Here is a 72,089-nt window from a genome sequence, read left to right on the forward strand (position 1 = left end):
GGAATCTAAGTCAATAAACATACACATTCTAATTATGATGAGAAGCCCTGCAAATATAAATATAGATCAAATGAGCTCCATGTGGTCTTTCCTCTCCAGAAGTTTGCAGCTCCCATTAACTACAAAGGCACACCCATTTTGATACTGTAATAAGAGTTTCACTAGAGGTATGGATAAAATACTACAGGCACACAGATGGCACTGTGCAGTATAATATGTATATGTATATATAGTAATTTATTCTCAAATTGGGAGGCTGCTGGAAAAAAAAGTGACATTTGAGCTGGGTCTTGAAATATGAAGCAGTATTTCAAGGGAACTTATAATGATGAAAATGAAACTGACCACATTAGGACTCTATGAGCAACAGCTGCAGCCCGACAGCAGAGTGAGGTTCAGGGCGGCTAGTGCCCCTCTGGCAGGCAGAGCTAACTGCTGACAGCAGTCTCCATCACAGAGTCCAGGATACACTTCAGGTGTCCTGTCAGAACCCTGGGGAGAACAAGGTTTATGACAATTGCAACTCTCCCCCAAGGCTGACTAATGATCCACGAAGCTCAGCCTGGAGAATGTCTCAGGACACACATCATTTTTAAGGCTCTCTCAGGGATTTCTGGGCTATTCTGAACAGGCCTTGGGGATCTACGTCAGATGAGGACAAGTCTGGTTCCTCAGGGAGTACCTGGAACCATCTGAGGCTTTAGAGCACGGCTAGATAGTTGTGGTCATTCCAGGAAGGGATCTCCCTGTAGCACTTCCTCAGCACTGGAGACCACCAGAAAATAGAGCTTCCCTGGAGCCCCAGGCTGGTCTGTACATATGGATGTAGACATAAACTAGGGGATAGCCTCTTCCCTACAGCACTTATACAATAAACGGGCTATAGGCTGGGACCCAGATACCGATTCCCGTAAGGGAGAAAAAAGTCTACGACCAGTAAGAATGTGATGGGGATATATTAAAGCCAGAAGGTTCTCTCTCTGGACTAGAAAATACTAACTCCACAGAACAAGAAGTGAGTTATACATAATTAAAAGGAAGGGAGACCCCAAGCAGCACTGAATGCAGATAACCTGGAGACCCTAGGAAAGCACCTCAAGCTATGTATCAGGATACTTGGGTATCTCCCCAAACTTCCACAGGGCTCCAGCGACAGCATTGCTACTTACTGTCTGCCTATGGACAAATCACGTTTTTGTTAATTAAAGAAGAATTATCTACTTAAAAGAATAAAATCTTTTAAAAAAGGAAAAGTTGGGGGGGGTGCCTGGCTGACTCAGTTGGAGCATGCAACTCTTGATTTCGGGGTTGTGAGTTCAAGCCCCATGTTGAGTATAGAAATTACTTAAAAAAATAAAATCTTTAAAATAAATAAACAAATATTATCAATAGTGTTATCATAATAAAGGAAAGAATCCATTTGCCAGGGAAAAACAAAGCTCATTTAAATTATCTCTACTACAAACTGGAATTAAGGAGTAACAACAGCCTCTTTAATTGTACCTAAGTTTCAGTTTTCAAGATACTTTCCCATTCATGGTTGTATATAATGCTCATTATCCCTGGTAAGGTGGGCAAATAAGACACTAATGGAGAAGAGGCTACCTGGACCTCCCACTGTTTCACAGCAAATCAGGAGTCAAGCCCAAGAATTCCCAGTTCCGTGGTTTCTCAATCCTGGCTGTGTGGTCACCAGGAAAAGCACTGTCATCCACTCGTTTTACTTAGCTATTTCCAGATATCATCTGTGAGCTGCTTTCCCTCTGACCTTTCTCTGGTGACAAATTCCTATGCTCAGCATTCAAAATACCTAATTTCTTAATACCTTCTACATACTTTATAAAATGTTTTGTGGTAGCGTCTGAAACAATACCTTTATTCTGTGTGTTCCCTTTTGTGTGTGGTAAGAGGAATGTAAAACAAGTGATCTTTAAATCAGCCTTGTCTGAAATCACAATTTGGGTAAGTGTAAAGGGTAGATAAGGCATGCTTGTTTAGGGAGTTCTGAGGAACAATTCATCACAATTCAGACTTTTAAAAAATTCCATATATTGCCTTATTTTAAAATCTGAATTCAGGAATCAGGAAGGATGCTAGCGAAGTCTTTAACTGTTTGCCATTCTATGGAAAGTGCCCAGTGCCCAATCCTGAACAAGCAGGCACTTCCTCAGCGCATGCCCACTGGTCTCCAATGTTTTGGGGGTTGGTCCCGTCCACGATACACCTCACTTCTGGTCACCAGCATGCTCACCATCATCTGAAGACAGGATATGGGCCCCCTTCCCCACCTGGGGTTCCACTTGCAGCTTTGCCTTGCCTAAGTTCCAGCTCAGGTCTGAGTGATCAATTAGCACGAGCTTGAAAAGAAGCATTGGTCCACATGGTGAGTGGGTAATAATCTTACACCAAAATAACAGAGGGATAAATGGGAAACCCAGCAAAAGAGCAAATGAACCTTGGCAGCAAGCATCAAATAAAAATGTCCTACTCCTCTTTTTAAATCTATTTCTCATGGACCTTGCTGCTGGTATTATTTGGAGTGCAGCCATAGCAGCGCCAAGGAAGAGCAGAGGAAAGGAATAGGTAAGGAAAGAAGACGTTAGCTGGCCTGGAGGCTCTAGTCTCACTCTGTTAATTTTGCCCAAAATGATTTAAGTCTCGTCTGTCACTCACTTTAATACATTAGTCTTTTAAGAATATATGTAACAGTTGAACCCAAAGAAAACCCAAAGCTTTGATATGTTAATGGACAGAATTTAACAGACTGTGACCTCTAAATAAAGAGATTTAGGGGGCGCTTGGATGGCTCAGTCCTTTGGTGTTTGCTTTCAGCTCAGGTCATGATCCCAGGGTCCTGGGATCGAACCCCACATCAGGCTCCCTGCTTGGCAGGAAGCCTGCTTCTCCCTCTTCCTCTCCTCCTTGGCCTGTGTTCCCCCCACCCCTGTCAAATAAATAAATAAATTAAATGTTTAAAAAAAAAAGAGAGAGAGAGAGAGAGAGACTTAGAAGTAGGAAGTTTCTTGTAAGACCTCTTATACTGTGACACTCTTAGATTTAAAAACAAAGCTTGGGCACCTGGGTGGCTCAGTCAGTTAAGCACCTGCCTTCGGCTCAGGTCATGATCCCAGAGTTCTAGGATCAAGCCCTCGCATCAGGCTCCATGCTTGGTGGGGAGCCTGCTTCTCCCTCTGCCCTTCACCCTCCTTCTTGTGCTCTCTCTCTCTCTTTCAAATAAATAAATAAAATCTTAAAAATAAAATAAAAACAAAGCTCAAACTTGATTATGTTTTCAATAAAAGTTCTCACAACACTCATCCTATTTATGTATTTATTACTTTTGTTTTTAAGTAAACTCTATTCCCAGTGGGGCTTGAACTCATGACCCAAGTTCAAGAGTCATATGCTCTACCAGCAGAGCAGCCAGGTGCCCCTTGCAAACCTCATCCTAAAAGAAAACCACAAGACTCTATCTGTCATGTTCTGATTACATCACAGTCCATTCCTCTTTAGTAATCTGTAAGCTTTTCTCTGGGACAGCGCAGATTCCCATGTCAGTTCTGCCATTTACTAGCTGAATGACTTAGGCCAAGTACTGAAAACTTTTTCACCCCTTACCAGCTAGCTGTACAACCTCAAATTAAGTGACTTAACCCTCTTTCACCTCAGTTTCCTCATCTGAATGGAGATAATACCACTACCCACCTCATAAAGTTTTTGTAAGGCTTACAAGAATTAATTCATGTGAGGTACCTAGAATGACATCTGACATGCAGTTGAAGCTGTTTGCTTTATTTCCTCTTAAGAATAGACATCCTATGGGCCTGTGATCTCAACTAGTGTTGGTTATGCAAATACTAACCAGAAGCCCCAGGAAGTACAGAAGAAAGTGAGAAAACAAATACAAAGGAATGCTGAATCACAAGTTCCACATTCCATCTGCTAGCTTTCTCCAGGGAGCTGGAGTTTCACTTTCTCTCCTTTCCTCTGATCACCCTTTTGATCTAGAGATACAAGAAAGGTGATGAACTTGAAAGGAAAACAGCCAAGAAGTAGGAATCAGGAAATAAGCTGGTGGGCTTCAGACCGGACAGTCCCCCTGCTTAGTGTGGAATGCCTCACCTGCCCCAGTGTGGCTCTGAGGCAATTCCATCTCTTCCCTGCCTCCTTCTTGGCGACCGAAGCATGGAGGAGCAGAGAGAAGCTAGGACTGGCACATTTTCAGAGCCAGAAGATGCAGAAAAAAAGGGCATGACTCACGGACTCTGGTCTCTCGTCTGTGGCTCTGTCACCCACCTTTGAGTGTCCTCAGGTGAGTCATCACCTGAATTCTCATCTATTTCAGCTACAGAATGAGAAGACCTATTTATATACCTCATAAAATGTGAAAATAAGATGCAATAAGGCATGTGAAAGCATTTTGGAAAATATAAAGTACTATAAAATTTATATTAATGATAGGGTTTGCATTAGTATAGCTTTCCCTAACATTAACTGATGTTATGCACAAAAAAGGTTCTATTATCAAATTAATTTAGCAAAATGCTGGTTAAGAAAATCCTCCACAGGTTTCTCTACTTAGGATAGTGATCCCTAACCCTATTAGATCCAATGTGCCTTTGTTGCAAACAAATTATCTTCATAAGCCCTCCCATATTACTCTGAAACAATATTCACAGACATATCCTACATAAACAATTTTGAAAAGGAACACCACCAATATAATATATTTTAGTACATAAATGGGAATAACTAAACCAAAAGACATAAACAGTGAGACACTTGTATAGGGAATCATGAATATGACAGCTCCAACAAGGCTACAAAATTGTGCTGTATCAGTGACTCGATACAACCATTGGTGTTTGCTCATGATGTGCTTTTCTGACAGTAAATTAATTCTTGGCAAAGCTCCAAATGAAATACAATCCTCCCTTGATTTACATGGTCTTTATACTCCTAAGACATTAAGTATCTATTATAAAATCACAATTACTTTGTATTTATACGTAAAACAGCGTTAGATCCTAAGCGTAATTATAGCAGATTTTTCAGCTATATGACCATAAGGGCAAGAGTAAGTCCAGGAAGGCCAAAGGCAACTCTTTTGTGGGACTGTCGTGAACTGCAGGCTAGCTAGTCTCCATAATCTCTAGGCCAATCAGTATGACAATAAAACACTCCCACAAATTTATAATTTATAAAACATTCCCTAGGGAACAGTACCACTCCACTGAAAATCACTGGTATAAGGCTTCAGGAGTCTAACACGACAATGTGACTCATGAAGAGGAAAATATTAGAACACGTTACAACAGAACATTTTTCTTTCCCAAACAGCTTCTAAGAAGACTATGGTTTCACTAATCACACTTCCAGAAATATTGGTATTGATTGTTTTTTAAAAAAGAAGATTTAATAGAGAAAGCATACTAAGTAACTTGCCACAGGTGAACAGCAATAAGAAGGTTCTGGAGTTATGTTTTCCAGGAAAGTCTGATGTTTGGCTGGACCTCTCAGTGTGTTACCATCTTGGATCCTTGGGCTCTCCAAGCAATCAACATTGACTGAGACCAAGCAGGAATTTCAGGCAAGACTTTTATTGGGGTGTAGGCTCAAGCACAAGGGAGATAGCACAAAGGAAAGGGTCCTTCAGGCTGACTCCCCAAAGGCCAGGGAAAGTTTTTAGAGACTAAGACAGAAAAGGAGTGCCAGCTAAGCACAAAGGGGTGGGGAGAGATACAAAGTTGGGTGCTCTGGCGCAGTGGACAGCACATGCTTCCTCATGCATCTCAGGTCTCATTAGCATGTTAAATCTCTATTCCTGGGCGTGATTTTTAGTACTAATGAAGGAAAAAGTTGGTGAAAGATCAGCACTAGGGTGGTCCACCTTGGGACAAACAGGTTTGGTCTTCACCAGTCTTCCTACTCAAGTCTCCCCTTTTTGTAAGTATACTGCTTCCACATACCTAGAAGACACGCTACTCAAAGGGGCATAGTGTTTCTGCTATTGCGGAAGCTGGGTTTTGCAGTAAGGATTGAGGCAACCAGACTCCAGTCCCTGCTCTGTCTCAAATGCACCAGTAACAAAGAAAGTATCATTTCTCCAAACACAAGAAAGAAGGAGCTCATAGAAACTTTTTTTAGGACATCACAGACACAGAGCCTGAGTTCCCATTAGTGCCATTCAAGATAAATGGTATGAAAGTTTGATCTGGAGTCCAGACTACTGCTTACAAGTCAATTTCATGGCCCTCAGACATATTAATCCATAAATTTATTTTTCAAGGTCTATAGATTTCTCTTATGTTCATTTCCCAAAAGTAAATGGGATTTCTAGATCAGTCCTGTGAATGAGGCAGATAATGTTAACTATTTTTTTAGTATCCAATTTAAAATATAAAAATAAAACAATAAATATTTATTTCATTTCTCCAAACCTACAGATTTTATAAGCATTGAAAGATACATTTAAGTCATAAAACCTACACTTTAGATTTTACTTCTCCCAAACCTGGCTTTAACTCATAACCTAAAAACTACTAGAAAAAATGACAGACTATTAAGGCCCTAGTGAGGCTAAAAATATCCCAATCTCTACTTAAGTGGAAGAAATAGGAGTGCCTGTGTGGCTTACTCAGTTAAGCATCTGCCTTCGACCCAGGTCATGAACTCAGGGTCCTAGGATGGAGGCCTACTTTGTGGCCTACTTTGTGGGGCTCCCTGCTCAGCGGGGAGTCTGCTTACCCCTTTACCTCTGCCCCTTCCTCCTGCTCATGCTCTTTCTCTTGCTCAAATAAATAAATAAAATATTTAAAAATAAATAAATAAAGTGGAAGAAACAGACTCCAGTAAATAATTACAGTGCAATCAAGTGAATGCTATTAGCTACAGAGCCCTAGAGGAAAACACCTCACCCAACCTGGAGACTCAGAAAAAGTTTCTTGAAGACTAATTAGTAGGGAGGCAAAATTATCTCCTTAATTACATGGTCAATACATTTTTTTAAGATTTTAAGAGAAGCATGAGAACAGTACATCGGATTTTATAAATACTTAGTGTGCACTGGTGCCATCTGGTGGACATTTTTTATAAAGCAAGCAGAAAAACATTTTTCATTATTTTGCAATATAGTTTATCTTATAGTTTCTGTAACTTGGGGACCAATGTATCAATTCACTTCTAGGTTTACCTTAAACCTATCAACTTACTACATGGCCACACCTCATCTTCGATTTGTAAATGGGTCTACTACATTATATCTAAAGTAAGTACTTAACAGTGGTATTGTAAAGAAAATCCCAATGAAATGGGCAACAAAAGAACAGGTTTGTTTTTTTTTTTCTCATAGGTTTAAACGCACTTCAATTCATCCAAGAGTTTTTAGAAGAAAGACTTACTTAAAAAATCTAAAATTATGGATATCAATGGTCCTACTTAAACAACCAGAGAAGCACAAACTTTAAGGAGAAATAAATTACGATCATAACTACATCAGAAACATAAATATTTCTGTTAAATGAAGGACATTATTTGCAAATTTAACAAGTAATAAAATGAGTGAAGAAATTTGTGATGTCTGAAACCAACAAGGGCCATTTACACAAGACATTTCTTTGAATCAATACAAGACAGAAAAACCAAAGAAAGAAGAGGAAAGAATATGAATAAGCACTGGCTTAAAAAGTAAAATGAAAGGATACTGAGTATACATCCAATGAGTGAAGTTAAAATGAGATATCACTTTACACCTATCAGGTTGGCAAAATATAAAGGATATTAGCAAGTGCTAATGAACATGGGAGGAAATGAGCTCTCAAGTATTTCTGTAGGAAAAGAAATCTGGCAATACTTAGTTAAGTATGCATATATCTTATAATACTACAATTCTGCTCCTGGATGTATTAGTTACTTATCACTGTGTAACAAATTACCCCAACCAAGATTTAGAGGCTTAAAATCACAAACATTTATTATCTCAAAGTTTCTGTGGGGGAGAAATCCAGATGTGGTTTGGTTAGGCTCCCCTAAGTTCAGGTTTCTCAAAAGGCTGCAGTCAAGGGTCACCTGAGCTATGATTATCTCAAGGGTAAGTGGGGAAGTATCTGCTTCCAAGTTTACTCACATAGCTGTTAGAGATTTAAGTTCCCTACCACACAGATCTCTCTATAGGGCAGTTCACAACATGGCAGCTTGTTTCCCCAAAGAAGAATGAGAAATGGCAAGCAAAACAAAGTCATAGATCTTTGGTAAACTATTCAGAAGTCACATCTCATCACATCTGCCCTACTTTACTCATTAGAAAATAATCACTTGGGCCAGCCCATATTAAATGGGAGGAATTTAAGCAAAGACATGAGTATGGGGAGGTAAGAACCACTGGGAACCATTTTAAAGGCTGCCTACCACACTGGGTATATATCCCAGAAATTTCCAACAGATCAATAAAACAGGGACAAAGCTATTCATTATTGCAGTATTGTGTGAAAGATAGTTGTGGGCAACTTAGATACCCATCAACAGGAAAACAGATGAGAAGAGAAAATGTGATATATAAGCATATGGAAAAATACTATGCAATGAGAAAATAGTGAACCAAATTTATATGCAGCAACATGGATCCACTTTAAAAACATAGACTGAGTGTAATAAAGTAATGTATGACAGGCTTTATTTAAATTTAACCCATGGTAGACACATGTGACAAAGGGAGAAAAAAAATAGGCATAATGATTTCCATGGACCAAAATCAACAGGCCACAAAATGAGTATAGTCAATTCAATTCTGTGGTTCTAAAGGCATCAAAAACAAAGTCCAAAAGACAGGAGTAAAACTAACGCATCCCTCCATGGCGGTACTCAAGCCTCTGAGTTCTTCCTAGAGATAGCCAGTTATTGATTATAAATTCACTTTACCTACCCCTCTGTATGCTATTCTGAACATCTTGGGGCTGGGAGATGTCAAACTGTATTTCTAAGCTCCCTTGCCAGGTGGCTTCCTGTTAGACAGTGAAGGGAACTGAGGAAGCTGAAGAAAAAGAAAGGCTCGGGCTCCCAACGTGTGACAGTTGCTGGCAGGCACGCGTGCTGCTACGACAATGGCGTGATTCCAGTCAAGCAGCTGGGGCAGAGGCAACCCCATTTGGTTAAGTGACACTTCTTCAGTAGATCCAGGCCTGCCTTAAGTACAGCAACAGGTCAACACAAAGGGCTTAAGCATCTGCAGCTTCTTGCTTCTCATCTTCCTTTTTGTTACTCCAGGCCCACTTGTCTTCCTTTCTGCACCTCTGGCCCCTTCCTGTCAGTACACACTACAAACTTCTGAAAAAATACTGCTTTTCTACCGATCTTATAATTGGACTCCACATTTTTAAACAGCTGAATTCCCATTTTACAAGTAAGACTGCATCAGAGAATGTACCTACTTGTCTGAAAGTCACAGCTGGGATATGAATCTAGGATTTCTAGCTCCTGAGCCTATATACTTAATACATTCTATACTTCCTTTCACATACGTCTAAGTAGAGTGAAACTGGACTTCCACATGATGCCACATGAAAGAAAGAAAGGAGACTGGTAAAGATAGCTCAATGATGCCTGTGGGCCTTTTAAGTAAACATTTATTTTGTATCCTCATGCCTTAGGGAGAAAAAAGTATAATAAAAAGTCACACAATAAAGGACATAACTGACCTCCCTTCCTTCTTGATAGATTCATTATATGCTTGGAGAAAAACTGAATATGGTTCCGTATGTCATACTACAGATTGAATGCTCAACCTGTCATGGTTGATTCGGTGGCAAGTGCCAGATCAGGCAAAGACAGTAATGAACCTGCAACCCATGTTAGATTGTTTTGCATCAGACTGTTTGCATTTTTCTTTTTAAATAATTAAAAGAGCCTGGGTGGCTCAGTCAGTTAAGCATCTGACTTTTGGTTTGGGCTCAGGTCATGATCTCAGGGTTGAGAGATGAAGCCCTGTATTGGGCTCTACACTCAGTGGTGAGTCTGCTTGGGAATCTCCCTCGGCACACAGCCCCCACCCCACTGAGCACACACTCTTTAATAAATAAATAAATCTTTAAAAAAACAATTAAAAGAAGGACTGAGACAAGTTGTATCACAATCTTAAAAAAAAAATTTATTTAAAGATTTTATTTGACAGGGAGACAGTGAGAGAGGGAACACAAGAGGGAGAGTGGGAAAGGGAGAAGCAGGCTTCCCACTGAGTAGGGAGCCAACGTGGGGCCTGATCCCAGGACTCCAGGATCATGACCTGAAGGCAGACGATCAATGACTGACCCACCCAGACACCTCCAATATCTTAAAAAACAAACAAACAAAAAACCCATTTCTAGTATTCTTGCCTGCACTGGAAATTCTAAAACCACAGACAATGGGGGACGTACAGGATGTATAGGATGATGTTACCATCACTTAAGGTTAGAGTCCAAAGCCAGGGGCTAGGAGATGATTTTATTCCTCAAACCAGTTAAGACTCCACCCAACTACATCGAGCTTCAGTTTATTTCCAAATACCTGACAGCAAAAGAAAATGTTACTGTGAATGTGAGCACATTCATAGTTCTGCACTACATTCACAGATCTGCACTACAAGCAATTAGAAAGTGCTTGTAATTTCCTGACACAGAAGTTCCTTTGGATTACCAAAACTGAAATTTATTAGTTCTCTGTTAGTTGCCTTCTCCCTAATAATAGCCTCCCATAAATTGAGGACCCTCTCTTCTCTTTTCCCTATTTCATATCCTCTTCTTTCCTTTTGCTCATATCAGCAATAACAACATTAAAAGAATAAATGGGCTCTTTTGTGAGACTCTTCTAAATGAATTTCATTAGATGGAACTGAACACACACACACACACTCTTTAGTCACTTTCACTTTTCTCCAAGGAACATCTCAGATTATCAAAGATGCAAAATTTGTGTAATAAACTATGTCAATATTCACTCATTGCTTTCAAATAAATCATTTGGTAACAGCAAAGAACTCTTTCTCCTCTAATGTTAGCTCTGATCAAAGGCACTGCTTTTGATCCTTAATTTTTAATTCTGAAATAATTATATACTCACATGAAGTAGCAAAAACAAAACAAAACAAAACAAAAAAAGTACAGGGAGATCCTGTGCATTTTTCATCCAGCCTCCTACCACAGTAATCTTACATAATTACAGTAAAGGATCAAAACCAAGAAATGGATACGGACACAATCCACAGAACTTCTTATTCAGATTTTGTAAGTTTTATAAGCATTTGTGTATGTGTGTGTGTGCGTGTGCACACACATGCCTTCACATGTCTGTGACTCTCCATTTCAGCTCAGGTCATGCTCAGGTCATGCTTTCAGCATCATGAGATTGAGCCCCAAGTCAGGCTCTGCGCTCAGTGTGGTGTTTGCTTGAGATCCCCTCTCCCTCTCCCTTTACCCCTCCCCTGGGTTATGCTTTCTCTCTCTCAAATAAATAAAATCTTCTTTTAAAAATTTAAAAAAAAAAATGTTAAGAAAGAAAGAAAGAAACGTTTCATCACCAAGAAGCTCCCTTAGGCTACCCTGTTATAGTCACACCCAATCTCCATGTATACCCTATCCCTAAACCCTGGACATCACTAAGCTGTTCTTAATCTCTTCAAGTTTGTTGTTTCCAAAATGTTATTTAAACAGAATCATATAGTATGTAACCTTTTAAGACTAGTTTTTTTCACTCAGCATAATTCCCTTGAGATCCATCCAGGTTGTTCCATCAATAGTTCATTCTTTTATACTGATGAATAATATCCCATGGTACAAATGTACAAGTATGTTTATAGCAACAGTATTTAATTTTCTAAAAAATACTTCTAACAAAATCTTACAAGAAAACCAAATATCTAAATAAAAACAAAACTGATCAGCCTGACATAAAAGTCAGGAAAAATTGGAGGTAGTTCATCTTAAACCGCCCCACCTGCCCAGGGTACCTTCTAAAGCACTAGTTAAACCATTAGAACCTATAATACAGAAAGGAGAATATATCGGAATGAAACCAAAATAATCTGTATGCCTACTCAGAGTAACAGCGAAAACAGAAATAAAAGTCAGGCTGCTGTAAGGAATACATCTACTGTCACCTGCACTTTAACTTAAGCAAGTAGGAAAAAAGGATGCTATTTCTATAAGAAGAAAAAGTTTATCCATTAACTGCTTAATGAAACAAATTTTAAAGATGCAAAAACTATCAGTTATTGACAATAATGCCACATAAGAAACCACCCCAATCACTTATTCTCACATCCATGGGTTCATCAGCTGTTTAGATGACACTACTTTAAATGTTGCATTCTGAACCAAGTTGGGGAAGGCAGTGACTACTACCCAAGGATATTCTTCTCACGGTGATGACAGAATGACGAGAAAACAAGTGCAAATAAGCAAAAGCATTTTAATCCTTCCCTCTTACACATCTGCTAACACCCCATTGCCAAACCAAGTCACACAGCCAAATCCAAAGTTAAGGGGCAAAGAAATACATTCTACCACCATGAAGATAGGGCAAATATAAAGCTATAATATGTTACTACACAGTAGTTAAGAATAGTAACCAACAATTATAAATATAATTATATAGTAAATATAAAGTTATATGTTACTACAGAGTAGTTAAGAATCGTGACCAACACACACACAGAAGACTTGCTATTGCCCCAAATATTTCCTCCATCTGAATATACCTTTGCTTAAGCCTTTGGTCCCTGACAAAAATGAAAATACTGTCGGGGTAACACTTGACTCGATAGCTTTATTTATCCCTTAGTATCAAAGTATTTCCTATGAAAAGAAAGAAAGGGCAAGCATGACTACGGAAGGCAGAGTAAGAGACTGGAGGAACCACCCAAAACAAACTTTTTGCTATCTTATAAATTTATTTAGGATCAGAGATTATCTATTCTCACAATATAAGAGACAAAATACCACAACAGAACTCTGTAATCAAAATACAATTTTTTAAAGATCCTCTTTGAAGACAGAATTCCACATTCCAGACCATTCAGAGTTATTACCATCCCAGAAATCTGCTTGGTAACATTCCATGGGGACTTCTATAGCAATTGTTTACACTGTCACTCTTGAATCCAGATGAATACTGATTTACCTCAGCCTTTCTCAAGTAGTCAGCCCCTCAACATTATTCTGATCCAAATGCAGAGAGGTACAGGAAAACACAGAAAATATGTATTTTATACTTGTGGAATACCACCCAATAAATTCCTTTCTGATTAGATATTACCTTCTCTATATAGGTCCTCTGTCCATGTGATTATTTACAAATGCCAATTTTGCCATTATATACAATAAAGTACCTTGGAGAAAGAAAATAATTTACTCTGTTAAACAGAACAGTCTGTGTTAACACTGTAACATCAAACTTCTGTGGTTAACTATTAGCACCACTCACATAAAATTTCCTAAAGTTTACAGTTAGATATAAATTCTATTTCTATAAATAAAATGAGATTTTGAACATCACAAACAACTCTTCCTACAAATCCCACTTACCATCTCTCTAATGTCATTGAGATCTGCTTGGTTTCTTATTTTATGGATAGACTAGTAAGGAATTAGTTAAAGCTAAACTATACTCAACAAAAATACCTACGCATTTTTCTAACTATTCACATAAATCAGATAGTACCATTAACTACATATTTGAGGACCTATGCATTGTACTATACCTGCACTATCCTAAAGAAATGTATTGTCCAGTTAGAAGACAAAAACATATAAAAATAGTAATAATAACTCAGGAGGCATATAAAGACTAACGAAGTAGGACAGATAGTAACCGCTACAGAAGTTCAACAAACAGATCAGTGTGGACTGGGCCTCACCTGAGTTAAACTAGAAAACATTAAGTGAAGAGAAAATATGTCAAACATCAAGAATAGTAAATAAAATAAAAAGAGATACTGCCATAAACTGTGCCACATGGTAGTTATCTATTAGGAAAGGTTTTGATAATGACCTGAGATTCTTAATACTCTTTGACACAGTTATTTCCTTCCTAAGAAAATAATGAACAAAATAGACAGATTTCTTACAGGCAGGGGGAGGGATGGAAATTAACCTGGAAATGCTCAACTTCAGAGACTAGCTGATAAGATGTTGGTATATCAGTCTATCAATGGTCTAAAGCCACAACAATGCTGTACAATGACCACAAACCCACAATGGTATTCAAGTTTATTGCTCATATGCCTGCAGTCAGCTGGGGGATTGGCTTGAAGGCTCTGCTGATCTTGGGCTTACTCACACGTCTGAGGGTTAGCTGGCCTCATCTAGAGCAACTGGGGCCACTTGGTCTGTGTGATCTGTATCTCTTCTTCCAACACTCAATCTGGCAAGTTCTCACAGCTATATAGAGGCCCAAGCTGTCTGGAGACCTAAACTTAGAATTTTTTCCTCCTTCTAATCACCAAAGCCCAGAGTAAGAGTAAAAGGGCACTACAAAGTTACATCAGGGGACAGCAAACTACAGACCTCAGGCATAACCTGGCCTACTGCCTATTATTTTTTTTTTTTTACTTTTATTAAAATTTAACCTTCCGCTTTCATTTACATATGGGCTGTTCTCATTCATGCTACAAAAGCAAAGCAATTATGACAGAGACCATATGACCTGCTAAGTCTTAAATGTTTATTGTTTGGTCCTAGGCTGTAGGGTACAGGGAATGAAACATAAGGAAAAGTACAGAATTAGGGCTACTTCTGCAATCTACCACTGGAGTGTTGGTTCATCATTATAAGACTTTTTAATGGCTTAGAAAAGACTTATAAAATAATGCTAAAAAGTAAAAGAAGGTAAAAAAAGAAAAATTATACAGGTAGTACAATGCCACCTCCACATGTATTACATATAAGTAATTCATATACATATATTATTTTCATATATATTTTTAAAGGCAAGCCACAGACCAGAAAATATTTGCAAGATACATAGCGGATAAAAAGGATTTGTATCCGGGGTTCCTGGGTGGCTCAGTGGGTTAAAGCTGCTGCCTTCGGCTCAGATCGTGATCCCAGGGTCCTGGGATTGAGCCCCACGTCGGACTACTTGTGATCTCTGTCAAATAAATAAATAAAATCTTAAAAAAAAAAAAAAAGGACTTGTATCCAATATAAAAAGAACTCTTAAAACTCAGCAATAAGAAAACAAACCCAGTTTAAAAAAATGGGCCAAAGATCTGAATAGATACCTCATCAAGTAAGATATACAAATAGCAAATAAACATATAATAAGATGCTCACCCCATCTGTCATCAGGGAACTATAAATAAAAATAACAATGAGATACCACTACCCAGCTATTAGAATAGTTGAAATCCTCAAAACTGACAATACCAAATACTGATAAGGATGCAGAGAAACGAACTCTTAAACACTGTTGGTGGGAATGAAGAATGGTACAGCCATTATGAAAGACAGCCGGCAGTCTCTTCCAAAACCAAACATACTGTTACGACAAGATCCAGCAATCATGCTCCTAGGTATTATCCAAATGATTTTACAACCTATGCTCACACAAAAACCTGCACATGAAGTGCACTGCAGCTTTATTCATAATCACCAAAGGCTGGAACTAACCAAGATGAATGAATAATAGGTGGATAAACAATGAATTGGTGGATAAACAAAGCATAGGATATTCTTCAGCAGTAAAAAGATACAATCTAGTAAGCCACAAAAAGAAGAACATTAAAGGCATATTGCTAAGTGAAGTGAAAGAAGCCAGTATGAAAGGCTACACATATTGTAGAATTCCAGTTACATGACACTCTGAAAAAGGCAAAATTAAAGAGATGGTAAAAAGATCAATGGTTGCCAAGGGTTTGGGTTCAGGATGAATTGGTGAAGTATAGAGGATTTGGACAGTAAAACTATTCGGTATGATACCGTAACGGTGGATGCAAAACATGAATTTGTCAAAGCCCACAAAACTTCATAGTACAAATAATGAACCTTCATGTGTGCAAATTTAAAAAAACATTAAGGTCAGAGGATTGAATGCAGACTGTGACAAGATTCTAGCTGCGTTAGGAACATACGAAACAAGGTCGCTGAAGGCGATCTGATCACCCTGAAGGTGCTGATCTAGTAATTAGAAATGAGTGCAGTCTACAAGACTAAAGCAAAAGGAACCACTCACAAGCATAAGTTGTTTTTCACAGGATATAGGTTAACAATTCTGTATACTAGAATTCAACAATTAAATAAATAGATGACAGATGATGAGAACAATGGCCAAAGTTAGAACAATCCAAAAATAAAGTAGCATTAGATAATCACCCAAAATATAAAGTAAGTATTCATGAATCCATATTGTTATAAATATATGACTGAGCAAATTAGTACATGGAGAAAAGAAACAAATCTTTCATAAAGAAAAATACTGAATAATTTATATAGATATCCCACCCTCAAGGAGGGACAGTATGAATCACTACCTCTTAGGTATAGTCTGTGCATAATGACTTCCTTCTAAAGTGTACATTAGGGAAAGGGGGTAAAAGAGTAACTTTACAGCGGAGAAACCTAACAAATATTACCTCAGGTGACGAAGGCCAACATCAACAGTGATAAATCACGTTGATATTATGTGCTTTGATACCATGTCATGAAATAGCACTTTGCCTGTGGTCTTCCTCCCAGTAACACATAACCCCAGTCCTAGGAGAAAAACATTAAAATTACAACAGTGGGATATCCTACAAAATATTCGACAAGCACTCAAAACTGTGAAGGTCATCAAGAACAACGGAAGTCAGAAAAACTGCCACTACCAAGAGGAGACTAAGGAAACATGACAACTAAATGTAACAGTATCCTGAATGGGATCTTAGGGGGAAAAGAAAACCTATATTAAATATAAACTAAAGAAATCTAAATAAACTAGACTTCAGTTAATAATAATGTAACAATATTGGCTCATTAAGTAATAAAAGGAGAAGCTGGGTGTGTCATATATGGAAACACTTTGCACCTTCTCAATTTTTCTGAAGATCTAAAACTATAAAAAATGAAGTCTATTTAACTATGGAGTATTATGCCTCCATCAGAAAGGATAAACACCCAACTTTTGTAGCAACATGGACGGGACTGGAAGAGATTATGCTGTGTGAAATAAGCAGAGAGAGTCAATTATCATATGGTTTCACTTATTTGTGGAGCATAACAAATAGCATGGAGGACATGGGGAGTTAGAGAGGAGAAGGGAGTTGGGGGAAATTGGAAGGGGAGGTGAACCATGAGAGACTACGGACTCTGAAAAACAATTTGAGGGGTTTGAATTGGCGGGGGGTTGGAGGTCGGGGTACCAGGTGGTGGGTATTATAGAGGGCACGGATTGCATGGAGCACTGGGTGTGGTGCAAAAATAATGAATACTGTTATGCCGAAAATAAATAAAAAATAATTTTTTTAAAAAATGAAGTCTATTTAAAAAAAAAACAAAAAATTTCAACAGTGATAATCTCCTTACATGGAAATATGGATAATTTATGCTTTTGTCCTTAATAGTTCTCTGGGCCACACACATTTTCTAGGATAAGCTCTATGCTAGTCTAAAAAGTATAAACTTATAAACTAGTGTTCAACTTGTTTAAATAGTGAACACTAGAATTGTGATTATAAATTTTAAAAGCAGACACTAGTATTTATTGAATTAAAATTTGCTATGAATCATATGCTAAGAATTTTAACAATACTCTATGTAGTGAGCAGTATTACTCCTTTTTAAAATGTGGGAAAATGTAACATTAGAAAGTTTAAGTCCTACAGCTAATAGGTGCAGGTAAAATGACCCCAAAATATCCTTTTATTTCTATATAATACAGCTCCCCCAGAATTACTGGTACAGCACCTCATAAACTAATGCTAGTATATATACTATCTTAAATTACTTCACAACTGAGATATAAATTATAAAAAGCCAGATTAATGTGAAACTGTGTCACACACAAAAAAAATGTGTTAACAGGAACCATTGCAGTGCTAACTCCACCAAAAAAGAAAACAAAATCTCCATCAGATAACAATACAAGCTGCACGGCTCTAGAAGAAACAGAGTGACTGCCAATCTTATACCTAATAACTTCTAAGTATTACAGAGAACTTGTTTTACCAGAAGGTATCATGAATCATACCTCTTCCCTAAGTAATAAAGCAGTTCTTTCAAAATGTGCCAAGTCAAAGAACTAAAATTGAACATTCTCCTCATACTACCTCGAACTTCATTCAAATAGATATTGAGACTGACTTCTTGCCTTCATCAAGGCTTACCATCCTACTGCTCAAGTTATTTCCACATGTGACAGAACTGATAAACAGAAAGAATAGCCTACATCTGTGCTTTTTGATTCCATTTCATGATTCCTTAACTCACAAGGTGACTTGACTGAGGCTCCTCTATTTTTAGGTAAATTGGTCCACATCATGCAAAAAAAAAGTCAAATGCAGAGTTAGGCGTGAACAAGGGAAACCCAAAACTTGCCCAGAGTTACATTAAAACATCAGTATCCACGAACAGGATCAAATACATGGGAAAAATAATGCGGAGAATTAAGGCAAAAGAAATAAGGCAAAAGAAAATAATTAAACTCCCTTACAACTTACAGCATTGACAAGTCCTTGAGGCAGGCAGAGAGACCTTCCTCTAGGAACTCAAATGCCTCAGTGTTTACACTTTGCTAAGGGCAAAAGGCAATTTTGGCCTGACATTTACCTGACCTCCAGGATCTTTTAAGTGCCCCTTAACATATAATTAGAAACTCTTTTATCTCTACCCACACCAAACAATCTCCAAGCACATGGCCCACTGATACAAATCTTAAGGGTCTCATGACTAAGGTTTTACTATACAGTAGTAAACTATACTTTTTCTAACAGCAGCTAGCTAGCCCCTCAAGGTCCTGGAAACCTCGCTTCCAAAATTCCTTAGAGATGTAGGCTATCCCTAATCACCTTCCAACTTAAGTGTACATATAATCAGTCACTCTGCACAACCTCAGCACAGCCCTTTCTGCCCACCAATCCTGTCCTCATGCTTTAGTAAAAGACACCTCACTGAAGACACCTCAAGAATTATTTCTTGACTGTTCATTCCTGAACCCCAACATTTCCACATCAGGTAAGAGCCTATCAAAAGGACACAGAAGCCAGATTGATGGGGTACAACATGAGCATCTGGAACAACATGAGCATCAAAACTAGAAATTCAGGGGTTTCTGGGTGGCTCAGTCAATTGGGCATCTGACTTCAGCTTGGGTCCTGGGATCCAGCCCCACGTCAGGCTCTCTGCAGAGCAAGGAGTCTGCTTCTCCTTCTTAATCTGCTGCTCCCCGGCTTGTACACTCACTCTCGCTCTCTGTCAAGTAATACTTTTAAAAAAAATTAAAAATTCAACCAATAAGAAAATTACCCAATCTCCAAGTAGAGACAAAAGATTTGAACGCCATTCTACACCAGTGAAGATATATGAGTAACAAGAAGTACAGGAAAAGATGCTCAACATAATTAACCATTAGGGAGACGCAAATTAAAACTACAGTAGACACCACCATCCACCTATTATTATGACTTTAAAAAACCTGGCAATATCACACAGTGGTGAGGATGCAGAGTAACTAAAATGTCCATATACTGCTGGTGGAAAAGTAAAATGGCACAAACCACTTCAGAAAACCAGTTTGGCAAATTTTTATAAAGTTAAATATATATTTACTATAGGATCCAACAACCCCATCCCTACTTTTTTACCTAAGTAAAATGAAAACTTGTAGAGAAATATTCACAGCAGTTTTACTCCCAATCATCAAAACCCAGACATTGAAATGTGCAACTAGGGAATGGATAGCTCTGGAACATCCCATTACTCAAAACGAAAAGAATCAAACTTGATATATACAACACCTTGGATGAATCTCAAGTGCACCACACAGTGAGAACACACTCAAAAACCATATACTATATGATTTAATTTACATATTTTGGAAAAAACAAACCACAAGATCAGAGAGCATCTCAGAAGTTATGGGGTGGGTGGTTACAGATGAAGAAAAGGCTTGAAAACAAAGGGGTAGCAAAGGGAATATTAGGGGAAATGATAAAATTGTTCTGTATTTTGGTTGTGGTGGTAACTGCGTAAATCTACGTCTTTTGAAATTCACGGAACTGTAAATCACAAGGCTGAATTTCAGGAAAAATCAAACAAAAAGATTGTAAAAGAATAAATCCTCTAATTCCTTAAAACCAAAACCAACTAATAACCCAAGGAAGCTTAGGGACATCAGGATTAATTAACAGCATGAGCCTCCCACTATAAATGCACTGAGAATTTGGTATTACTTCTGGGAATTTAGTATTATTACTAGTCCTGCTAAAAGGGTTTACCTAAATCTAATCATGAGAAAATACCAAACAAACCCGAACTGAGGAATAACTGGCTTGGACCCTACAAAATTTTGTATAAAATGTAAAAACTTAAGAACTGGTCCAGATGAAAGAAGTTTAAAGAGATATGAGAACCAAGTGCAATGCATAATCCTAGATTTTTTTTTCTATAAAAGGCTTTATAGTTGGGACAAACTGATAAATTTCAACACAGACCACTGATTAAATGTCAGTATTGTGTCATTATTAATTTTATGATTTTGATCATCGCACTATGGTTATGTAAGAAAATTCCTTGTTCTTGGCATGGGGTGGGGGAGGACGATACTGAAATATTTGGAGGGATTACTTTAAATGGTTCAGGAAAAATTAATAAAAAAGAAAGCAAATGAAGTAAGTGTTTGCATTTGGCAAATCTGAGTGAAGGGTATCCAGGAATTCTTTGTACTATTATAACTTAGTTTGAAATTATATAAAAATTCAATTATTTTTAAAAAAGCAACATCCCTTGGGCTAAAAATAACAGATAAGTAATCTAAAGGATAGAATCAATATGAACACATTTACTAAAATAGTCTACGGAAAACTCTGGCACTTAGTATTGACTACAGAGGAGTGTCTAGTCCTGGCACTCAGCCTGGAGTTCTAGATTCTACTGTGGCAAGGATTAGCTTGATGCTGTTAAATATCTGAATTATACAAGTAACTCTCTCCCTAAACTGTTTGCTTGCTCATAAAATGACCTTCCTCTATAAAACACCTTCAAGTGAAGAACTGATTACAAAAAAAAACTAACTGATCATACCGGCTTAGAAACTACTCCTATTTATAAATTGGATTATAAATCAACTTCTTGAGAATTTGAATACCAGCCTTCCCAAACTGTATCAACTCTGGGACATCAACAAGGGTTATTTGGGCACCTGTAGCCTGGGAACTATACTCTAAAATGGCAGGTTTATCAAGGCTGTGTAACTCTGAGAACTCTTGGCTTATTAGTTTTTCTACTACTTACATTCCTTCACCTTGACACAGCCTTCTTTCAACCAACAGGATTCATTACTCATAAAGACAACATCAAAGAGTAAGACTAGATAGGGGGCACCTGGGTGGCTCAGTGGGTTAAAGCCTCTGCCCTCAGCTCAGGTCATGATCCCAGGGTCCTGGGATCAAGCCCTGCACTGGGCTCTCTGCTTGGCAGGGAGCCTGCCTCCCCCTCTCTCTCTGCCTGCCTCTCTGCCTACTTGTGATTTCTGTCAAATAAATAAATAAAATCTTTAAAAAAAAAAAGTAAGACTAGATAAATTTAGTGGGAAATTATATTGCTCAGTGAGAAAATCATATGACAAGTACTTAAATAATTCCACCTAGGAATACTGCAGAAGATACTGTCTTTTAATATGACAATACAATCACTTCAAAGACACACAAAAAAGGGGAGAATGTTTTTATTTTCACACTTTTTAAAGTCTTGACATAGAAGAGGTAAAAACAAACCACAAGTGAAAATTTTAACTAAACAGGCAGACAGAACAGGAGCCACTATATAAAGTTCAGGACTTTATCCATACCTTCAGAATTGGGAAGTCTAATCTTAAAAAAAAAAAAAAATGCTCCATTTGGCACTTACTCAATTTCCTTATGTAGTGGTATATCTAAAGTTTATGAATTAGCTTTTAGTTCTGGTACACTTATTAAGTCTGATCTTGCTTATAGAAATAGGATCTTAAAACCTCATTCTCAAGACACTTTAAAACTCAAGTAAATGCTTTTCATTCAAGGATGTGGAAGGCATTCCTTTTTCAAGCCTGATTCATGGTTTTATAAAGCATAAAGATCATTTTTATCATTTCATCATCTATATGCTGGGTCCTAATATTCTTTTTGATGGTGATATATTCAATGACAGAAACTTATATAAAGAAAATTCCTTCTTAATTTGTAAACCAAAATTTCAAAAGTAAAAATGCTTTAAGGGATAGGAAGACATTCTTATGACACAAGCAAGCTACTGCTCTAAGCCACTGGCATGAGCAAAAATCACAAAAGAACAAATTGTTTTTTAACCTTTAAATAGTCCATGTTTATTACAAATCCACAAATACTTTAAATATATTTTCTTCTGCAATAAAAATTAAAATAACCCCAAATTAAAAGCTTCTGAAGATGTTAATATTATGAATAGATTAACTTTCCCCCAATGTCTGGTAATAAACTGAACCCTACATAAAAATGACCTAAAGTGGATCAAAGTGCATAACAAGTTCATATTAATGATTCTTCATATGCTCTTTTACTAAAGCAATCAAAGCAAAATGAATGTAAAAACTTGTTTTATACTTGAAGATTAAGGTAACCTCCAAGACATCTTAACTTTTGAGATTTTAAATCCAGCGCTACAGTATGCAAAAATACTAGTCTCCTAAAAAAGGCAAACTTGAAAAATTCCACACATAAAATGGCCTGAATATCATTAATAATTACATTCTCCATAATCTTTTATCCAAAAACTTTGAAGCTATCTCTTTCAGTGTTTTGAATGAGCAATCAAAATAGTCCTGTTGTATTCAAATTTTAAATCTAAATTTCTCCTTTCTTAATACGGAAGCATAGACTGAATAGACAATAAGAGTTATTTCGTCCAACATCCTGAGCGTAGAGATATGAAAATCATCTACAGCACAATCTCATTGTGTCATCATCGATTCACCTTCTTCACCAGTAGCATCTTGGGAAATGTGGAGGTCTTCAAGCATCTCAGCCAGACTAATTCGAGGGGCTCCTTCATCATCTGTGTCACTTTCCACAGGAATGGTTGAATCTTAAAAAAAAAAAAAAAAAAAAAAAAGCAAGGATTTCAAATCAATACAAATATGGAAATATGCAAAATGCCTGCCCCCATCATTATTACTACTATTTAACCACATTATATCTGCAGTTCTTGTATCATATCTAGAGCAGGTATTAATAGTCACTAAATGAACTACATAAATATATGAATAAATATCCATTAGTATAGGAATCAGGAACCTGAGGTATCACGGTAGGATACAAATGATATCAAATGTGGCAAAACGTTATTTTAGTAATTCTGACTGTTCTGCCAGTATTTTTATTTTTTATAAATGTTTAGTAAGTTTTAAAAACAAAAGAAGTCATTTATGGAATGAAAGTTTAAGATACGGAAATACTTACACTGGGGTAATATATCTACACAAAAGCAAAAGATACAATTTAAATCAAACACCCCTAAAACACTAACCTCTATAAATGTTTACATTTTTTCTAATTGCCTCATCTTCTTCAAGATCTTCAAGGAAATCTTGGTATTGCCTACAGAAGGATAAAGGATAAAGAAATATTTAAGTATTTCATGTGCTATGGTGAGTGCTGTGAAGTGTGTAAGCCTGATGATTCACAGACCTATACCCCTGAGACCAAAAAAAAAAAAGGAAATATTTAAATATTTCATCTTTACCAATGAGTATAATGTTTTTCTTCATTTTCAGCACTATAAGAGAAATGTGTTCCAAGTATTAAAATCTTTAAAAATAATATCTGAAGTCAAATATGGATGTTAATTAAATACTCTGGTAAGTTAAAAAAATATTTTCTTTCAAAGTTATATGATTAAAAAAAAATACACACTTGGATATAAGGTGATATTAAATATGAAACAGTTAAGAAAACGTCCTCCTACTTTACCATCCCACCACAAAGTCTTATGACCAAGTTAAAAAAATACATACACTTTTAAGACTACAGAGGAAATAAAATATGTACTTACAACATCCAATTAATTTAACATTATATATTTATAAATACTTATTTTAAATTACTTTATGAGATTGTACTTTGGAAATACTATTTTCCCACTCACATTTCATGATACAATTTTATTTAAACTCTTCATTTTTTTAGATATCAGTGTCTTCACCAGCATTAAGGCCACTTTTGAATCGCCCAATATACTTTTCTAGAAGACAACATCTTCATTTCTTCTTAAGTTGTTTGAAAAACAGCATATTTGATAGTAATGGACTATTTTCTTTTTATCCCAAGTCACAGTTATTCACTTGCTATTTGTGATACCCACAGGTACTTATTTTAGTTTTTCAAATGCATTGTTCACAGTAACACTGCAATTCTCAGGCCAAAACCCAGGAAATAGTAATTAAATGTTAAATATCATTATATCCTCTTACACTGTTTCAAGTAACACAGTAAGAATACAAAACTAATACTGAATGCAACATTCATGAGATGATTACATATAAAAACTCTACAGACTTATTATAAGGATTTCCTTTGAGACAATACAGAAGATTTAAAGAAAATTAGGACCTTTCATCATCTGTATCCATGTTTTCTCTATCTCTTGCAAGTTCTTTCAGTTTCCAGTTTCTGCGACGCTGACGTTTGGTACGGTCATAATTCTTCTTGATTAATACCTAAAAGTAACAGAAATATTTGCAAAGTTACAAAAAAATGGGAACAAAGTAAAGGGGCCTCAAAATCCAATAAAGTTAAAAACTGAAAGATTATGAGAAAGCTGGAAAAGTCACCAGACTGATGACAGTAGGGATCAAGGAGCAGTGTCAAGAGAAGTTTCAATATTTTTTCCATGTACTTAGTATTTTATGAAAATGCATTCTGCCATTAGTTCCATAACTATTAAAATTTAATAACTGAAAATTTCCAGTGATTGAGAATTGCTGTTTTTTTACACCAAAAACTTCACATTTCACATTTTTTTTTTAAAGATTCTATTTATTTATTTGAGAGAGCAAGAGAAAGAATGTGAGTGAGCAAGCTCAAGTGGGGGGAGGGGCAGAGGGCGAGGGAGAAGCAGACTCCCCACTCACTGCAGAGCCCGAATGAGGCAGAGTCTATGATAGTTAACATGACTTGCTGCACCTGTATTAACTCCTCTTTGGAAATAAGAACCCGTATAAATAGGGGCACCTGACTGGCTTAGTCAGTAGAACATGCGACTCTTCATCTCGGGGTTGTGAGTTCAAGCCCCACATTGGATGCAGAGATTACTTAATAAAAATCTTTAAAGAAAGAAGAGGAGGAAGAACAACAACAACAACAACAAACTGGGACTCCTGAGGCTCCTAGGGCTCAATCCCAGGACTGCAAAGGACTGGGACTGCAAAGGACCAGGGACTTCCCAGGACTCAACCATGGCCTGAGCCAAAGGCAGCCGCTTAACAGACTAAGCCACCAATGCACCCCTCTGGTGTCCTTCTTTATACCAAAGTTCAGTTCTCAGCTACCATTCACATAATCATCCTGAAATATTACCACAGGCAGACATTCCCCCTTTTATTACTACCAATAAACAATTATAGAACTACATATGTCTTTTACAAAAATATGTCCTAGGACAGTTTAAAAAATTGTGTAATAAATAATTTTATACAATACAAAATCTTGTATGACCATCTTGATCTCCTCTTATGACTGCTAAGACTTTATCTAAACTATGTTTCTATTTCCTAACTTACTAATTAATTAATAAAAGCACAACTGGGTGGTGAGAAGAGGAGTCCTTCTTATACCATGACTTCATTTTTGCCCACATCTAAAGAAATCAGTGAAGATTAAGCAAGCAAGAATTAAAGACTTTCACAAGGTTCACTCTTGCTTATGATTCTAATAAACCCATGTTAGAATTTAACAGGCTTTTTTCAGAAGAAACATTCTTTCTCCAAAACTCAACACTGTAAAGATTATTTTCAACTGCAATTATAGTCAAACCTGAAAAATCTGATTAATGATTTTAATTCTAAATGCTTTAACTGAACAATATATGAAATAAGCTGAGCCTAGGAGAATGAACCTAAATTAAGTCCTAATGGTCATCATTTTTAGCTGCAAATTTATTTTTGCTCTACAGATGGTATCAAGCATTTTGACAGAGAATGGAAATTCAATTATAAGAGCAACAAAAAACTCAATAAATCTTGGATCTTCCCCACAAAGACACATGATGCTATATGAAGGCTTCTGCCTTTAAACCTTAACTGCAATTTCAAAAGAATCTCTAAATTGATTTGTTATTTTCATAAATGTGAACTTGCACATCTTACCCATAAGAGTTATTAAATCAGTCCTCTTTAACACAGGAAAAAATCTAAAGCCTTACCACATCTGGGACTCTATCTGAGTTCATTTTGTTGACATGCTCATCATTTAAGTTACAGTTGGCCAAATCAAACCTGAAATAAAAATAATTAGACACTTAATGACAAAAACATTTATTCTTTCCACATTACTTTTTATTTAATGTATGTTCACCTGAAAGCACATCTAATTATCTTTTCCCACATTAAAAGTTTTGCAGTTTACTATACAATGAACATGCCTCCACATGTCCTGGTGAAGATAACAACATACTTTTACCTCCAAGCTTCACATATTATCCATCACTGTCCATCTTATCATATATTTGTAGAGGAATCAAAACAGGCATATCAGTATAGCATTAGAATTCAGTTAGACGGTTCCATTTAATTAAAACAAACGAACAAACAAACAAACAAAAAACCAACGTTCCTCTGTAGTTAAAAAAAAAAAAAAAAAAAATCCCCAAGAGCAAAAGTAATGCTTAAAGCATGCTGATAAGCCCTGTATTAAAACAGACTGTCTTGTGCCTATAGAGGAGCTTTACACTATGGCTTCCATATTTTAAAAGTGAAATATTTGACCAACAGCGTATGCATAATAAAAAAAAAAACTATCCACTCCCCAAAAAAGCTATAAATATGATCTAACCATACAACTTCAGGGTTCAATTACTCAAAATCTTGGATTAAATAATTCTTTACAATGATGGCAAAATAGAGTGACTAGGGTTTTTGTCCAATCTAGTTTAATTTAGCTATCAATAAAGTGAACTGTAAAGTTCCTAAGAACTCTTAAATTCTTATTAGAATACACATTTTTAGTAGTATTTTTAGATATCTTGCTGGCTCCCAAAGAAAATTTGCAATGCTAACTGCCAGTTTAAAATACTGTAAAATAATACAAACCCCAATACCAGGTCTCCAGGATTTAGAAGATGTCCCAAATGAGTGCGACAAAAATACTGTTTATCTGTATTCATTTCAGAAGTTTTCTGTACCCAGACTTCCCCGAGGGTATGCTTGACAGGAAAGAAAATGCACTCTTCAATAACCCAAGCATGACTCAAAATGCACCTCACAGAAACTATATACAATGTTGATTTTGGTTTTCGAATTTTCATTTTAAAGACAGCAACTGTTTTATTTTTTCAGATCTCTGAAATACTGTCAAAATTAACTAATTACTGTATTTAGTACAAAAAAAGACTCAATAAGGAATACATAAATATCTTTATTAAGATTTAAGACTTTAGAAAACATTAATATCATCTAAATACCGACATATATAGAATTTTCAAAACTAATGTTTTCACAGGGTAACAGGCAATACAGACTGAGCAAAAAGAATAACTGAAAAGTCTTAACTCCAGAAAACATTTAACAACCCCTTGTTTTACACATAACATTAAAAAAACCCAAGGTTCAGACAAAGCAATCTAGCAACCCAGTGGCACTACTACCACTACTAGAGAAATTGGATGTCTACTATTTGAAGTATATTCCTTTTTGTGCTTAATATCTGTTGCAGAAACAACATCCCAAGTTTGAGTATTTTTTTTTTTAAACTAGGCTCCACGCACAGCATGGAGGGCTTGAACACAGGGCTTGAACTCATGACCCTGAGATCAAAACCTGAGCTGAGATCAAGAGTTAACCAACTGAGCCACCCAGGTGCTCCCCAAGTTTGAAATTTTAAATTAGAAAACCATTAAAGTACCTTTCCAACACAGGATTTTACAAGCAATTGTAACTTCAGGCTGAATTAAATATAGCACTTGCCAATACTTTTTACTAACAAAAAGAGATGTAAGTAAAATGGGATCAAGAGCAAAATACTAAGAGTTAGAAAATAGGGTATTATGGAATCTCAAAGAGATGAAAGAATAGATAAAGGGAGAAACTGAAATATACGATAGTTCCCAGGTTTAGAAAAGAACTGGGGGAAAAAAAAAGTGAATTACCAGTTTCTTCAAAACTAAACATATCTCACCAAATGATACCACAAACATGCTCCTTGATACATACTTATCCAAAAGAGTTGAGAGCTTATCTCTCTACAAAACCTGAAAACACAAGGTGGTTTATAGCAAGTTTATTCATTATCAAATAGGATTATCAGGTATGCATGTAGATTCATCAATTTTAACAAATGTAGCACTCTGATGGGCAGGTATTGATAAAGGGGTTGGCTGTGGCATGTGTGGAGGCAGATGGTATATAGGAAATCTCTTACCTCCTCTTAATTTTGCTATTAAATGAAAACTGCTCTAAAAAAGTACAAGTTGTTAAAAAAAAAATTTTTTTTTTAAAAGCACAGGAGCTCCCACTGACTCAATTTGAGACAATCTGAATGTCCCAAAGGAAAAAAAGGAAGACAAGCAAGCTAATAACAAAGGGGAAAAAAATCGTAACATTACAATGAAGGGATCTGAAGTGGAACAGCCAAATATTACTATCACTTGGCATATAAAAAGCAGAGAGACACTTCTGAAATGTTCTGGCCAAACATAACCTACGTATAATTAAGTCTTTTAGATCCACTTTTCATTTAAAAGAAATACAAGAAATTAAGAAAGATTTAAAAAAGCATCATGAGAAAACAATAAGAGATCCATAAGATTAATGGATTAATGCCCTAACTGCCTTAGAAAGTTGGTATCATCAAGGGAAGAAAAAAAAAAAAAGGAGTGAAGGGGGCCATTATTACATACAAAATTTAAGAGGTATAACATTCACATTCAATATGGGCACCTGTGTAGCTTTGTCCTTAAATGTCTGCCTTTGGCCAAGGTCATGATCCCAGGGTCCTGGGATCCAGCCCTACATCACATTGGGGCTCCCTATTCAGCAGGAAGCTTGCTCATCCCTTTCCAACCCCCCCTGCTTGTGTTCCCTCTCTCTCAGTGCCTCTCTCGTCAAATAAATAAAATCTTTTAAAAAATGTGTGTGTGTGTGTGTATGTATGGTCCCCAACCAGATACTAGTTTGAATAAACCATAAAAGGCATTTGGGGACAAATGAGGAAATCTGAACGATAATACTTGGATTCTGTAGAAAAATGTTCTTATGTTTTAGAAATGCATACTGAAGTATTCAGTAATTAGTGCTAATATAACATATACTTAAATTCAAAATGTCTGAAAATTTTTAAAGTCAAAAAAGGTTTGCTTGTCATTTGGTCTTCCTATACAAAAGTAAAGCTAAGAAATGCTTTTTTACAATAAACATTTTTTAAAACATTTCTAACATTAAAGAGAAAAATGAATTTACCAGATAGTATTAAGTCTAATAAATGACCACGTGTTAAGTAACATACAAACATGGAATGCATTTGTAACCTAATGAAGTACTAGCTTTACATGGAACCACATTTTGGAATTATTCACAAACTAAAAAACCTAAAAACACAAAAGAGGGACCAAAACAGTTAATTCGGGGAGGAACAAAGATGGACGGGATGGAACTTACCTTTTTTGATATCATTCCAGCACCTGCACTGCGTTTTAGATCTCGGACTATGCTGCATTCCATCACAATAAACTCCTCTAGCTGTTTGGGATGGCATAAACTATTGAAAGGGTGACTCCAAAAAGTGCTTCCATCAATATCTGCAACTAATTAGAACATGAATAAATGAAGTATTTCAAAAGCCATCAAATATATTAATTAGAAAAAAGTTGATATATATGAACTGAGAAGCATGAGGGCAAGAGACCACAGTGGCATTTCTCTAGAATCATCATTTATTCCTATAAATCAGCCCCAAATTTCTCATAGCAAAAGAAAACTTTCGGGTGTCAAGAATATAAGTAGTTACTATCATCAGAACCCCACAGAGCTAAGGGTTTTCAAAGTAAGATCAGGGTGCTTGGGTGGCTCAGTCAGTTAAGTGCCCAACTCTTGATCTCAACTTAGGTTTTGATCTCAGGGTAGTGAGTTCAAGTCCTACGTTTGGATTCGAAAAAAAGCCTACTTCAAAAAAATAACAAAAAGTAAATGAGATCAGATCCACTCAGTTATATAGTTGTTTCATGTACTGGCACTTAAGAAACATTATCAGTCATCTCAGCTACTTAACAGGAAATAAAGTTCTACCTGACAGATACGCATCCCGAAACTGCAAAAAGACCTCTAACTTATGAATTCTGATTGACAAGGATACTAAATGACTTACTTAAAAAAAAAGTTTGATTTTTTACAACAGAAAAATTACAGGAAGTATATGAAAAAGATCAAGAAGCAGGAGGTGCATCAATATGAAATCTTCTTTAAAAAAGTTTTATAAAGGGAATGTTAAAAATTATGTGTAATAATGATAAAACTAGTTAAAATTCATATTTAAACTAAATGTTTTACTGCATTATAAGTGAAATGTTCCGAACTTTACTAAACTTGTCAATGAACTTAAATAATTATTCACAAAAATTAAATGAGGTAAATAAGTCAATTCCAGTAAAAATAAGTGGACTAAAACTAGTACATTTTTTAAAAGTTCAGTCTTGTTTCTTCAAATAAAAAATACAGGTGTTACTCATCAAAAGCTTTAAAAATGCCAGTGTTTTGTAAGAATTAAACAGCAGTAAAAAATCTTAACTAGTTTTTCATAACAATATTACCAAGAATATTTGATAAAATTAGCAATATAAATTATTACAGCTTGCTGGACAAAACTGTCAAGGTAAATATTTTCTAAAACTTACCCTGCAGGGTATTTGGATCTATGAGATGGATGGCACTGGTTACTCGAATACACACACAAATCTGGTTCATATTTCCCAGGCTTTGTGCCAGTTTTGGAGGCAGACAAACAACATTATCCTAGGCATAAGAACTAACAATTAGAGTGAAGCTGGTCCTAAATAACTGTCTCCAATAAACACTCATCAATATAAACCTGACCCAAGTGTATGTCCCCAAACCAAAACATTACTGTAAATTCTATTAACAAAGGGCCTAAGGAAAAACAATCAAATCTTAAAGAAACAGAAAATAAGCTATTCCTTCTAAAGATGGGAATACCTGTCTTAATAAAAATGCTTTAAAGTATTTTTCCAGATCTTATTCAAAGTATTAAGTTTATTTCAATTTTACTGAAGTGTGAATGCTTACTGCTCTATAGTAATACAGCGTACATTCTAAACAAAGTATTATAAACATCAGAAGGAGAGTGATTTTCTAAATCCACCTGTGACTTCTTATAATTTCCACAAAAAATAAATTTCAGAGAAGCCACATGTTTCTCTTTTATGGCTACATGCATCAATACATAATCAAAAATTTAATGGCCAAAAAGCACATGTGTCCACATGTACACTGTTTTTAAACTGTATTAAAATATGAAAAAAATCTGAGTTGTATTTTAAGCTGTGTGTATTCACAATCACAGGCTCCTCCACTGCAGGGGCATCCTGTGCATCTCTTAAGAATACCTAGTCCAGCACTGTGTTTTTCATTTCTAAGTCTCAATGGATTAATGAAAATACTCTTACATTTTGCATTTATTCTGTTACTTACCTGAATCACTCAAAGCACTTAACCTATAGCCTAAAGTTGGCATCACACCTAGATTCACATTTCCCAGGCTTTGTACCAGGAAAATGTTTACTGTTTTAAACCAGGGGTCAGCAAAATACGACCCTCAAGTTAAATTTGGCCCAATACCATTTCTGTAAACAGTGAAATACCATTTCACTATTCATTTACCTATTATCTATGGCTACTTATATAAATAAACAGCAGAGCTGCTCACAATTTGTAAAATAGACTATATGGCCTGAAAGCAAAATCATTGACTATCTGGCCCTTTCCAGAAAAATTTTGCTGACATTGCTTTTTTTTTTTTTTTTCTTTAAGTAGGCTCCATGCCCAATGTGGGGTTTGAACTCATGACCCTGAGATCAAGAGTCACATGTTCTCCTAATGAGCCAGCCAGGTGTCCCTGCTGACCGCTTTAAGCTATCATTTCATCCTGTTACTATATACTGCACCATGAATTTGTACAGTTATTTTTAAAGCTTTAGAGTCACAGACCTAGGCACATATTTTGGCTTCATTTTGTAGTTATGTAACGTTGGGCAAGTCATCTAAACGCCCCATGCTTCAATTTCACCATGTTCAAAATGATGAAATGCTTTACCCCGGTATAACAAGATGAAAAAGTGAAATATATTCAAGTACTTAGATACAAATTTATATGGAATGCTCATAATAAATTATGGTACTTATCATTATTAGTACATATTGACATGTAAGTTCCTGTATGGTAGAGACCTCTAAATAATAATCCTTAATATACTGCCTTCTATACAGTAGATCCTCAGTAACTATTGCATTTTAATTCATTTATATTTTTGAAGCAGGATTTTACCTTAATACAATGAAATGAAATAAATGATAATCTACAATTTGTTAGATCATTTTAAATCACAAAAATGATTCTACAATTTCATTTCCACACTACTGAAATTTATTTTAATGTCATTTCCTGTATTCAAACTTTTCATATGTCCACCAGAATCACAAATTTTAAAGAATATAAACATTAAAAAACTGCAACCAGGCCCTGAGTAAGTCTACCACAGTAAAAGGTATGCCAATTTATAATTTTAAGCATGTTATAATTTTAACATCTTTTTAATATGGCTGAGTATGTCAGAAAGGAATCATTTAAGAGGGAAGTTATTCTAAATTTTTAACCAATCCCAGAAGGAAATCAGGAGCTAATAATTACATATAAGCCAATTAATTACTTGTACTCTTTTACAGACATGGATTAATTAAATGAAAAAAAAGTACCTTGCATATTGGAACAATTTCCACAGAAAAAGTGCTTTTGTAATTGTATGTGTTACTATGGATATCCTGAGAGATCAATCTCTGTGAGGCTTTGTTTCTGCCAAGAAAAAAAGTTTACAGTAATAAAAAGACAAAGGTTCCTAATTATAGTCTAGGGAGTATCAATTTTTATCACATCAAATGATCACTCCCCAAGGTCGGAAACAGCTTTCTGATGCCTGCTTTGAAAAAGCCGAATTTCAACCACTTACATTTCAAAGCCTTCACCAATCCAACTGCACCCTACCTTTTCAATTTTATTTATTTATTTATTGGCTCAGACCAATGTAGTCTATATATAGCATCCATTAAAAGCCACAATAATGTCCACCAAAAGTGTTCGTTCACACTAATCTCACCTTTCACTATAAAGTCTACCTTCGAAAATTTCCCATTTTAAGAGATCTCCTCTCTTCCATGAAGTCTCTCCCCAAAGCCCTCTACCCTCATCTTTTATCTTACTCAAATACATTCAGTCAAAGGTTTAGCACTATAGTATTTATCACAGGGTGATGTCTAGCTCACCAAAGAGATTCTTACATACTCTTTGGTTATAATTCCCTAAAAGTGGCTAATCTAACAGAAGCTTACTAATTACATAATTATTCCTACTACAATTCAAAATTTTTTAACATAAGAGATGCCTAAGCCTGAAGAACAGATATGATCTACATTCATTCCCAGCTCCTTGGACTTAATCACATTTAGGTTCAGAACATACCTACAAGGAACTGTACACTGAAGAAATTCTACCATTTTCTGAGCATGCTGTTTTGAGGAATAGTAGAAATCCAGACCATCTTTAAAAAGAAAAAGAAAAGCCACATGAAAATCATTCTTCAAAATAAGGTTTTCCTCTACTAATGACTATCTCACAAAAGTGTAGTAAACAAATTATTAGAAAACACAAAAAATTTATCAATTAAGACAACAAAAACAAACAAATCAGACATAATAACAAAAGAAAACAAGATTCACAATTTTAATTTCAGACAAAATAAAACTCAAGGTCAAAGGAGGAAAAGAAACGGGGCGCATGGGTGGTTCAGTCACATCAGACTCTTCATCTCAGCTCAGGTCTAGAACTTGGGGCTGTGGGTTCAAGCCCCACACTGGGCTTCATAATGGGCATGGAGCCTACTTACAGAAAGTGGAGGAAGGGAGAAAAAACTACACAGAAATGTATTTTATATAACAATCTCCCAAGATAAAAGGAATGCATCTAATAACATAGCACTGAGATGCAGAAAACAAAACTATTAAAAAAAAAAAGAATTAATAAATGTTAACACATGCACAATCACTATGGGAGGTTACTATGAGACTATCAAAAACAAAATGACCAAGACGGTATTACACTAAGCAAAATAAGTTAATCAGAGAAAGACAATTATCGTATGATTTCACTCATATATGGAATTTAAGAAATAAAACAGAGGCTCATGGGGAAGGGAGGGGAAAATAAAATACGTTGAAATCAGAGAGGAAGACAAACCATAAGAGACTTTTACCTACAGGAAACAAACTGAGGGCTGCTAGAGGGGTGGGAGGTAACGGATGGGGTACCTGGATGATGGGCATTAAAGAGAGCACTTGATGTAATGAGCACTGGGTGTTATTTGCAACTGATGAATCACTGAACTCTACCACTGAAACTAATGATAATGATATATGTTAATTCACTGAATTTAAATAAAAAAGAAAACAAAAATAAAATAACCAAACTGACTAAAAATAGGAAGGATACACAGAATTTGAGTAACTTGTTGATTTAACTGAGATTATAGAACATGTTCCCAAGAAAATATATTATTTTTAAAAATCCATAGAACATTTATAAAATAATAAAAAGTTTTTCTTTAATTTTAATAAATTCTAAACAGTATGAATTACTAGACAGTATTATCTGATCATAATGCAGTAACATAAGAAATCAGCAACAAATGAATAATTAAAAACATACCTACCTACCCGCTGGGAAATGCTTATAGAAATACTCTTCCAAACAATTCAGCTAACTAGGAAACTAAATAACTCAGAATAGCCAAAACAATTCCCAAGATGAACAAAGTTGTTAGGAATTATACTTCCCAATTTCAAAACCTGGTAACTTTAGTCAAGACAGCATGGTACTAGCGTAACATAGATATACAGATCTATGGAACAAACGAGAATCCAGAAGTAAACTCTGACATTTACAGTCAACAGATCTTTGACAGAACATCCAAGAATTCACTGAGGTAAGAATAGACTTTTCATTGGGAAAACAGGATAGCCACATAGAAAAAGATGAATTTAGACACTCATCTCACATCATGCAAAAAAAAAAAAAAAAAGAAAAAAAACCCACAAAAAGGGTTAGATCTAAATTTAAGAGCTATAACTATAAAACATGTGAAGAAACACAGGAGAAAATCTTTGTGACACTGATTAACAGGAGTTCTTAGACATAACAACGAAAGCACAATGGATGAAAGAAAAAACTTTACACACTGGACTTCAAAATTTTAAACTTCTGCAATTCAAATGACATCACACTTCCTGACCTCAAAATACAAAGCTACCATAATCAAAACAGCTTGGTAATGACAAAAACACAGTCCTAATAAACAATGGAACAGATCAGAGAACCCAGAAACCAATCCACACATCTAGGGTCAACTGATCTCCAAGTACTAAAAATACACTCTTGGACAGTCTCTTCAACAAATGGTATTGGGAAAACTGGATATCCACATGCAAAAGAATGAAACTGGACCTTTGTTTTACACCATTCACAGGAATCAACTCAAAATGGATTAGAGTCCAATAAAAGACCTGAAACTATAAAAGCTCTAGAAGAAAACAGGGGGAAAAGCTTCACAGCACTGATCTTGGAAACGATTTCATGAATAGGACACTAAAAGCACAGGCAACAAAAGAAAACAATGGGACTACATCAAACTCAAAAGTTTTTGCACAGCAAAAGTAACATCAACACAGTGAAAAGGAAGCCTACAAAAAGGAAAAAAATTATCTGTGAACCATATGTATCTGATAAGGAGTTAATCTCCAAAATATATTAGGAACTCCTACAACTCAACAAGAAAAAAACTAATAACCTGATTAGTTAAAATTTTAAATTTTAAAAATGGGCAGAAGAACTATATAGACATCTCTCCAAATAAGACATATAAATGACCAGTAAGTATATGAAAAATGTTCAAGGTCAAAACTATCAGGCAAATGCAAATCAAGAACTACAATGAGGTATGACTGCATACTCATTAGGATGGCCATTATTTAAGCAACAACAACACAAAACAAGTACTGATGAGGATACAGGTAAACTGGTTCTTGTACACCAGTGGAAATGTGAAATAGCACAGCCACTATGAAAAACAGCATGGAAGTTCTTCAAAAAAATTAAAAAACAGAACTACCATATGTTCCATTAATCCCACTTCTAAGTATTTATCCAGAAGAACTGAAATCAGAATCTCAGAGATATTAGCACTCTCATGTATACTGCAGCACTGCACACAGTAGCCAAGATGATGGACATTTGGGTTGTTTCCACAAAAGAGGAATAGATAAAATGTGCTTTATAACTACCACGGGATTTTATTCAGCTTTAAAAAGGGAGGAAATTGGGCGCCTGGGTGGCTCAGTGGGTTAAGCCACTGCCTTCGGCTCAGGTCATGATCTCAGGGTCCTGGGATCGAGTCCCACATCAGGCTCTCTGCTCAGCAGGGAGCCTGCTTCCTCCTCTCTCTGTCTGCCTGCCTCTCTGCCTACTTGTGATCTCTCTCTGTCAAATAAATAAATAAAATCTTTTAAAAAAATTAAAAAATAAAAAATAAAATAAAAAGAGAGGAAATTCTGCATTATGCAACATGAGTGACCTTTGAGGATCTTATACTGAGTGAAATAAGCCAGTCACAGAAAGACCAATACTACATGACTCCACTTATACGAAATACCTAAAATACTCAAATTCACAGACTCAAAGAGTGGAATGATGGCTGCCAGGGGCTGAGAGAAGGGGGAAAGAGGGAATTACCAATTAATGAGCATAAAATTTCAGTTAAGCAAAATGAATAGGCTTTAGTGAGCTGCTGTACATTGTACTTAGAGTCAACAATAATATATTATACACTTAAAATTTTAAGAAGGAAGATCTCATGTTAAGTGTTCACATCACCAAAAAAAAAAAAAAAAAACCACAACATTAAGACAAAGAAAACACAGGCTACGAGCTACAAGAAAATACCTGCAAATCATATACATGATGAGGAACTTGTATCCAGGAAATATATTTTTTTTAAACTCTTAAAATTTATTAAGACAAACAATCCAATTAAAAAATGGGCAAAAGATCTGAAAAGTTATGTCACCAAAAAAGATACAGGAATGGCTAATAACCTTATGAAAAGTTGATCAACATTAGTCATTAGGAAATGCAAATTAAAACCACAAAATGAGATAACCACTTCATCACTCTCTAGAATGACTATGAACAAAAAGAGACAATAACGTTGGTGAGGACACATAGAAACTGGAACCCTCAAACACTGCTGATGGGAACGTAAAATTATACACGCACTGTAGAAACAGTCTGCCAGTTTCTTAAAAATAAATATAAAAAAAGATGATAAACATAAATTTATCATGATTCAGCAAGTCTACACCTAGATATATACCCAAAATAATAAAACAACTGAGACACTTGTTGAAATAAAATATGCAATGTATAGTGGAAAAAGGTAGCTATAAATACCAGCTACAAAACCAACATGTACTCATGAAAATTTACAAACTTCAGTGTATTTAAATGTCTAATTCTTGATTTTGGCTCAGGTCACGATCTCAGTGTTGTGAGACTGAGCCCCTTGTCGAGCTCCACATTGGACATGGGAGTCTCAAGATTCTCCCTCTGCTCCCTCTCCCCCAAAGAGTACATATTATACTATATTGTGTTAAAGGACTACCTCTGGGATCTAAAACTGATAAAAGTGTTGTAGACGTTTTTTATTCACATATGTGTGAACTTTTACTATTTTTACTATTACTATGATTTTAAAAATCAAGGTTACAAATAAACCACAAACAAAAAATTCATTAAATCAAACAAAGAACTAGTCAGGGCAAGGGGGTGGGGGAGGACAGATTAACTCCTCTTGATGAAAAAAGGGCTGATGAACTTGGCAGTATTTTTGGTTTTGAAAATGACTGCAAAAGTATGTCCCAAGATGTATCCAAGTCTTTTGCTACAAAAAAATTCTTTGAGTATATTTCTGCCATGATGATGAAAAAGAATAGTGGTTTGCTTTCTTAGCTAGAATATTTGGATCGACTTATCCCCGAAAGAGTTACTCAAAGGAGAGTTATGCAGAACAAAGATGTCTTTTTCCCTGGTGGCTAACCACAAGTTGCCAGGCACTATGTTAAATAGTACCTTACCCACAGTAAGTATTCACTGAATTGTGTTTCACCGATTTAGGGGCACCTGGGTGGCTCAGTCAGTTGGGCATCTGCCTTTGCCTCAGGTCATGATCTCAGGGTCCTGGGATGGAGTGCCATGGGATTCCCTGTTCAGAGGGGAATCTGCTTCTCCTTCTCCCTCTGCTCCTCCCTGTCCCCCTCCCCCACCCAGCTCATACTCATCTCTCTGTCTCTCTATCCCTCTAATATGTTAGTAATTTTTTAAAAAAATAAATAAAGTAAATTGTGTTTCTCAGATCTGGACTATTAACCTTATGTCTACTGCTAAAACATTTAGGTCAGATACAAAGCTTAAAAGATTTTCTCCAGGTGACAGCACTACATACATCTCCCCTCATTTAAGGACCCAAGAGCACACTTCTGTACTTTCCCAAGACATACAAGAGATGAGTAACAGATCGTTACTCATGAGTAACAGTTAGTAACAATGGAACCTCGAGCTTTAAAATGAGGAGTATGATATAAGAATTTGGTCATTCCTTCAAGAACAGCTATCTCTAGGTCTATAGAGACTAGGAAAACAAATGAATATAGATGTTCACCAGTAGCAAGCACCATTTAAAAATATTAACCTTTAAGAGTATGCTTAAGAATATTTATGTTTTCTACTATAAATCAGAGAAATATTCTAGACAGAACATACTCTAAGGAACCATTATGAAATCATGCAAAAAATTTTGAATTCCACCTTTAAGAAATCTAACTATATCACTTGTATATCAAAACCAAAAATATTACAAAAGAACTTACAGATCTCAAAACTAATTTTCTTCCAATCAGTAACTGATCTTTGCATACAACAAGTTTTCAATGAATTTTCCATCAGAGCACTTTACATTATATTAATGCAGTTACTGGTTTACTCATCTGGTAGCTACTTAGTATAAATTTAAATTAAAACATCAAAAAATCAAGAATTCAGTTCTTCATTACACTAGACACATTTCAAGTATTCCACTGCCATATACGGTTAGTGACTATCATATTGGACAGTGCAAATAAAGAACCAAGATTTTTTCTTCCTAAGAGAAGAAACTGTTCCTTTGTACAGTACTATTCTAGATATTATCAATAAAGATAAGACCTATGTTAGTTGAAATAACTCTGACATCAATTGAAATGCTTTTAAATTTTAACTCACCGTGAATCTCTTTGATACGAAGTGTATTCTGATGCATTCCATATTTCAAAATCAACTGTTCCAGATAGTAGAAAGTTTTTTTGTGCAAAGTCTAAATACGAATGCATTATTAGATTAATAGTGAAATGTAAAAAAAAAAAAAAAAAAAAAAAGCATCTATATATCTAGCACACTGATTTTTAAAACAAAAATGATCTTTAAAGATTATCTAAAACATGATAGTGACCTATTTTTAAAAGTGATTGTTCCAGAAACCTAGCCTATCCCTGGTGCCTAAAGGATTTGAAAAGAAGGGAAAGGAGAAGGTTTTACTAAGTGCTCCTAACTGACAAAGATGAAATACAAGACGCAGGATTCAATCGTCATCTTTCTCTCAGTACCTTTTGCCGCACTTGAACCACAGCCTTCCAGAAATCCTTAGCTTCTACTCTGTGGCAATCTCCACACATCTGAGGCTGAACAACATAATCTACCACAAACACTTGCTGAAGGATAGCACCATTCATCACCTGATGGGAGTGGGGGAAAAAAAAAAAAAAATCAAACTCCTCCTTCTTGCCTTTTTGCTTAATAACAAGTATTTTTTCCTAAAAGAAAATAATGTTTAGTAACTTTAATATTTAAAGTTAATATTTAACATAAGTCTTTTTTCACAAATGCTTTGAGGACATCCACAATAAATCAATTAAACATCATAAAAATAATCCTATTTTGAGAAAAAAACAAGTTTAATTTGTACGATTAAATTAACATTTCACATTTATCTTTAAAGTGGTTTAAAAAGTCTTTGAAGAATTTAAATATCTATATACATGTGTATGTATTAAAAAAAAAGACAAAATCTAAGAAACACTGTCTTAGCTCGTGCTTTTATCTCAATCTTTTTCCTAATAAAAATAACCTTAGCCACTAATCAAGAGCAAGAGCTGCTCTTACTAATGACCTGATCATCTGGCAGATGACCCCTGTCCCCCAAAACCCAGAAAGCTTAAAATTAAGAGTATAATCTTCTCCTTTTAAGCTATTCAAACATAACTTGCCAATATATCCCCTCATTTTTACTACCTATACTTCAGAAATGCTGAGAAAACTGTATTCAGCTCACCTCTTTCTGAATAGTCAGTTTAACTTTAAGTCTCTTAGAATGGGGCTCAGTCCAAACAAAACCTGCATCTACAAGTCGGACCTTCAAAAGGACACAAATAAAAAGAAACGTAAGTTTCTACCTGAGAAAAAAGATAAAAGAACAACTCATTAACAAACAGATTTCCTAAGATGTTTAAAGAATCTGTGAGTAGCATCACTACTCAACATCACCAGTAAAAAAAAAAAAAAAAAATCATCAGAGGTATGGCAACAAAAAGCAGTAAAAGGACCATCTAAGGACTACATTAATGCAACTGGTATAATTCAAGCAAAAATTAAAGTATTTGCAGAGAAAAAATCTTTTTCCCTAAATAATGTTTTTTAAAATGGAAATTATACTTTTTAGAAGAAAGCAAAGATCTGATGACTCATCATCTACTAGAAATTTCATTAGCAAAGTTTCTACTTGTATTATTCTAACTATATTAAGTACACAGCTTTAAAAAAAAAATGCATTAGGGGGCATCTCATGCTGAATCCACAATGTAACTCACTGCTTTATCAGCAGAGGCCAAAAAACTCTGCTACATGTGAGGAACTCAATGTAGCTCAATATGGCTAAAATAGGTGTTTTGAGGAAGAGGGAAGAGGAACAAAATGGAGGTTGTTTCAATAATTTAGGCAGGAATTGTAGGTGATCTGAACTGAGAGGTATTGGAAATAAAAGAAGCAGAAAGACCCAAGAGTTATTTAGGAAATGAGATCTACAGGACTGAATGACATCTGGGTATGTGAAGGAGGAAAAAAAAACAGATTCTAGAATGAGGCTCAAGTATCCAGTTTGGGTATCTAGGTAATAACTACTTTTCTGAAATAAATAAAGGACAGATTTGATGGAGAGAAGATGCTGCATTTGGTTTCAGACACCTGAATTTAAGAGGATCTATCTATGATATACCTATACAAAGCTGTTCAGTGGATATTAAGATACACATTTGGTTTAGAGTTCTATGGAGAAACCAGAAATGTAAATAACAGATTTCCTTCCTTAGATCCAAACTGTCCACTTCTCACCACCTTCACTACTGACCCAAATATCACCATTACTCATGATTTCTACAATCACTTCCTAAAGGTTCCTCACTCCTACTTCCCTCATATGTATTCTAAACACAGCAGCAAGGGATCCTGATAAATGATAAATCATTCATCTTACTACTCTACCCCTATACCCATTACACTCAGAGCAAAAACCTAACCTTCTGTGACTTTCCATGACTGCTGTTTTCATCCCCCACTAGTGTTCCCCTTCCCACTTTATGCTAACTATATAGCTATGCTCCTGCCTCTAGCCAAACACATTTTCTACCCATAATTCCCTTCTGCAGACTTCTGCACAGCTCCCTCCCATACTGCCTTTAATGTTTACTCAAATATCACCTTATTAGTGAGGCCTTACCCAAACAGTCTGTTTCACTTATTTATTTTGTTTGAGTATAGTGGACATAAAATGCTAACCACTCCATTTTAAAATGCAACTCTTCCCCTATGCAGTTTTTATCCCCTTCCTGGTTTTTCCTTCCACAGAATTTAGACCCTTTTAACAAATGAATAATACACCTACTCCACACCCTCCCCTCCAACAAGAATAAAAGTTACCTAAGACAGACATTTTTGTCTCTGCCATTCACTGCTATATCCCCAACACCAAAAGCACACTGACAGGGCTGACACTTAATCAATGCTGCCGAATGAACTAATGAGTTATTAAGACTTACCAGTCATTTGACAAAAGCATGAAAGCCAGAACTACGAAAGTGAGACAAAATCACAGAAAAAATTGAGTCCAGAGACAAATTAGGGAACAGAAGGAAATTTTTGACAAACCTACTATCATAACCTTCAGAAAAATTCAACGGAATACAATGCTGTTGGAAGCAATGTAAATTGGTATAGCCACTGTGGAAAACAGTATAGAGGCTCCTCAAAAAGTTAGAAATAGAAATACCATATGATCCAAAAATACCATTACTAGATATTTAACCACAGAAAACAAAAACACTAACTTGAAAAGATATATGCACCTGTATGTTCACTGCAGCATGATTCATCATAACCAAGATATGGAAGCAACCTAAACGTTAATTGATAGATGCATGGATAAATAAGATATGGTATATATAGAAAACGAAATATTATATAGCCATAAAAAGATGAGAGCTTGCCATTTGCAACAACACAGGTGGACATAGAGGATATTAAGCTAAGTGAAGTAAGTCAGATTGAGAAATACCGTATGATACCAGTCATACATGGAATCTAAAAATAAAATGAATAAATAGACAGATTAAGAACTATAAATACGGAGAACAAACTGATGACTGCCAGAGGGAAGGGGGCTGTGGGGATAAGCAAAAGGGGTAAAGGGAATAGGAAATACAGCTTCCAGTTATGAAATGAAAAAGTCACAGGGATAAAAGGTACAGCACAGGTTAATATAGTCAATGATAATGTAATAGCATTGCATGGTAAAAGATGGTAGCTATACTTGTACATACAGCATAACCTATAAAGATGTGAAATCACTATGCTGTATGCCTGAAACTAATATTCTGTCAACTATATCCAAAAATTAAAAAAAAAATTAAAAAGAAAAAGATTTTTTAAAGAAAGAACAGAATGCATCAAAAACATTAAGACTATGGTAAAAACTCTGGAACACAAAAATATCACTGCTGGAACCAAAACAAAATCAATACAGAGACCAGAATATAAAGTAAAGCACCAAGAACACAGAAAAAAAGACAAAAAGATGAAAAACAAACAATATAAGGGGGAAAAGATAGTTTTAAGCCAGTAGGGACAACACAGTCTAACAGAAATTCCAGGGAGGAAAAAAAAAAAGAAATGGAGGAAAAAATCCCAAAGAACTATTACATGAAATTTTCAGAGCTTAGAAGAGAATCTGGACTTTCAAACCAAGAGTCCATTTGAGTTAAAAACATAGCTGATATAAGTAGAAGTCATAAAGTTTAACACAGACAACTGAAACTATTATGCAGAAAGATAAACTGGGCTTAAGGTCTGGTTTTTTTGGAGACATTAATGCACTGATTTTAAGTAATAGGCACAAATATTTTCTTTCTAGAGCAACACTGAAAATAAAAAGAAACTAAATACCATAGCCTTAATACTATAGCCTTCTAAATTATGTTTATCAATGGTTTTATGTATTTTTTCAGAAAAAAAATTATTGCACATAGAGGTTCTCAATAAATAATGAAAAAAATAATTCTACATTAAATCTTTTAAAGCAAAATGATTTTCTTTCCATAAAAATACATGTAACTTTAAAACATAGAAACAAAAACACATACCTATAAAAACCGATTTTAACAGACTGACCTACCTTACTCAGAGGGGCTTTGATTTTTTTCAAACACAATGCAAGAAGTTCCCTGGATTCTAATGCACACTGTATCCAAGTTCCAGGTGGCTGGAAATACCTGAGGGGGAAAGAAAATACTGAAACCCAGCATCTCTCAGGAAAAACAAAAAATTTCAATGTGACTCTGCAGATGTAACACTGATTATTAATCAGACATAGTAATTCCCAAGACTGGTTTGAAGCATTTCAAATAAATTTAATAGTTTCAGAAAACTTTCAATTAGATCAGTAGCTTCAGTTTAAAAAGTGAAATCCCAAGTATATTTGAAAAAGCTTATTTGATATTAAAGAGGTCATATTATTTCAAACACCAGTAAAGAATTCCAGGGAGGTATAACAAAATTCCTAAGAGTTTCTTAAAGCTATACCTTGAAAAACAGGTAAGAAGTTACCTGAAAATAGCTTTAAAATGGTTATAATAAACCAAATGGTTGAGAACTGACTTCTCACACACAGAAAAGGTAAAATTAGTACCTCATACTATGTATCAACAGTAGTTCAGACTATTCATCTATTTAAAGTCCTTTCTCAAATTTTACATTGCAAAACATGTTTTTAAATCTTACATAAAACATAATTAAATTAAAATTTCAATCCCTGGGCATATGCCTTAAGATTTTTTAAGCCAGCCTACTCAAGATTTAGGACAGTACTGGGGTGCCTGAGTGGCTTAGTCAGTTAAGCGCTGTCTTCAGGTCAGGTCATGATCCCAGGACCATGCCCCACATGGGGCTCCCTGCTCAGCAGGAACCTTGCTTCTCCCTCTCCTACCACCACTCCCCCTGCTTGAGCTTTCTCTCTCCCTGTCAAATAAATAAAATCTTTACTTTTTTAAAAATTTATTTATTTGACAAGAGAAAGAGGGAGTGAGCACAAGGGGCCAGGCAGAGGAAGAACAGACGCCCTACTGAGCAGGGAGCCAGACACAGGGTGCAGTCCCCAAATTCTAGAATTCTGTCCTGAGCCAAAGGCAGCTGCTTAACCAACTGAGCCACCCAGGTGCCCTAAATAAAATCTCTTTATAAATAAATAAATAAATAAGACTTAGGACAGTGCACATAGTAAGTGCCCAATAAATGTTAAATACATAACACTTCTAAATATGTTATAGAAGTACTTGTTTTCACTATGTTTGTTAAGTGAATGTTCTGATTTTCACTTTTATTTACTTAAGATTTTATTTTTAAGTAATCTCTACACCCAATGTGGGGCTTGAACCTATAACCCCAAGATACAGTCACAAGCCTCTACCTACTGAACCAGCTAGGCTCCTGATTTTCACTTGTAAAGGTTCATTCAAAAACCTTATACAGGTTCCTTTATTATAAGCATGCTTTTAGAGTTAGAAAGGGCTTCATCTATCTAATAAAGCCCTTTCATTCTGATGAGATTAAGTTTTAGAGAAGTTAACTGGCAGAGTTTCAAAAAGCTAGTCTGTGAGAAATCCAAGACAAACTAGGTCTCCAGATTATTTGTCCAGTGCTTTTTTCACTCTACCATGCTTTTAAGAATAGCAAATATCTGTAACTGATTAAGTCTTATACTTGCCAAACTTGCAAACTGTAATCTCCCTGAAACAGTACAGGAAAGTTTCATGTGTTTGTATATATGTACATTTTATTTTATTTTTTATTTATTTATTTTTTTAAGATTTTATTTACTTGACAGGCAGAGATCACAAGTAGGCAGAGAGGCAGGCAGAGAGAGAGGAGGAAGCCGGCTTGCAGAGAGAGCCAGATACGGGGCTTGATTCCAGGACCCCGGGATCATGACCTGACTCTGACCAAAGGCAGAGGCTTTAACCCACTGAGCCACACAGGCGCCCCTATATGTACATTTTAAATATTTTTCTGGAAAGACAGTGTTCAAATTCCCAAAGGGTTTCATGAACCACTCCCCACCCCAAAAAGTTAAGAACCACTAGAGTCCTAACCCACTTAGGAAATTACAGGCAATTAACTTTATGTGGGCAGTATCATTAGGGAGTTTTGTTACCAACAGCTAACTACAATCACTTTGTTACAATGGCATTTTAATAGATTTTTTTAATAAAAATTTTTATTTATTTATTTGAGAGAGAGAGCATGCACGTACAAGAGCATGAGCTGGGGGGCGGGAGTGCAGGGGGCTAGGGAGAAGCAGGCTTCCTCACGAGCAGGTAGCCGAATGCAGGAACTTAATCCCAGGACCTAGGAATCATGACCTAAGCAGAAGGCAGATGCTTAACAGACTGACCCACCCAGGTGCTCTGGCATTTTAATAGATTTTTAAAACACCTTGCTAACTGACTTTAAACATTCAAACTTAAGAGGCTTTTTATCATACATAGCTTCTGGTGAAAAAAAAAAAATCCTCATGATAATAACAATATTATGTCCTTAGTAACTAAATCTGCTTTCACTTACCCTTACAAACACCAACTTCTATCTATTAACTGTATAAACCAAACCTATTAAACCCTTATAAGAAAAAGCAAATTCAAACAGCTTTACATTAACTTTACCAGATTAAAAGGGCAAACTAGAAAAGTAAACTACAAAATTGCAAAACCTAAAATCTTTGGCGACACAAACATAAATAACAATTTTATCTCAATTACATATGCTTTATTCTACGTACCTTGGATGTCATCTCAGCATATCCCAGTGGCTTTCCCACATATAAATCTCAACTTTAAGTAGAATAAAATAGTGCTGCACTGTACCTTTGACATTGCTTGCAGAAAGATACAGAGACCTGTTTCGGAATGCCTTGGCTGATGTCAACTTTACTTCGTAAACAGGCCACGCAAATATTGGCAGGATTTGGACTAATCGGGACACCACATTCACAGCATAAGCTTCAATAAAGCATAAATTTTTCAAGTTAAGTTTCATAAATGCACTGGTTATCAAAGAGACAACAAAAGCCTTCAAGTTAGGCTATAGCATCTCTGCTTTAAAAACGTAAGAAAACAAAACAAAACAATACAAAATCCTGGCAAAGTAATCTTCAAAGATGCTATACATAAAGTGTCACCTTGGAATACTAAGGCAAAAAAAAACAAGCATGGCTAGAACTCCAAAAATCCTTTAAGTACGGGGATGTCCAAAGGGCTGAGAGAGTCTAACGGATTTCTAATAGTGATTATCAGGCAGCTTCAGAGTACAAAGACTTAATTTTTTTAAGATGCCCGTAGAGGATTGCCAAAATGCAAACATTTAACCAGAGCAGAAAATTTTTCAAAGGATGGAAAACATACCATGCCTCGTGATTCAGTATAATGGACTGATGGCATCATTCTATGTGTACTGGGGACAGGAAATGTTTAGCAATCACTGATGTGTCCCAAAAATATGTTCTATAATTTATGGATGTTCAATAAGGTAGCTAGGCAGCAGGCACATGTGGCTAATCAGAATCGGAAACGTGACTAGTATGAATACAGAACTTAACATTTAATTTTATTTCATGCTAATGTCTTTAAATCTACATAGCCACGTATGCCTAATGGTTTTCACAAGGACAGAGCCAATCAAGAACATACATGGAACTCTAGAACACTCTTGAAGGATTTTTTAACACTCTTGAAGTATTTACTACAACTTTCCAACTAAAAATGAGTCTGACTGTCTCAGGAAATAAACCTTTCCACTTCTCCCACTGAAGAAAAAGAATTCCCTCCGAAAACAAAAAAACAAAACAAGCTTTCCTCACAGGCATTACGTTTCAAAGAGTCACTTTAATATCTTTAAACTGAAGGGGAACGTGGGAAAGGGATACGACTCACATGTGTCCAGGGGTGCGGTCGGTGGATTCTGCCATATACTCCATTTTTCTGTATGCCCTGATTTTAAGAGAATGAATTGTGGGACTTAAGTCATTTGTCCACATTCAGCTCCATACAAATCTTCCATCTCCTCTGAGTAAGGAAGGCAGCCAAGCCTCGTAAAGAGGTTAACAACCCAATTCCACGTGGTAACTCCAAAAAGTTAACTTCCTTTAATAACAGAACCCAGGGAATTCTGGAATTTCCCACACGTAAGACCCTCGGGCCATTAAACTCGGCCGCTGACCGAAGGCATCACTTCGGCGCCAACTCCTACGGGCCCAAGCAGGGGTCTTGAAAGGGCCGGGGCCGCCACCCTCACCCTCACGCCGGCAGCGACCGGGCCTCGGACCCGTGCTGCAGAAATCGCTGTTGGCGTCACGGTGCCGCGGGCCACCCCGACCCCCGCACCCAGCCGGTGGGACCTCACGCGGACTCCCGGGCCACGGCGCACACGCGGTACGCACGCGGCGGGAGGCCTGCCGGAGCAAAGGGAATCCACCCCACTCTCTCCTCAGACACCCCCGCGCGACAGCAGGCCGGAGCGCGGCCCAGAACATACCTAGCTAGTCTGGAACAGACCCAGATTTGCGGCAAAACTGCGACACGACAGCCCCCCACAGCCCCCTCAGGGCTGACCACAGCCGGCTCCAATACAGCGAGGGCGAGGGTCTCGCGAGAGAAGAGCTCGAAATCCCGCGGGCCGAGAGCCGGGAGTTAAAGGGGCGGCTACGCGGAGGAAGGAGAAGGCATTGGCGAGCTGTTGAGGTGGAGGTGGGGCTTAGAGGCGGGGCAAATGGGAAGCTGTGGGGAGAGAAGGTGTGCCTCTTTCAGGCTATGGTGCCTGAGACCGGCGCTGGCTTCCCAACTGCTCTAGGGTTGTCTTCCTTTCCGGTTTTCCCTGGCCAGAGTTCATTCCAAGCTAACCTCTCCCCTGTGTATAAATCACTTCTCAGATATCCTGGGAGCTTGCTTGCTTCTTGGTTAAATGATTATATAAAAGTTATCTGTAAACAGCACCACACACAGTACACAAAGAAATTAAGCTCCATCAAGGGCAGTGTCTTTAATCTCTTTTGTTCCCATCATACGCCTAATGTCTGCTACATTCTAACTAGTCAAGTGCATATTTGTTGAAGAGATGAAAGAAAGGTAAAACCCAATTATTTGTGAAGTCTGTTGTTTCTAGTCCATTTAAGTATGCTAATTAGTACATTTAATATTTCCTTATGACTTTATACCTTGATCTTAGTACAGCACAGAGCATGTCTAACCACTCATTCTCATGACAGAACTTCAAATATCTGAAGAACACAATCATTGCTTTCTGTCTTCTCACCTAAATTTCAAGGAATAAGCAAGGTGATCAAAGCAGGCTTCTCATTTCTTGCCTGGGGTACTAAAGTAATCTCCCATTCCTTGTCCTTACTTCCAGACTCCAATCTACCCCTCTAAAGACAAATCTGATTTTGTCACACTCTACTGCTATTCATCCTTCAGTGGTCTCTGACAACCTTTGGATTCTTTCCAGTTTCTCTGCATGGAAGGAAGACCCTTCAGGATCTAATCCTGACATACCCCATCACATACCCAAGTAGGCAGCCATACAAGCCAGCGGGCAGGTCCTACAGGAGCTAGTCTATGCCTGGGACAGCCTGCCTTAAAGATTAAGCTCTAGTATCATATATTCGTTTTGTATTGCTTCTGCAGCAAATTACAAATTTTATGGCTTAAAATAACAAAAATTTATTATTTTACACTTTTGAAGGTGGTAAGTCTAAAAAGATGTTCTTCCTTTTTGTGTTGTCCTACAACATCTTTATAGAAGGTGTATGCCTCTATAATGGTGCCAACAACATTAAATTGGATCTATAATGGTGCCAACAACATTAAATTGGATCATAAATTTTCTACTGTGCATGTTCCTCCACAGGTTCAACTGCTGGAGAGCAGTATGAGTCTCGTTCTTCTCCATATTCCCTGCACCTAGCACAGTGCCTGGTGCAAAACAGATTCTCAATATATTTTGGTGAGTTAAGTATCCATTTGATACAGCTCTGAAGAAACAGCTTATCTTCCCATTTTTTCCATTCATATCGTCATTTCCCTTAAGCCAAATACTACTAGGAACACAACTGTAGCTAAACAGATTGTGTTTATTATTCACTGAAGTGAATGCAAACATATTGCGAGGAATCATGGAGTGTCTCATTAGGAGGGTGTTAGGAAAAACTTATCATAGAGGCTCCTGGGTGGCTCAGTTGGTTAAGCATTTAACTCTGAGCATTTGGCTCAGATCATGATCTCAGGGTCATGAATCAAGCCCAGTATTAGGCTTCATGCTTAACAAGAAATCTGCTTGAGATTCTTTCCCTCTCCTTCTGCCCCTCCTCCCACTCATGCTTGTGTGCAGGTTCTCTCTCTCTCTCTCTCTCATAAATAAGTAGGGGCACCTGGGTGGTTCAGTCAGTTAAGCATCTGCCTTCATCTAAGGTCATGATCCAGGGTCTTCCACTGGAGACCACCATCCCCATCAGGCTCCCTGCTCAGCAGGGAGATCTGTTTTTCTGTCTGCCCCTCCCCTGCCACCCCCTTTGCACTTGTGCTCTCTTTTGCTTGCTCATTCTCTCTCTCTCAAATAAATAAATAAAATTCTTAAAATAAAAAAATAAATAAAATACGTAAAAAAAGAAAACATCTATCAGAATTTGGGCTTTCTTGGGTAACTTGAGAGAGGCTCTAAGAAAGCAGGGGTCTGTTTTAGATTGGATGCTGTCAGAAAGTAGGGGTAATTCTATGGGCGGCTAGCTCAAGAAATCTTATGTACAGGAAGAGAGGCAAAAGATCAGACTGCTGTTAGTAAAGAAGTAGCAATTACTCGTTTTGGCCAAGAGAGGGAGTATTTGGCATTTTGCGGGTGGCACAGTAACCTTGTATTTATCTATGGTTATACAAAATTATGCAGTGGCCTTGCTTTATGTCATTTTAATATGGTGTTGGAATAACCTCAGCAGAGGTGGCTATTTTGTGAAGTTGTTTTTGTCTAACAAGAGAATAATGTGGGCTACCTCTGAGTACAGGCCAGCTTCTGAATGTCAGGGACTTTTTTTTTTTTCTCAACATAGTCCCTTAATACCCTATTTGATTTGGCACCAGGTGCCGCAGTGCCAGGCTTGTTAGGCACTGGATATACAACAGTGAACAACACAGACATCCCTTGTGGAGCTTACGTTTTCAGACAGGGTGATTTTCCAGAAGCTTAGGTAACTTGATGTGAGTTCTATAGCAAGTTAAGTGGCAGAACTGGAACCTGAACTACAGTGAACCTAACTGTACCCATTCTTCACCGGGCTGCATGCCTTTCTGAGGCTCAGGACATCTATTATCCACAGGTTTGGTTTTTTGTTGTTGTTGTTCTTTTTCTTTCTTTTTAAATAGACTATTTACTTTCCATTAGCCTTATTTCCTTTTCAGGAGAGATTCACTTCCTGTTTAAGAGTCTATGAAAGAGGGGTGCCTGGATGGCTCAGTTGGTTAAGCATTAGACTCTTGACTTAGGCTCTGATCATGATCTCAGGGTCGTAAGATGGAGCCTTACGTTTGGCTCTGTCCTTAGCATGGGGTCTGCTTGAGATTCTCCTCTCTCTTTGCCCCTCCCCCACTTGAGTGCTCACTCTACCTGCTCTCTCTCACCAAAATAAACAAACAAGTATATTTTTTATTAATTTTTTTAATAAACATATAATGTATTTTTATCCCCGGGGGTACAGGTCTGTGGATCGCCAGGTTTACACATTTCACAGCACTCATCATAGCACATACCCTCCCCAATGTCCATTTCCCCACCACCCTCTCCCGTCCCCTCTCCCCCCAGCAACCCTCAGTCTGTTTTTTGAGTTTGAGTCTTTTATGGACATACAATATCTTAAAAAAAAAAAAAAAAAAAAAAAAGGGTCTGTGGTAGAGCAGCTTAGGATAGATACCTCAGGGGTTGTTCCTCTGCACTGAGTCACCTGAGCAGTGGGAGTGCAGAGCTGTCCTAAGCCCCGGCTGGGAACTGCGGGACAGGGACAGGGACTCCCTGCACACCTTCGCATAATCTGAGACATCGGGCTGAGTAGGAGCAAATTTGGGACCTGGGGCAGCCCATTCACCAGGAAATTCCTCCCCTTTGCGGCAAGGGCCTGCTCTTCCTTTTCAGTCTCTTCAGGCTCTCTGTTAGGAGGAGGGATCAGGGGTGGCTTCCCATGGAGGTTCACAGGAGACAGGGCTATGCATGCGCAGAACTTCCCAGGGCCAGCATCCACTGCCTCTGACCCGCTGCGTCAACCCCCCATGCTGTTGTGTGGGATGGCCACATCCACACAGCGCAGAGGAGAGTCTGGGTCACAGAGCAATGGCCGGTGGGTTACCCTAAGACATCTCTGTGACAGGATGGTGCTCAGTCCTGGGATCCATAATAACCACCAGGAGACACAGCCCTCCTGCAGGCCGCCTGGACCTGGTTAATAAAGGTTTCAGGAGGAAGGCGGCCACAATCGGAGTGGCTCCAGTGGCAGCAGCCAAGTCCAGCAGAGCCCATGTTCCTGGATGATATGACACTGACATGAGCTGGGTTTTTGATGACAACGATGGCATGGTTGCTGTCAGAAGCTTCTCATAGGATCTCTTCAAGTTTGAGATATGTCATCGCTTTCTCTTTTGTAGATGTACTGTTTCTTTTCTTTTTTTTTTTTTTTTTTAAGATTTTATTTATTTATTTATTTACCGTCAGAGAGAGAGGGAAACAGCACACAAGCAGGGGAGCAGGAGAGGGAGAAGCAGGGTCTCCACTGAGCATGGAGCCTGAAGCGGGACTCTATTTGGGGACCCTGGGATCATGACCTGAGCCGAATGCAGATATTTAACCGGAGCCACCCACGTGTCCTGATGTACTGTTTCAATTAGAAGTCAGGGTTAGTGCCACCTAAGCAGGTTCCTGCTGGAAGGAATTATAGGACATACTCCTCCCTTTGCAGGAGGATGTCCAGGGCTCCAGACATTGTGAAAGTTTCCTTCAGGTTCCATGGAAATCCAGAACAATATAGATCCTCATATGGACCCCTCTCTTGTTAGCACAGAATGTCCACGGCTTTTTTTTTTTTTTAAGATTTTATTTATTTATTTGACAGACAGAGATCTCAAGTAGGTGGAGAGGCAGTCAGAGAGAGAGGAGGAAGCGGGCTTCCCATTGAGCAGGGAGCCTGATGCGAGGATCAATCCCAGGACCCTGGGACCATGACCTGAGCCGAAGGCAGAGGATTTAACCCACTGAGCCACCCAGGCACCCCAAGGCCACAGGCTTTTGACAAATGAAATACTTATGTGACAGAAAGTACCTATATCTCTCCTCATAGTTCTTTCCCCTCCTGATAAGATCTCCAGATGTCAGAAGTAAGTGCTTGGTGTCAAATGTCTCTGCTGCAAACCTAGGATGAGCTTGCTAAGATTGGCCTCAGAACAGGTAACACGGGCAAATTTCACCAGAGAGAAGTTTGTTTTGCACTTCTTACTTAACCCTCAAATCTCATCTTAGAAAAATGAGTTCTATTATCCCATAGTCCTATGTTCAGGATCTCTGTCCTTATTCAAATCTTTGCTTTAGTGTGTGTTTACAAACTTAAATTCTGTGTGTTTGACCTTGGCATTAAAATGGATTTCCTGGAGCGCCTGGGTGGCTCAGTCAGTTAAGCATCTGACTCTTGATTTTGGCTCAAGTCATGATCACTGGGCTCCACACTGTGTGTGGAGTCTACTTAAGATTCTCTGTCCTACTCTTTCTGCCCCTGCCCCTCCACTCATGCTCTCTGTCTCAAAAAAAAAAAAAAAAAAGAAGAAAAAAGAAAGAAAGAAAAAAGATAAGAAAGAAATTATAAACACTGAAATTGAGTGTTCATTGTGAAATTCATTTAGCTATAATATGATCCATATATATATTTTATTTCAACAAAAGTTTTAAAAATACAAAAAAACTCACATTGAAGCACAATAAATAAAACAGAAAAAATAATAAAATTACAATAATACTCAAGAAATCACTTTTACAGATTCCAAAATTGGTATTGATTGAATTTGTAATGTTTTACTGTAGTTTTTTTTTTTTTAAGATTTATTTATTTGAGAATGAGAGAGTTGCGGGGGAGGTTGGGGGAGGGCAGAGGGAGAGGAGGAGATTCCCTGCTGAGTGAGGACCCCTATGTAGGGCAATCCCATGACTCTGAGATCACTACCCTAGCCAAAATCGAGAGCAGATGCTCAACTGACTGAGCCACCTAGGTCCCCTATTGTAGTTTTAAAAAGATGTGGGTCACCTGGGTGGCTCAGTCAGTTAAACATCTGCCTTTGGCTCAGGACATGATCCAGGGTCTGGGATCCTGGGATCAAGCCCCACATCAGGCTCCCTGCTCAACAGGGAGCTTGCTTCTCCCTTTCCCTCTGCCTGCTGCTCTGCCTAGTTGTGCTTTCTCTCTGTGTCAAGTAAATAAATAAAATCTTTAAAGAAGAGAGAGAGAGTTGTAATCATTGAATGACATGTAGCTTCAAGATGTTAATGATGGAGGAGAACTACTACTACAGTAATAGATGAAGAAATATTTTATAGTGCCATATTTTCCAGGTTCCATAAAAGAGAAGATGGACAAAGTAAAAGACAGAAATGAACAAATTTAGAAACACCAAAATAAATTTCAACAACAAAAAAAACTTTTTATGTGCCGGGTCCAAAAGAACTAAGAATCTGAAGATATGAAACTGACATTTTTCCTCTAATTCTTCTTTTCAGTAATTGCTACCATGTCATTGTCCCTTTCGTGATGAAATCTTCCTCACCTTTTCTTCTCAGGTGATCTCAAAGATTGCTGATGCTGTTTTCTCATTTCACTCCGATAACAAGAATGGAGAAGAAAGCAAAACTCTACTTGCAGTGCCCAGCCAGTCTGGAGATGATGGGGAAAATGTGCCTTTCAAAACTGTTTAGAAATGAACTTGCTTTTATTATGTGGGCATCCTTTAACATCTAAAGTTGAGTTTCAGGGAAGATTCTAAGGATGTAACTGGAGTATATGTAAGCAAATTTTGATGTCGGAAAAAGTACTTTCTAAAATGTCTATATCTGTAGCTGATTTGTTTTGGGACAATTCTCAGTTAGTTGACTATGTCTCCCAATTATTCTCCCAAATTACTATAAAATTTATTATTGAAAAACTAATCCAAGAAATATTTTCCAAAATGTAACAACATGAATTTACAAGTTGAAAGGATCTAACATATTCTTAGCAAGATGGATATAAATAGGTATATACCAGATATCATTGTCATGAGGTTTAGAACACTGGTGATCAAAGGAAGATCCTGGAAACTCATAAGGGGAAAAAACAAGTCACATACTGGGGATCGAGATCAGAATAGCTTCAAACTCTCAACAGCAATGCCAGAAACAAAAAAGCAATGGAGAAATATTTTGAAAACTCTGAAGTAAAATTATTTCCAAACTTGAATTGTATTCTCAGCCAAAATTATCAATAAAATACAAGTGTATAATAAAGATATTATCAGTTGTACCCTTCCTAGGAAGTTACTGATAGGTATAGACCAAGAAAAAAGAAGGCACAAGACAAAAAACAGGAAAGAAGTTATGCAAAATCCCAAGGTGACAGTTTTGTGCTACCCAGAGGATGCAGGAAAATGGCTCTAGGCGTGCCTGGGTGGCTCAGTCAGTTGGGCATCCAACTTTTGATTTCTGCTTGAGTCATGATCTAAGGGTCGTGGAGCTGGGCACGTAGTGTGGAGCCTGCTTGGGATTCTGTCTCTCCCTCTCCCTCTGTCCCTTCCCTCCTATGCTCTCTCTCTTAAAAATAAATAAATATACAACCAACCAACAAACAAGTAATTTGGCTCTAGACTGGACCAATAAGATGGCTCTGAGAGTGTTTTCTATAAGGAATTAAAAACTGATGATTATATATATATAATTTTTTAAAATTTTTTATTTTTTATAAACATATATTTTTATCCCCAAGGGTACAGGTCTGTGAATCGCCAGGTTTACACACTTCACAGCACTCACCAAAGCACACACCCTCCCCAAAGTCCATAACCCCATCCCCCTTCTCTCAACCCCCCTCTCCCCAGCAACCCTCAGTTTGTTTTGTGAGATTAAGAGTCACTTATGGTTGGTCTCCCTCCCAATCCCATCTTGTTTCATTGATTCTTCTCCTACCCACTTAAGCCCCCATGTTGCATCACCACTTCCTCATATCTATATAATGTTTTTTAATATCTTGAAGACTTAGATAACTGGCAGGGTCAGAGACTGATAAGGGAACACTATGAACAAATCCACACACCAAATTTGAAAACTTAGATGAAATAGTGCAGTTCCTCAAAAAGCACAAACCACCACAACTTATCCCAAATTTAGTAGATGATCTGAATAATGCAATAATTAGTAAGGAAATTGAATTTGTAATGAAAAAATCCCACCTTCCCCCGAAAAAACCTTCCAGATATTTCACTAGAGAATTCTACTAGATGTTTAAAGAAGAACTAGTATTAATTCTACAAAATCTCTTTCAGAAAATAGAACGTGACATTTTCCAATTCATTTTCTGAAAATTTCTTTTGAAATTTTATTACCTTGATACCAAAACCATACAAAGACAATACAAAAAAAGAAAGGAAGGAAAGTAAAAAGGAAGGAAGGAAAAGAAAATTTAAACTACAGAACAATACCATCATAAATATAGATGCAAAAATCTTTAACAAAATATTAGCAAGTAGAATTCAGCAATACATACAAAGAATTATACACCATGACTAAGTGGACTTCATTCCATGGATACAAACCTGGTTCAATACTAGAAAGTCAATGTAATCCACCATATTAACAGGCTAAAAAAAGAAAATCACATGATCATATCAACTGATGCAGAAGCATTTAATAAAATTCAACAACCATTCAGGGTAAAAATTCCTAGTAAAATAGAAATAGAGCAGAACTTGTTCAACTTGATAAAGAGTACCAACAAAAACCCAATAGGTAACTTTATACTCAATGGTAAAAGATTGAATGCTTCCTCCCCTAAGACTGGAAAAAAGGCAAGCATGTTCACACTTTCCACTCCTGTACAATATATTGCTGAAACGTCTGTTTAGCGCAATAAGGCAAGAAAAGGAAATAAGTAAACATATCGGAAAGGAAGAAATAAAAGTGCCCTTAAATGCAAATGACAAGATTGTGTAAATAGAAAAATCCCAAGGAATCTAGAAAACAACAAAACAGAAAAATCCATCCTAGAACTAAGAAGTGAGTTCATCAGGTCACAGGTAAACATTAAAAATCAACTGTATCTGAGGTCCTGGGTGGCTCAATCAGTTAAGCGTCCAACTCTTGGTTTTGGCTTAGATCATGATCTCAGGGTCCACATTCAGCAAGGAATCTGCTTGAGGATTCTCTTTCCCTCTCCCCCTACCACTCCCCCCACTCACACTTGTGAGTACATGTGGGTGTGCACACATGTGTGCTTTCTCTCTCTCTCAAAAATAAATAAATCTTTAAAAAAAAATCTTTTTTAAAAAGCAGCTATATTTGGGGAAATCAGAAGGATAGACAAACCATGAGAGACTATGGACTCCAGAAAACAAACTGAGGGTTTCAGAGGGGAAGTGTGTGGGGGATAGGTTAGCCTGGTGATGGGTATTAAGGTGGTCATGTATTACAATGAGCACTGGGGGTTATATGCAAACAATGAATTGTGGAAACACTACATCAAAAACTAATGAGTGTATTGTACAGTGTTTAACAATTTAAAAAGCTGTATTTATATATATTAACAATGAAAATGTCACACCAAAATTAAAAATAAAATACTATTTACAATTGCTAAAAAAAAAATGAAAAACGAAAACATAGGTAAATCTAACAAAATGTGCACAAAAACTTGTATGCTGAGATGATGTACAAAATGCTAAAGAAAGAAAACAAAGATCTAAATCAGTGAAGAGACATACTCTTTTCATGGACTCGAAGACTCAACGTAGTAAGGAGAAAATATGTTCAAAGCATATCCAATCAAAGACCAGGATCTTCAACATATAAAGAACCCTTGGAGCTCCTGGTTGGCTCAGTTGGAAGACAGCAATTCTTGATCTCAGGGTCATGGGTTTAAGCCCCACATTGGATATGGTTTTTAAAAAATAAACTTTAGGGGCGCCTGGGTGGCTCAGTGAGTTAAAGCCTCTGCCTTTGGCTCAGGTCATGATACCAGGGTCCTGGGATCAAGCCCCACATCAGGCTCTCTGCTCGGCAGGGAGCCTGCTTCCTCCTCTCTCTCTGCCAGCCTCTTTGCCTACTTGTGATCTTTTGTTTGTCAAATAAACAAATAAAAAATCTTTAAAAAATAAAAAAAATAAACTTTAGGGGCGCCTGGGTGGCTCGGTGGGTTGAAGTCTCTGCCTTCAGCTCAGGTCATGATCCCAGGGTCCTGGGATTGAGCCTCACATCTCTCTACTCCGCGGGGAGCCTGCTTCCTCCTCCCTCTCTCTGCCTGCCTCTTTGCCTACTTGTGATCTTTGTCTGTCAAATAAATAAATAAAATCTTAAAAAAAACCTTTACAAATAATAAAATAAAATAAAGAACTCTCAATATTTATAAGTGAAAAAACAATCCAATTAGTAAATGGGCAAAAAACAAAACAAAACAAAAAACCATGAAGAGACATTTCACTGAGGAGGATATCCAGTAGTCAAAAAAGCAGATATGGCTCAGTGGGTTAAGCCTCTGCCTTCAGCTCAGGTCATCATCCCAGGGTCCTGGGATTGAGCCCCGCATCGGGCTCTCCACTCAGCGGGAAGCCTGCTTCCTCCTCTCTCTCTCTGCCTGCCTCTCTGCCTACTGCCTACTTGTGATCTCTCTCTCTGTCAAATAAATAAATAAATAAATAATCTTTTTTAAAAAAAGGGCATATATGAAGATGTTTAACATCAGGAGTAAGCAAATTAAAAACACAATGAAATATTACTATCCATCTCTCAGAATAGCTAAAATAAAAAATAGTGATAATACCATATGTTGGCAAGGATGCAAAGAACCTGATTACTCACACACGGCTGGTGAGAATGCAAAATGGTATAGCCACTCTAGGAAACAACCTAGAAGTTTCTTAACCAACTTTTTTGCATTAAAAATGCAACTACCATACATCTAGTTATTGTACTCCTAGGCAGTTATCCTGATGAAATCAAAACTTATGTTTACATAAAGACCTATACACCAATGTAGATAGTAGCATTTTTTTCTTTTTGCAATAGCCAAAACAACCCAGATATTTTTCAACAAGTGAATAAACTGTGTTACATCCACTCCATGAAATACCATTCAGCAATAATCAGAAATAAACTATTGTACAAAACAACAACCTGAATCTCCAGATTCTCCAGAGAATTATGCTGAATGAAAAAGCCATTTCCAAAAGGTTATATGCCTTTTATGTAACATTCTTGAAATGACAAAATTAGAGAGCTGGAGAACAGTTGAGTGGTTGCTAGAAATTAAGAATGAAGGAAAGGGCAGGAGGGAAGTAGGTGCAGCTGTAAAAGGACAACATGAAGGATCCTTGTGGTGATGGAAATGATTTGTATTTTGATTATATCCAAGTCAATATCCTAGTTGTGATAATGTACTTTCAGTTTTGCCAGATGTAACCCTTTGCAGGGACAGATTAAAGGTCCACATGATCTCTCTGTGTTGTCTTACACATGCACGTGAATCTACAATTATTACAAAGTTTTAAAACGTCTGATTTATTTTTAAAAATAGGGTAAATTTTTCTGTTTAAGTAAAACAGCACCCTGCTTTTATCTTTGGTAGTCATTTTTTCCCTAAGGCTTCAATACTTTTGTCTATACTGTTGGCTGCCTGACAAACCCTATCTCCCCACTATGCTCACCACTCAGAACAACCATGAGGTACAATTTCGGCCCGCAGGTTAGAAGGGGAAGTCTATTGGGCAATCTTCCAGGAAAACATCAGCTTTCTTAATAAAGCAACACAGGCTCAATGGATATGCCCTTTTGCCCTCCCTCTTTGCTGCTTTGCCTTTCTGTCTGCTTCCTGTCGGGAATGCAAATGTGATGCCTTACCGACCAGAAGGCAACTAAGGGTATATTACCATCACGTTACGTTACGGATGCTGAGGCGGAGAACTAGAAAGAATCTGTGTCTTGACTATGTCACGATGAGGTGGCTCCAACCTTGGGCTATTCACCTTTAGAGTTCTTTCTATTTAAGAAAAAAAAATGTGTGTGGTTTGTTTTTGTTTTTTTTTTGTTTGTTTGTTTGTTTTTTTTTAAGCCAACGCTGGGCTGGTTTTCTATTATTTGTAACCAAGCGCATTTCGAACAAATTCCTCGCTCTTGGGAGATTCTCAGCAGGGCTGATATACTTTGCCAACCTTAAAAGACTATTATAAGGATGAAACACATGATAGCTACTTAATATTCTGTGTGTGTTTCAGAAACCAATTTGCTGACCCTGCATTTTCCTTTCTTCTTTCTTTACAGTATTTCATGTTTCTTATTCTCCTCAGCTAGGCCTGCATTTGTATTATAATCAGATTCTGGCCAGTTGCTCTCCTAATTGAATTGGGCTTTTGTTGTAGCTCAGACAGGCTCAGAATTTTTTAATGGTCTTCCAAAACCATTCCAGCCCAGGGCAGATGCTCCCATCTTCGACCTCACAGCACTTACTGTCTGCACTTTCCAATTGCCGATTCGTCATGCATTGCTCCGTGACACCTCTCATACAGCTGTCATAGAATAATCGATGTTTAGAGCTGGAAGGGACATTAAAGATCATCTTCTCCAGCCACCTCCGTGTATGTGAGTTGTGGCTTAACTCTTAGATTTTTCTTTACCCCCTCCTGGGTGTACAGCTTATAGTCGCAGCTAGATCTTAAACTCTTAGAGAAGAGGAAGATATAGAACAGATATTTATTAAATTACCATGTGACACGCCAGACACCTTACACTCACTATTTAATTTTCACAATTCTGAGAAGTGGGTAGTAATCCCCATCTGACAGGTGGAGGAGCTGAAGCTCAAGGAGGTTACTTAGCAAAGGTATGAAACCCAGCTAGAGGGAAAGCCCAGATTTTGACTTCGATCTTAAGATACTTAAGTGCCTTCGATCTCTTTCCAAGTTGCTAAAACACTTTTGTGACTCTTCGACCTTTAAACTTCAAATTCTGCATTCTCTTTCTAGGCTTTCTCTCTTAACACAAGATTTAAATTATATCTGTAGCACTCAGATGTATAAGAAGAAATATTTGGTCTTCATCCTCAGTCTCTGACACAGGACTCCTAAAACTGTCATAAATTCCTAAATGATAAGAGCTCTAGGAGCATTTTTGTTCTATTGAGGTGATTCTGGGTGCGATTCTCTTTGGTTCCTGGATGGGGGTGGTTATCAGAAAGACTAAGTCATTACTAGAAGCTTGAATTCTTTGGCTTCACTGACCCGCATCCTCCAGAGGGGAAGAAGGCTGGAAATGGAGTCAATAAATTATCTGTCTATGTGAGGGAAGCCTCTATAAAATCCCAGCAGTTGTGGTTTCAGAGAGCTTCCAGGTTGGTCAACATATCCACATACTGGGGACAGAAGCTCCTGTGCACAGAACCCTGCCAGACTTCACCCTATGTATCTTTTCATATGGATGTTTATCTGTATCCTCAATCATATCCTTTAATAAATTAGTAACTTAAGTAAACATTTCCCTGAATTCTGTGAGCTGCTTGGCTCTGTAAATCCAGGGAATGGGTGGTGGGAACCACTGATTTGTAGCCACCTCAGACAGAAATTGTGGTTAAGCTGAGGACCTTCTACTCAAGACTGACGTCTGAAGTGAGGTGAGAGCAGTCTTGTGGGACTGAGCCTTTAACCTGTGGGATCTGACACTATCTTCCGACATTGCCTCCAGGTATATAGTGTCAGAATTGAGTTAAATTATAGGATACCCAGCAGGTGTCCTGAAGAATTGCTTGGTATGGAGGACCCTCCACAGATTTGATGACCAGAAGTATCAGAAGTGTTATGAGTGTGGCAGTAGTGTAAGAGGAAAGGGGAAACACAAAAGAACTGTAGGTTTTTCCAACTCAGTATCTTATGGCCAAATAAGATAACAGTTCTTTGTGTTTAACATCAACATTTTTTTAAATACAATGCTGATAGAATAAAAATACCATACTATTTTGTTTTAGTGGAAAAATCATTAGATGTCTGCCGTGATACAATTTTATAGCAAAAATACTTACACTGCTAAGTCACCACACAACAGTTTTTGTTCTACAGCAAATAGAAGTGCTTTGCCAAGCAGAACTTTGTAAGCTGTTTGAGATAACTTGTACCAGTAAGAAAAACTAATAGAAAGAAATATTTAGAGAAACAGAATTTAGTAGATCAATATTCAAAGAAATGTCAACAACTTTTGATTTTATCCAGTAAACCAACTGTATCTTTCGTTTTCATCTGCAACATTCCCATTTTAATCTGAGCCTAGCAGATTTTAATTTAGAGTTTGAAGCCTTTCAAAGGTTGCATTACCTTTTTGCAAAACTTTCTTCAATGCTAGATTGGCAATTATAATGCGGGGGTAATTTCCTTTTAATGTCATTGCTATTACAAAAAAAATTAGGTAAATTGGCATTGAAGAGTACAATCCTGTAGCTGTCACCCATCTCTGATATAAGCCAAATTTGATTTTTGAAGTATATAATGTCTTCATTTAAAACGAAAGTATAATTTTAAATTTCTGCATTTTAAAAAGAGGTTAGTCATAATCTTATTTTTTCAGAGAGAGAGAGAACATGCATGTGTGTGAGCAGGGGCGGTGGGTGGGGAGAGGAGCGGAAGGAGAAGAGGAGCCTCCCTCCCCATTCCTGGCTCACCCTCACAACCCTGAGGCCATGACCTGAGCTGAAATCAAGAATCAGAGACTTAACCAACTGAGCCACCCAGGTTCCCCTTGAGGTTAATCATATTTTAGATCCATGCTTGTAGTTAATGTATTTATACATGTACCTTTGGGAACATACATGTATAATCTGAATTTATTCGTAACTTGCTGATTATATACTGCGTAAATCTGCAAACTTGAGATGCAGCAATGAATATCAATTAAAAAAATAGGCTATGGTAATTGGTTGTACATGTCTAAAAAATGTTAGCCAAATATAAATAACCTAGTAAGTAAATAAATATCTAATAGGCTCCTGTGTATCACCAGGCCACACAGGTGTCTAGTCATGGGAGCCATAGTACTTATGAACCATAAGCCTCAGGGGACAAGGGCTGCACCTTGTATACCTTTGTATCCATTGTATCTAATATAGTAGCATGTAATAAACATTTGAAAAATGAATGAATAAATGTGTTTCCTTCAAGGGCATTCAGGTGACTTATAATTCTTTGAGTTTTTCCAGATTGCTAGCACAAAGTTTTGCTTAAAATAAACATTTACTGATTGGCATGAGTGTTAAAAGAAAGAAAGAGAAAAGTCTCCCTTGTCTTTCTCACTGGGCTACACTATTTGTCCAGGTATTAGGAAACATGCACTCTCTAGCCAGCTTCTTATGAGCACCATAGTGTACCAAGAGATCCAGCACACTAGTGGTGTGCGCCCTTTGCATTAGCCATTCCACCTCGACCCTTGCATTTTCTTTGAACCTATAACAGTGCGTTAAAATAATTATTAGATAATTATTCCTCTGTTAAAAAAATGGTTTTAAAATATTCGAATGATGTATTACTTTGACAATAAGGAGAAAAAAATGAAGAAACCTAACCTGTATGGATTCTCTTCATATTTTCTACTTTTCCACTTGATTTATAAGGGAGCTTATAATTTATCAGGGAAGTCTTAAGCTGGCCACACCAAATCCAAACCATGAAAATTTCAACAATCAAACATAGCTTTTAAACAAAAATTGAATTAATTGTTCCATTGTATAAAATTCCTAATTACAAACAAGAGACACTGACTCTGGCTTATTTGGCAGAAAGGAATTTGTGAACATGTGTTTGATAGGCCCCAGAAGACAAAGGAAAGTGAAGGAACAGACTCGGGCCATGCAGCCAGGAACACCACCCAACATCACACCGCAGAGCCAGCTCGCCCAGTCAAGCCCACACAGACATCATTGTCTTATCTATTGCTGCTAGCATTGTGGTCCCCGCTCCCCTGGACACTCGACTAGACAACACCTGTACAACTTTCCACAGTCCCTTCTTCCTTGCCTCAGTTAGCTCAGAAGTTCAGGTCCGGTGCCCCAAATCAGGTGAACCTTGATTACATGACCTCATGGAGACTGGGCGGGACTAGATGTGGAGAGTTGAGCCATGGCCCGCAACCGTCCTGTCCCTTTCTTGCTAATTTTCAAACATCCATTTCCCCATCTCTGTCCCTTCCAATCCTTAAACGAGCTTAGTAATTTGCATGTTCATTGCCAAAATTAACACAGTTGGAAGCACTAAGTTAAGAAGTCTAATAGCCAGCTAATCTTGGTAAATATTTATTAGACCATTTTTAGAACAGTGGTAATGTGTTCAATTAATATTTATAAATGTAAAATAGAAAGCCCTAAATGGTCATGGCTGCACTCCTCCACTATTCCTATAAATTCAGAATTAGTTCCTGAATAGAGTCTGCGAGTGCCTTGAGAAACCAATTAAAATCTTAATCCCTATGTGGAGTGATTTTCCTTGCCTGTGTTATCGTGCAGGCTCACTGTTTCCTAGTCCATCAGCCACACTGTCAACTATGCCCCTCTCCCATAACCTTTAATCCATCTAACAAAGTGAGCAAGCAACACCTCAGTGAAAATTTGCTTGAGTTCAGCATACTCTTGGATACATTCATTAACTTTCTCAAGTTGCTTCCAAGAAAGTAAGTGGTGGCCCAGAATATAATATGTATTTTTTAGTTGCTTGGCATGTAGTCACAAGCCTAGGTTCACAAACAAGGAAATAGTTTTAGCTACAAGCATTTTTATTTTTGTTCAGAACATAACAAACTCATCCTCTAAAATCCTGGCAATTAATTTATTGCTGAAATGTAGAGGTTTTCAGTAAAACCCAACCGTGGCAGTAAAAATTGCAGATGATAAAGAATTTTGGCATACACTATATATTCCAGAAGACCAAACTGTCATTTTAGACTCAGTTTATATTTACTGAACATAGACTATGTGTCAAGCCCTGTTCAAGTCAAGGTTGCAAACATTATCTTAACTGTCACTACTAATCCATGAGGTAGATTTAATCCCGCCTTTCTGATGAGGAAAGCAAAGCTCAAAGTCTATGGGACCTAACAAAGATTACAAAGCTAGAAGGTGGTAAAGTCAGGGTTTGAGGCTGGCTCGGGATTCTAATCAGCTCTCTGCCTTAGCAGAATGATCCAAGATAAGTAAGAGTTTCAGCACAAAAAAGTAGTTGAGGTAGGCTAAGCTTTAGGCAGAGATGTGTAACATCTAGCAATTCTTCCCCAATTTAAACATTATGGATAAATCCAATGATGAATCCAAATTGCTGGGATTGCATGGAGATACTGCAACTTCGTATCCTATCATTTAAAACGGGGTTGAGGGACTCCTGGGTGGTTTGGTTGGCTCAGGTCATGATCCTGGAGTTCTAGGATCAAATCCTGCATCAGGTTCCTTGCACAGGGGGGAGCCTGCTTCTCCCTCTGCCTGTCACTACCCCTGCTTGTGCTTGCTCTCTCTCTCTCTCTCTCTCTCTCCCTCTGACAAATTCATAAATAAAATCTTTAAAAATAAATAAATCAAACTGAGTTGACTGGGTTGAAAGGAAGTACATGTCCAAATGGTTATTTCACCTGATGAAAGGAGGACCAGATAGAATTTTCCTCATAGCTCAATGAAGAGGTTTAGAAGGCAAAAACAAATGAACAAAGTTAAATAAAACCATGTGGAAAATAATGATGTAGAAAAGCTATCTTATAAGAGCTAGTGACTACATAATGCAACAGTCTGTAGCTGGGGCAGATATTTTATAGTCTTTTTTTTCCTCCTTCAGTCTTACGATTCCTTGTCAACCTAAGTAAGTCAGGACTTGTAGACTAGGCTCCTTAGGGCTGGTCCATTGGTGCATTACCATGATGCCCAGTCCATCAGGGTAATGGATTCTTACTCTGCTCCCCAGCATGGAAATCAGGATTCTATCTGGCCCAAGCTGTTTTAGTTTGGAGAGGTTAGAGTAATGAATGCAAAATTTATCTAGGAGCACAAGTAGCAGGTACTCAACACCTGCAAGCCTGGTTTGTGCCATATGACTCTGGGATAAGTGAGATATCCCTGGCCACGGTACAGTTGTCTCCAGCAGGTTCCCAAGCAAGACCACGTCCCAGACTACTTCAGCACCATGTGTGCAAGACTAGGTCTGAAATGGCAGTTGAGCTTGGAAAGGTACGATGTGAACTTCTTTCGCTCAGACTGACCATCCTCAACTGTGTGTCCGTTGGTGTGGCCTTTCTGAAGGCACTTCTGTCTGTTCATAGGAAATGAGAGCCAACCTCTCCACTGTATACCGTACCTGCTTCGACTTCATGCTGCCTTCTAGATACATACACCTTGTTTGACTTACCCAGACGATGTCTGTATCTGGTTGTTCCTTGATCTGAGCCTCTTGTTCACATGAACTTGGTTACGTGTGCAGAGCCAAATGTCAGAAAGAATTCCAAGGTCTTTGACTGTTGATTAAAATCCCGAGATCTTTTCAGAGGAGATGTGTAGGATTATTGTCAAACTGGTACTCAGTGGTGCTCACCCTTCACCAAAATGTAAGGCTCACAGGTATCTTCAAGACAGGATCTCTTTCCACCATGTCCCTCTACAACAAATACTCTTTTATACATATCACATATTCTTTTTTTTTTTTTCAAAGATTTTATTTACCTATCTGACAGAAAGGGAAAGAGATCACAAGTAGGCAGAGGGGCAGGCGGGTTGGGGTGGGGAGGGGGAGGCAGACCCCCTGCTGAGCAGAGAGCCCAATGTGGGGCTTGATCCTAGGACCCTGAGATCATGACCTGAGTCAAAGGCAGAGGCTTAGCCCACTGAGCCACTCAGGCGCCCCTACATATCACATATTCTTAACCCAAGTTCTTCTAAGTAACTCACACAAAAAGGCAAGTCTAGGTCAAAGTGGGCATAAAAATTTATGAAATGTGAAATGTGCTGTAGCAGTAAAACTTCTAGCAGGTCTTGGGGTAACAACAGAATCAAATGTCTTGTTTTATATAATATTTTGATATGCTATCTATGGGAGGAGAAAGCCTTCAAAAGTAATGTGATACTAATTTGAAAATGTAGGTATAAACCTATAGGAATTAATAATCTCTGTAAAATATTTTTATCTGCAACATATGCTGTTAAATTAACTTCCACTCAGCAGAAAGCTGCTGCTTGCCTTCCCCTGTGTTTACAGCTGATGGAACCTTCACTCCATTTCCAATATCCATTTAACCATTTACCCATATCTTTCACCAAGAGGCACTCCTCTCCTTTTCATTTTATTGGCCTGCAGCTGTTTTCCCTCTCTGGATCCAGGCCAAAGGGAAAGATGTATAAGGTTATTATGTCTTTGAAAACTTTTTAACTAGCTACCTCACTCTTATCATTAAAGCTATATTTTTAGGGAAAACATCGACTTTTTTCGGATATAGCACTCTTTGACATAATTTAGCTTCATAAAGTATTTAGATATTTTTAAGTTTAATACAGATATTTGATAAGCTTTTTCTTTCAATCATATTCTGGTTTGCGTAATTCACCAATACTACTATTTTGTAGCAGAAAGGATGAGTCAAAAAAGGAATAAAATCCCTTTCACATAGTCTCATGGTTAGATAATGGGACTCCATTACCTAACCTTCTGGTTTCTACTCCCCTGCTCCTTCAGATATAATTAAATCAACCAATTTATTTTTACCTTGGAATTACCAATTAGGTCAATTGTATTTTTTTGAAATTGAGAGATCACATTTGAAAATGTTTTAAAGTGGACACATGGTGGATCAGTCGGTTAAGCATCTGCCTTCAGCTCAGGTCATGATCCCAGGGTCCTAGGATTGAGCCCCACACGGGGCTCCCTGCTCAGCGGGGAGCCTGCTTCTCACTCTCCCTCTGCCTGCTGTTCCCCCTGCTTGTCCTCTCTCTCTGTGTTAAGTAAATAAAATCTTTTAAAAAATAAAATAAAAGTTTTTTAAAGTAAACAGTTTACTAAAATTCAACAACCACGGAAAAGCACACAGGTCTCAAGTTCTATAGTTTGATGCATGTTCACAAACTGGACACATCTGTATAAACAATTCCTGATAAGAAAAAGAACATGAGGGGCCCCTGGGTGGCTCAGTGGGTTAAAGCCTCTGCCTTTGGCTCAGGTCATGATCCCAGGGTCCTGGGATCGAGCCCCGCATCAGGCTCTCTGCTCAGTGCAGAGCCTGCTTCTCTCTCTCTCTCTCTGCCTGCCTCTCTGCCTACTTGTGTTCTATGTCTGTCAAATAAATGAATAAAATCTTTAAGAAAAAAAAAAAAAAAGAAAAAGAACATGAGATGCTTGACTGGCTCAGTTGGTAGAACAAGGGCTTTTTGATCTTGGGACTCTGAGTTCAAGGGTACAGATTACTTAAAAAAAAAAAAAAAAAAAAAAAAGATTAGGATAAGAAAAAGAACATAACCAGGACACTAGGTGCCCTCCTTGAACCCTAACCCCAAGAGGTATTCACTCTACTTGTGTTAGATCAATTGTAGATCAATTTTGCCCATTTCTGAGCCCTATATAAATGTAAACATATAGTATCTATACCTTGGGTCTGGCTTCTTTCACTCAACTTTACATTTATGAGATTCATCCATATTGGTACATGTAAAAATAGTTGGTTTATTATCACTGAATACAATGTGATTTATTTATCCTATTATTGATAGGCTTTTAGCTGAGGGCTATTATGAACAGTGCTGCTGTGAACATTCTTGTACATATCTTTGGTGAATATTTGTGTGCATTCCTGTTGCATATCTAGGAACTGAATTATCAGGTCATAGGGCCTCCCTTGGTATTGACTATCTTTTTTCTTCTGGTAAGTTGAAGAGTATGCTAGAGTTATGCTGGCTCATAACCAGTTAGCCAGTGGTTAAATTTTCAATAATTTTGTTGTTAAACACAAACATTATTAAACACAAGCATTGTTAAACACAAGCATTATTAAAAATTTAATTATATATAAATTTAAGTAAGTTATAATTAAAACAAAGGTAATAAGTATTCAGATTTCATTATTTCCTCTTTCACTACATCTGACTATCATCAATGCTATTAAGGTTATTTACATCAATTGTGTTTGCATGGTAGAAATCCTATATAGTGGTGCACCACCATGCATGTCTTCAGCCGTTTTTTGTGAGTAATATGAAATTGACTACGGTGGAGTGTTCACACCATAGAAAATGAGAAATGCTACTTATCAGGGCTTGATTTATTATATTGTTGATTTATATAGACATAAGAAAGTGATGGGGAAATGTTAGTAATGCAGTTTAAACTCAAAAGTGTCATATTTGTAGCTGATATGTTGTGAATAGCTAAAAAATTATCAAAGCATGGTTGAATTACAAACAGATATGGATACTAGAGATCAGCAAAAATCAATAAAAGCGTTCAATAAAAATCAGTTGGCTATATGGAATTTAGCATACAGAATACCTATTATGTTGAATTTTTAAAAATTCTTTGTCAGTTTGTGATATACACACCACACTTTTTTCCCCCTCCAGAATGCCCATTGTCCCACATTTACCAGCACAGTTCTTCCTGGTTATGGTGCTATCTATCACACTTTATTTAAGTTTACTTTCCCTGATGACTAAGGAAGTTGAACACATTTTTCATAAGTTTATTGGTCACTAGAATTTTTTTTGAAAAGTCCCTATTAACTTGTTGTCATTTTTCTATGTTCTTTTTCTTATTGATTTATAAGAATTCCTTACATATCCCCCCTTTATTGAATACATGTAAAGCAAATGTCATCTACCAGTGTGATTTGCCTTTTCACTCCCCTTAGTGGTGGTTTGTACTTAAAGAAGTTCTTAATTTTCATTTAGTACAATTAACAACATTTTCCTTCATAGTTAATGCTATTTGTGTACAGTTTGAGAAATATTTGCTATGCTGAAGATGACTATGTTTTCTTCTATAAGCTTTACTATTCTATTTTTCACATTTAGATCTGCAATCCACTCGGAATCAATTTTTCTCCATGGTGTGAGAGGGAAGTTAAGATGATTTTTTTTGTCCAGATGGATTTCAATTGTTTTTCTTTTTTAAGACCACAAAATTAAGTCTACACACCCAGTTCCTTTATCCTCTTACCTCTTTTTCAACCACATCAACACTGAAAATCATATAATAAGCATTTCTGTCAACATCTTCCTTTTCTAATATTTATCATTAGCTCTTTTGATAACTTTACAAACTATTTACTTTCATAATATTAAAACAATTTCCTTCATAATATTAAAGCAAATTCTGATAATACACTCAGATTATCTACTGAACGGGTCAATATTTATTTGTATAAACTTATAAGAGTAGATATACTTGTCAAAAAAGAATGACCAATTCTTTTTTCAAAAAAGAAAACACTGTGGCAGTTTGGTTTTTCCTGTTTATAGGATAATGCTCTGTAGAAGTAATTAAGATAAATAAAATCCATCCAGGAAGAACATATGAATGGGAATACAATTTCTTATGTAAGAGAATTAATTTCTTTTTCTGTTACCGATTCTATTGCTCAAAAAGAAAGCCCAAACCCCACATCTCAATTACATGTGTAGAGCATTTCATAAAATGATGGATAGCAGAATTTTTTATGCTTTCAGTTTGATTGTAGAGAGGGCCTAACCTTCCACTAGAGGGCATCTTTACCTCATTTGGTCTTTTGCAAAAATAAATAACAGCAACTAATCTCTGGCTTCATGTTGTCTTATTACCGTTTTAAAAAACTTATTTTACTTAAATTCAGTTAGTTAACATATAGTATATCATTAGATTCAGATGTGAAGTTCAGTTATTCATCAGTTGCATAGAACATCCACTGTTCATTACATCACATCATGTGCCATCTTTAATGCCCATCCCCCCAGTCACCGCCCCTCAAGCAACCCTTAGTTTGTGTCCTATAGTTAAGAGTCTCTTATGGTTTGTCTCCTCTGACTTCATCTTATTTTATTATTTCCTCCCTTTCCCTATGATCCTCTGGTTTGTTTCTTAAATTCCACGTACCTTTTAACTACACTTGACCTTAAGGAAAAAGTTGTGAATGATCCTGGTGTTAAAAGAGTTCTTATTAACACACATACAATCTTTTTCACTAACAGTTTCAATATTCATAATTGTTACTATTATGAAATTATCTTTGGAACAAATCACTATAATTCTTTATCTCTTCTTTTCCACACACACAGACACACAAAGTCCATTTCAATATGAGCAGCATGAATATAATCAACACTAAAAAATTGATTATGTAATTTATTATGTACTGTATGAAATAGACTTTCTAATTATTATATAAAGGAAAAAATCATAAAGGAAGACATGGATAC

At 37.0% G+C, this 72,089-nt stretch overlaps 1 protein-coding gene and 1 pseudogene across 1 annotated transcript; both read right to left on the reverse strand.

Annotated features, from left to right (window-relative positions):
- Positions 1 to 21,872: 21,872 nt before the first annotated feature.
- Positions 21,873 to 49,102, reverse strand: NMD3 (NMD3 ribosome export adaptor). Its single transcript, XM_059163589.1, has 16 exons — positions 48,938 to 49,102; positions 48,337 to 48,393; positions 47,272 to 47,406; positions 44,529 to 44,625; positions 41,139 to 41,219; positions 40,414 to 40,542; positions 40,034 to 40,124; positions 34,130 to 34,208; positions 33,370 to 33,466; positions 31,275 to 31,392; positions 30,043 to 30,188; positions 27,481 to 27,593; positions 26,595 to 26,667; positions 24,785 to 24,891; positions 23,703 to 23,773; positions 21,873 to 23,261 (listed from the first exon to the last, which is right to left on the reverse strand). Exons 2-16 carry the CDS (start codon positions 48,378 to 48,380, stop codon positions 23,128 to 23,130), a joined length of 1,515 nt encoding a protein of 504 aa, XP_059019572.1. The 5' UTR covers positions 48,381 to 48,393; positions 48,938 to 49,102; the 3' UTR covers positions 21,873 to 23,127.
- A 3,183-nt stretch (positions 49,103 to 52,285) lies between these two features.
- On the reverse strand, positions 52,286 to 53,061 carry LOC131825886 (small ribosomal subunit protein uS2-like; annotated as a pseudogene).
- Positions 53,062 to 72,089: the final 19,028 nt, after the last annotated feature.

Source organism: Mustela lutreola, chromosome 2, assembly GCF_030435805.1.
Source record: "Mustela lutreola isolate mMusLut2 chromosome 2, mMusLut2.pri, whole genome shotgun sequence".
NCBI lineage: Eukaryota > Metazoa > Chordata > Mammalia > Carnivora > Mustelidae > Mustela > Mustela lutreola.

Excerpts from the sequence above, each read along its gene's own strand:
- NMD3 (XM_059163589.1), bottom strand. The coding sequence starts at position 48,380 with ATGGAGTATATGGCAGAATCCACCGACCGCACCCCTGGACACAT. Across the intron at positions 41,220-44,528 it reads TCAAAGCCCCTCTGAGTAAG|GTCCGACTTGTAGATGCAGG; the intron begins GTAGGTCAGTCT and ends GTCCTTTTGAAG. Across the intron at positions 31,393-33,369 it reads AAATTGTTCCAATATGCAAG|GATAATGTTGTTTGTCTGCC; the intron begins GTACTTTTTTTT and ends TCTTATGCCTAG.